The sequence below is a fragment of the Scardinius erythrophthalmus genome (assembly GCF_964197995.2).
Source record: "Scardinius erythrophthalmus genome assembly, chromosome: 13".
Lineage (NCBI taxonomy): Eukaryota > Metazoa > Chordata > Actinopteri > Cypriniformes > Leuciscidae > Scardinius > Scardinius erythrophthalmus.
Genome location: NC_138233.1, coordinates 23,868,682 through 23,936,311, shown reverse-complemented (window position 1 = coordinate 23,936,311; position 67,630 = coordinate 23,868,682). Strand labels below are relative to the sequence as shown.

Genomic DNA, 67,630 nt, shown 5'->3' with positions numbered 1-67,630 from the left:
TGAAATTAATATTTTTATTCAACAAGGATCGATGCATTAAATTGATCAAAAGTGACAGTCAAGGGTTTTTCACTGTTAAAAAAATCTACTTCATATAAATGCTGTTCTTTCAACTTGGTTCATCAAATAATTCTGCATCATGGTTTCCACAAAAAAATATGAAACTGTTTTCAACATTGATAATAAGAAATGTTTTCTGAGCTGTAAATCAGCATATTAAAATTAATTATCATCATAACTGGAGTAATGATGCCGAAAATTACGCTTTGATCAATTGAATAAATTAGAGTTAATTATGGCATAGAAAACAGATAGCCTATGTTAAATTGTAATATTACAGTTTTTACTGTATTTTTGATCAAATAAATGCAGAAGAGAATTAAAAATCTTACAGACCCCAAACTTTTGAACAGTAGGCTAGTGTACAATAGTACTTTTACTATAATTAGGGTAGTTTTGTAAAAGTCACTGACTAATAATTACAGGCGAGTTGAGAGCACAAATCACAAAATATTTAGTAGTCATGAAAACGTTTTCAGATTTAGCATATTAATGATGCATTCACCTCATAAATCATGACACACTGCTCTAGCACAGGAAAGTGCATACAAGTTCAAATGCATGCTTTTAAAATTGGTATTGGTAGTATTGGTATTGGTATCGGTATCGATATCGATATCGGCGATACTGGCCCTGTATTTACTTGATATCAGATCGATACCAAAATTTGGAGTATCGCCCACCTCTAGTGCATGTCTGTGTGAGTGCAAGCTCTTGAAGCTCCGCCCTCTGTGCTGGGAGCAGCAGCTCATTTGCATTTAAAGGGACAGACACAAAGACGGTGCGTTTTTGCTCACCCTCAAAAAGTGACAATTTTAACATGCTATATAAAAATATCTATGGGGTATTTTGAGCTAAAACTTCACAAACACACTCTGTGGACATCAAATACATATTTTACATCATGTGAAAAGGGCATTATACCACCCCTTTAATGTTTTACAGAAAGAGTGATTTATTCAACAAATTGGTTTAGGCTATTGAGAATTTGGTTCAGAGAATGGGGTTTAGTGTTTTAGCAATTCAGAAAAACTGTAAATGCAGGAAGTGTGGAGGATCACACAAAATCAGTTAAAAAGCTAAATGAGTTATTTTTATTCAAATTATATATTTTATTTGATTATTAAATACTATTTTAATATGTTATTCACTTTTTGAAAGTATGTGTTGCATGAAGCGTTAAGTCCTATTATGAAAGTTTTGTTTTGTAGTTTTCAATTAAAAAACTTGAATAGCCAATCACAGAAAATATAAATAATTTGACTTTGAATTTGATCAAAGTATAAGATAAATCATTGCAAAACTAGACAGGATGATCATGACCCTGATGTGAAGCAGAAGGGTCTATAAAAGGATTTATTTTTCAATAATGACAGACTGTAAAAATTGTTGTGCTTATTGGATGGCTCGATTCCTCTGATTAATAAAATAGATATCACATATTTAGTACAAGTTTAAATTTAAATTCAATAACTGAGAAGAAAGAGACACAAGAGTGACACAGACATAACTAGCACAGCAATAGGACATTGGTTGCCATCAATCAAATATACACCTTATCATTATTACATTTGACCTTAGAATGCTGCAAATGACCAATCAGAATTAAGTATCTCAGAGATTTGTGTATTAAATAGTAGAAAGTTATATTTATAATATAATATATGCAGTTAAGCTCTGAAAGTACTTTTCCTAGATTTGTTGACTGAACAGAAAACCGGTTTTGCCAGCACACAGATTTGCTTGATTTCACGGATTTGCATGTAAGACATCCTGTTGTGGAAGTTTATTGCCAAAAGCCTCTACCTTTTTCAGTGTCCATCAGCATAGTACTGAATGACTGAGGATCTCCATATAGCTTCTTTTTCATTTTCATTTTTATGACATTGAAAGTCCACTATCCTCTCAGCCATCTCCTTACCGTATAAAATATGTCAGACATCCTGATCCTTTTAAGCCTGAGGAAAGTGCCATATTATTCTGCTAAGAAAATAAGTGCTAAGACAAAGGCTTTGTTAAGGATTTGAGCTCTGCTTGTTGTGACAACAGGGTCCAGCTGCAGATAGTCAGAGTGTTGAAGAGCGGTGAAGAGCATTGAGATAAGATTAAATGGTTGTGTTGTTCTCATTTGGAACAAATATCCTTTCGAGGAAGATGTTGTCAGTATGTTCACGCCAACAGAAGCTAAATGAAAGACTGCTTTGTGAAGAAAACAGATAATGGAGAGTGCAGAGTTCTACAGATATCTTTAGTTGAGAGCCTTTGGCCATGAACTACACTCCCACTCACCCCACACATACACACACTTACACACAGGCCAAAGATCTGCCGGTAAATCCAGCGATATCTAGAGAGAAGAAACATTTTTTTCATTCCTCAGTTAAAAACAAATGTCTTAAAGCTATGAATATGATTAAAGTGTTGGCCAAAACTAAACGGGGAGCAGCCTACACTGTCTTTCTGCAGCTTCGTAGAGTATGGGAGCATAATTTATGATTCTGCCAGGAAATCATAAAACAGATACTTGACACCATCATCAGGGATTACAGCTCACCTTGCAAGCATTCAGAACTTCACCAGTGCAAAGTTTGTGCAAAGCCAATGAACCATCACTTCAGAACAGACGGTTGAAGCTATCACTTCAATATGCCATCAAACTAAAAGCAAACAAAAATAACCCAGCCTATTTTACAGTCTTTTAACCCCAATACATTCACTTGTATGAGAGCAAACCGAAAAGCATCAGACCTATTGGTAATCATATTAAACCACAGCTTAAATATAAACTTGAACACTTTAAATCAAATACACTTCAGTTTTTTTACCTTGCTGAACAATAAAGAAACCTGTCATGGATCAACTTGGATTTGACTCATCGGAAGAAAGGAGTGACTGACCAAAATGTATAGACAACAGTATTTAGACATAAGAAGTCATTCCCCTTTTCATTCACCCATATTTACAGATGGTTTGAATATGGGAAATGGTGTGACTGCAGCAATGGTGAATGGACAGCAACATTATGAAATTCGCATTCCAAAACGATGCTCAATTTTCATAGCTGAAGTACTTTTAGCTTTGGAATATATTGAAAAGACACAACAAAATAATTTTATAATTTTCACGGATTCCAAATAATGTCTTCAAGCAATGGTCGCTTTAAAAACTGATCATCCTTTGGTGATCATCCTTTAAAGTAAACCACTTACAGAATCAATTCTTTGGTATAATCTTCTGCTGGGTTCCAGGCCATGTTGAGCTTTCAGGGAATGAGCGAGCTGACACTGCTTCAAAGGAGACTATTAATCTGGATGTAGAAGAATGTCAAATTCCTCCCTCAGACCTTAGACCTACTGTCAATCATTATATATTAAATAAGTGCATGGCAAGAAGAGTGGGATATGTGTCCGAACAATAAATTGCATGAAATCCACCCTGAAATCTCAAACAGACTTTTAATCTCCCTTAAAACAATTCAGTTTTTGCCGTGAAGATAGTCACAGATGCTGGCGTGCCATTAAATAAGACTATACTGATACTGATCTAAGTAGGAGAAACATGGATCCCCAGTAAGATGTTCTTTAACATCCATGAAACCTTTCCATTCCACAAAAGTTTCTTTACAGTGGAAAAAGTGGAAAATATTTTTTTTTTAGAACTGTTCACTTAAAGGTTATTTAGGGAACCCAATATGGTTTATTGCTGGGAAAATCCCTCTTTCAACTTTTATTTTACAATGTGCCCCTACTAATTTAAAGGTTCCTAATATTGTTTTTAGCCTACATTGCTCAGGGGTGCGTTTCCCGAACAACGACGTAACTCGCTGCTTAACTACCATAGTACGATACATCATTGAAGAAATCAACTTGCTAGTCACGACTGTTTCCTGAAACCATTTTATGGCAAAGTGGTCGTTCAGCCACGTTGGTTTATGACGTCACACACGTGGTGGAGTAATAACTTATTTTAATGAATCTGTTTGAGATCAAATTAACGCTAGATGTTTTCCTATAAATTACAAACATGTCATCTGAGGACTATTTCTCATTTTTTCTTTGCTCTATTTCCAATCATAGGCTTGTTCTTACATAGTAAAGAATGTTTGCACATGTGCATCTGTATTGTAAATAAAAGACATATGTTGTACTGAATGTCAGTTTGCTTATTTTGCTCAGGATAAGGATTTATTAAGTCCCCGTCATGCAAACTAGAAACTATGCTTCTAACCACAGGTCAAGAGCTGTCGTTACAATTACACTACTTTGCGATGCTGTTTGCGAATGTCTGTTAGAACGATGGTTTCGGGAAACACTGACTCGTTGAACTATGCTGGTAACGACGGAACTTGCGAACATAGTTGGCCCAGTCTGTTGTGATTGATCTACTCTGCTCTGATTGGTCAGATGGCCCAGTCTGTTGTGATTGGTCTACTCTGCTCTGATTGGTCACATGGCCCAGTCTGTTGTGATTGATCTACTCTGCTCTGATTGGTCAGATGGTCCAGTCTGTTGTGATTGGTCTACTCTGCTCTGATTGGTCACATAGCCCAGTCTGTTGTAATTGATCTACTCTGCTCTGATTGGTCAGATGGCCCAGTATGTTGTGATTGGTCTACTCTGCTCTGATTGGTCAGATGGTCCAGTCTGTTGTGATTGGTCTACTCTGCTCTGATTGGTCACATAGCCCAGTCTGTTGTGACTGACCTACTCTGCTCTGATTGGTCACATAGCCCAGTCTGTTGTGATTGACCTACTCTGTTCTGATTGGTCAGATGGCCCGATCTGTTGTGATGCGTATAAGTAGTAATAAGATCTAAGTGGATTTGCTTTTGCAGCACAGAAAATGGCGTCTTTGACATGTCCACAAAACACAAACCAAACTCAAGGCTCAGCTACAACTACAGTGTTTGAGGGTCAAAGTAAGCATTGTTTTCGAGTAGCCAATAAAGATCATAGGCTGGCATTATACAAATTTGTTTCAATGTAGGTTTGTGCAGGAAATAAGACTGGAATTACTGACGACTCGTTTCAGGCAGTTCAGAATCGGCAGTTCAGAATCTTTTTTTGGGAGACAATAACTCTTGTAGACCTTTAACATTCACAAACAGCAATATTACACACTACAGTAAAGGTAATAATAAAATACGTGCACTTTAATAGTGTAGGATACAGAGGAACAAATGAAGGACAAGATAACTAGGCTTTACCATCCCATTGAGTTTCCATACTGTATAACAGCTGCTATGGATATGCATTGTTAAGCAGCAAATGACAAAACTGTACTATAAGGACCTGACAAATGGGCACCCGTACAAATGTGGTCTGGTTATAAGGAATGTTTAAACAGACTACAGCAAAGATTTCCTTTTGTACAGAGTGTACTTTACGAAACCTTTCACCCAGTCTTTTATACAACTGTTGAGCTTGTTCCTCTATTACAGTATCAGTTTCCTTCTCAGGCTTTGCCTCAGCAAGTCTGCTTGTGCAGGCACATGCATTCACTGCAGTTGCTCAATGATGCTTCAGGCACAGCTTAAACCTGGCAAAGTCTGAGCTTTCACAAGGTTTGGAGTTGTCACTATCTTACCACCCTTGGAGCGTTTGAATCTAACCCAAAACATCAACAGAAATAACTGACTCATTGAAGTCAACTGCCCCACTGCAGATAAGGATTTTGTTGAACTGTAATACTAGTTTAAAGTAATGAACTTTTAGAATGTAAAAAGTCACCAAAATAACTTTTACACATGTTAAAGATTACTACTACTACTGCTGCTACTTTATGTTAATAAGACCAAATGTAGACATGTGTAAGGAATATTTGTATAAAGAATCCTGAAAACAAATGTATCACAGTTTTCACAAAAATCTTGCACCACTTGTTTTCAACACTATTGATAATAAGATATGTTTCTTGAGCAGCAAATCAGCATCTCAGAATGATTTCTGAAAGGATTATGTGACATTGAAGACTGGAGTAATGATGCAATTTAATTTGTAATAATAAACTGTATTTTTCATCAAATAAATGCAGCCTTAGTGACCATAAAATACTTCTTTCACTATACTTGACTCTAAACTTCTGAAGTTGTGTAATGTAATGCCCTCAAATAAAGTTTTTCATTAAAATGCTGGTTAAAAAAATAATAAAATCATATTTTATGTGTAGTGACTATAGCAAAGCTCCATAGTGAGAGTGCTGCTTTATAGTCACCAGGTTTACAGTACCAGTTGTAGTTTGTGCAACAAAATTGAGTTGTAAAGAAAGTAATCTAAGTCTAGATCAAGCAGGAGAAACACGAAAAAAAATAAAATAATCCAGTGCAGAAATGAGGCCTTACACAGGAGTGGCTTTTATATGCGTATATTGGATTCACTGTATGTATGATGATACTGACTTGGCATTTAGAAATGTCAGGTATATTTCAATACAGCACACAAAGTCTCTAGAACGCTGCAGCACGGATTGTGAACACAGATTTTACTCATGCAGAGATCCTTGGATTGTGATGTAGGGCCTATTGTCATCTGTAGAAATCTGTTCTCATCTGAAATGGCAAAAACGCTGAAACCGACCCATCAAAGGCGCCTGCATATCCTAACGGCTATGAAATTTAAAAGAAACACTGGTGAGTGACATATTTCTTGTCAGGGAACCAACTGTATTATGTTATTGAATTATTGTCATGCATGAGTTCACCTGCAGAATGCAAACCTTCATTCATTCCTGTACCTCAGGGTGCATCTGTGCAAGATATGGGGTAACATTATCATCCTGGGAGATCGGCAAATTGTTTGCTTGACATAGAGAGAGAGATGCTGGCTATTTATCACGTTTGAGTGTATTAGACAATCTACAGATGAATGGTGCGCCGTGGTGCAAGAGACCACAGTGTGTACATAACAGATTGATTTAATGGGGCGAATCTTGGGTATCCCCCTTTGTTAAACATACTGAAATATGTTGTCTGAAAAAAAATTTGAGCAATTGAAAATATAATTTCTTTGTTTTTGTGTATTCTCCAAATTTAGTAAATGGAGTTTGGCAAATATGTCTATTAGTTTCTATAATCAGATAAATGTTTAACCCTTAAACACATACCTTGGGTCTTTAGTGACCCGTGACATCATTTCATTACCCTCCTCCTCACTCATTTTTAAAGCTAGACATCAATTTTCTTAGTATTCCCCAATCAATTTATAATAAACAATATAACAAGAAAAAAATAGCCTAATTAAATTATTAAAAAACGTCTGTTCTCCCATTCAGTTTTGTAAAACTTGTATTGGGTCACTAACGACCCGAGGTGTGTAACAGTGTAAGTATATTTTTTTCTGCACGACAATAATTGAATCTTTGATGACTAAATAAGCGCAATTCACCTTTATTCCACCATGTGGTAATGTCTGATACACAATTATGAAGTGTCATTTCACTCATAGTTACCACAGGCAGAAAACAAAAGAATAGGAATTATCATCAGCAAAACTTGAAATGGCTCAGTGATTGACTGCAGAGCAAGTACTGAACACGATCAAATATCAGTGCCACTGTCACTGGATGGTGGATCTGGTGCAGAAGCTGTCAGTGATTAAAATATTGATTTTGAAGATGTTGAAAATGATAGTTTTGAGAATATGTTTGAGATTGCGAATATGAGCCAGATGCTGAATGTACTGGGAAATGAGTTCTGATGAGGACAGTGATGATGGTATAAAACATCTGCTCAAACTGAACGCTTACAAGCTCCAAAAAGGTAACAAATTCTGTTTTATTTTATTCTTCTGTAATTGTTACTCTAATATCAGGAGAGATTTATATTATCACGACAGGTAGAGATCCATCCATGTTAGTTATAGAACCGAGTCGCTAAAGACCTGAATAGCTATATGTAATAATGATTGGTGAAACATAAATGTATGTAAGGGTTAAATTTTATGCAAAAGTCATTGTCTTGACCTTTAGTGAGCTACATAACTTATGGTCATATGAAAAAAAGCTAATTTACACACATTTACAGGCTATTTATGCTAATTTTTTACAGTAGCCTATATGAATATTCATTGGCATGAATCACAAAACTGCAGAAAGCCAGAATAGTTTTTCAAATGACTTAGCTTATGCACATTTCTCAATATAAGATGAGAAAAATCAATACAGTAATATAGAATGTGCATGCTCACACGCAATTCAAGATACACTTTTGTACCAGACATTCAGCTTGTTTGTAAAAACACGGATGCACCCTCATCTCACAATGTGTAAGCACAGCATTCCCTGGCAAAATATTCCAATAACCAACAGCACTTTCAATCATCATAGCGACAGAGGCTTATCTCCTGTTAGATGAACATGCCATATCTCTGCTCCTGATCTCTAAATATGAAAATCAACAAGGGTATGTGTTGATAAGTGCTCTACTTGGAACTATTGGGATAGTTCCCCGAAAATGTAAATTCTGTTTTTATTTACTCATCCTCAAGTTGTTCCAAATCTCAAAAAGTTCCTTTCTTCAGTTGAACACAAAAGAAGATATTTTGAAGAATGTCGGTAACCAGACAGTTGACGGTGGCCATTGACTTCCATAGTATTTTTTTTCCTACTATGGAAGTCAATGGCTGCTGTCAACTGTCTGGTTACCGACATTCTTCAAAATATCTTCTTTTGTGTTCAACAGAACTCATTTTGTAACATCTTGAAGGTGAGTAAATGATGACAAAATGTTTAATTTTTGGGTGAACAGTCCCTTTAAGGGGACACTTTTGCTATGGAGAAACCTTTAGATAATCTGTTTTAAATAGGGAATAAATTACAAATGAGAATAAAGAGACAACATAAAAAGAATTCTAGTTACAATACTTCTGGCACAATATGATTTTTGAAGGATCATGTGACAATAAAAACTGGAGTAATGGCTGCTGTAAATTCAGCTTTGCAACCACAGGAATATATAACATTAAAGAGTAGAAAACAGTTATTTTAATTTGTAATAATATTTCACAATAGATCAAATAAATGCCTTGGTGAGCGTAAGAGACTTCTTTCAAAAACATTAAAAAATATATTATTCCAAGCTTTTGACTAGTAGTATATAATATATAACTTATTTAGAAATAATATTTATTTAATTAAGTAATTAGATTTATTTTACTGCTTATCAGTGTGTTCCGAGATCATGTGCTTCAACATGAGCTATGTGCATTTAAACTCTTTTCACACCTCATGTCAAGTGAATTGACATATTTGGTTGTATATAATCTATATAGCTCATGTTTAAGCACAGTATATGACCTCTAAACACACTGACAAATCCCTGGGCGAGTATGTCATTTGATAAGCGGTGATTTTCTCCAATTTAGGACTGTATGAACAATGATGTGTTTGAATAGCGCACGGTACCTTTAGATCTAAACATTGTGTGATTATTTGGCACATATGGGCTGGCATTTACCTGCAGGCACATGCAGTGAGATTAAGAGTGACTCATGCACTCATCATATGGCCGGTCAATACAAGTGTTTCATCTCGTAAAACCTGAGAGCCTGATTAGTGCACTCTTTCACGATTCACCTCAGAAGTAAACACATACTGACATAGAAAATTATATAGCCTCATACTTCTCATAAAATGATTGTAGGATGCACTTTTGCACAGGAATTTCTCCCATAAAACTATTCAGCTTTAAAATGTGTGCTTTGCTGGAATGCTGGCTATACAGTATCAGACTGATTTTATGCCACTGTGGTTTGAGAAATGTACAGTCTTATTTATAAGGTTAACATTTTATTTTGATGGTCCACTTTAGACATTCTACTAACTAACTATAACTTTGCAACTATGTCAACTACCAGACATTAGAGACTGTCTGCTTAATATCTGCAAACACTTTATTTTGATGGTCCACTTTAGACATTCTACTGACTATAAGAAACTTTGCAAGTACATGCCAACTTATTCTACTAACCCGAACCCTAACTAGCATTCTACTAATACTCTAATAAGAGTTAGTTGGCATTTAGTTGCAAAGTTAATAATAGTTGGTAGAATGCCTGAGGTGGACAATCATGACTCTAAAGTACAAATACAAGATCGCCTTCTTGTGGCCACAGGCAGCAATGATAACAACAAAAGAAGGCATGTAGCAAACTCATAATGTAATAACAAAGCATAATGTAATAACGAAGCATAATGTAATAGGTATTACATTATTAATGTAATAAGATCTTTATAATGTAATCATTTTTGTCAAAATGTAATAAAATCTTGCGCTCATATTGCAATAACTATTTTCCAATGCAATAACGATTTTTCACATAATGTAATAGGTTATTGAGAAATGTATGAACACACTGTAGCAACTTATAATGTAATCAGTTCATAATGGCAGCACATAATGTAGGCTATAAGTAAAACAATGTTCACAAATAATTGTATTTCAATGTAATAAATAGATTATTGTAAAATAAGCTAATACACTAAAAGTAGGATAATTAAGCTGCATTGTGAACACAACAGTTTCAGTAAATATTTTGTGATTATGACAACCCAGACATACATTTTAAGATTTTTGCACTCAATTATTATCTGCTTTGAATTATTGTAATATGTTTTTAATCGTTTTTTAGATCATTTAAATGGTTGTCATAAAAACTTGTTTATATTTTACAAAAATCTCAAATGCATTAATAATTTTAGCTATTGTCACGTACACTGCTGGTCAGTAAAAACGATGAAGGAGATTACTTAAGAAATATTTATTTTGCATCCAAAAATACTCAGGAGAGTACAGGAACGTAGGTCAAACATACGTTTCATAACGTCACATTACCGCAAGAAAGAACTGGGGAGATAAGAGCTTGAATACATGAGATAATTATTAACAGAAATGAGAACATAGAACTAATTAGAAACCATGGGAACAAACTGGCACAGGGAAATATCAAATTAAAAACACAATGAAACTAAATGGAACCAAAGCATAATCATGACAGTTATATGATTCTTTATGATGCTTTCAATTTTTCTAGATAACTAAATAAATAAAAAATAATGAACTTAAGACATTATTCGGTTATGTAATGCACTGAAAACCAGAGTAATAGAGCAAAAAAAGTTGAAACATTGGATTCACTAATTGCATAAAGCGTTCACACCCCTGAACTAATACTTAATCGAGGCACCCTTTGGTTTTATTACAACACTCAGTTGCTTGGTACATCTCAACTTGGGAATACTTCCCAGAGAATGAACCTCATTGGTTCTCACACATCAAGCGAACATGCTTGAGCTTCAATTTACCACAACTGAAGCGTGAGTTGACGAATGTTTATATGTGAATAAAAGCCTAAATTCAATCTGTTCATCATAAACTAAAGTGATAGTGGCTCTTTAGACAATTTGGACTAGCCTAAACTGCTCAATTCGTATGGATTAGTTTTATTTATATTTTTATGAACTCTTTGACGTTTCAAAGAGGTAGTTGTGCTGTCAATGGAGGGACAGAAAGATTTCAGATTTCATTAAAAAGATCTTCATGATGAACTAAAGTCTTAAGGGTTTAGAATGACACAAGGGTTATTAATGACAGAAATTTCATTTTTGGGTAAACTATCCCTTTAAAACTATGCATTGTGCAGGCCTAACACAAAATAATTGTATTTATAAGTTATAAACTCAAAACTCACCTGAAGTAGGCTATGGCCTTGTTGAGTTCATAGCGGGTGAAAAGGTAGGTGCTTTCAGGATGAAGATTTACTTTAATGTTACCCTAATGTTTTCATAAATATCTGTCAGTGTTGACAAAAATGTTAGTATGGCAATTTTTATACTTCAAAAGCTGTAAGTGCCAAAAAAGCACTTGTGTAAAAATGTCCTTTTCTTTGAAATTTACATCTCTGCTAATCATGTTTGCTAACGGACTGCTATTATTCCTCCTGCCTTTAGAGGTCGCAGTAACACTCTATTTCGCAGGGTGAAATGCGGAAAGAATCATCATGGCAAGACATTTAAATACCACAACACACTCGACACACACTGGTAGTTCCTCAAGTGAAGCTTTTATTGGTCTTCAACGCACTATGTATTGTTGTTCTATCAGGTGCCTTTAAGTTACGTCGTGTTACCTGTTTCCGGGCATGGTCGCTTGTGGGTTTTGTAAAGCTCTCCTGTTAAACAAAATCCAAAGTTATACTTCGTGCTTTTGACTTTATACAGTGCAAAATGAAAAGCTCCGTTTCCGTGTTTATCGTTCTTTTCGCTGCAAACGGTTTGTTGCTGGAAGGCTCGAGCCACTTGCACAGCAGGAAAATCTCTAAATTAACCACGGTAAGACTGTGAAATATTGTAATCAGGACCACACTATACTGATGACTGTATAATTTCTGTTTTCTTTCATTTGTCATGTGCTCATTTTTATTATTGAACAGGTGTGGGGGTTTTCTTGGCAAAACTGCGGTAAACAAGATCCTGCACAATTGAAGAGTCTCCATATTTCTCCAGATCCCATTCCCATCCCAGGACAGTTAACAGCGGATGCATCAGGCACAACATCAGTAGAGCTGGTATCTCCTCTCTCGGTATGCTAAGAGGACATATGATTATAGAAATACTAAATCCATTTTGATATTTATCTTGAGACCCAGAATTGCATGTTTGCAGTGAATATCTCTAAAAGCATATGTAGAGACTTTCTGTAGGATTTTCAGAAATGCCAGAACAACTTCCTCTTCTTGGTTAAAAAAGGTAACATCATGACATTTGTTGGTGGAAAGAGGAACTCTAACGTTACATAGTACATACATTGTTATTTTTTTTTAACATTACATGTATTAAAGAAAATGTCCCTATGACACTTATTACACTGCCTATTATTACATAGTTGACCCAAATTCTTGTTAATATAAAAACTTCTTTTTTTTAAGGTTGGAAACACCCATTTTTTTTCTTTTCTTTTTTTTTTTACACAAATATTGCGACAAATCAGGAATCAATACATTTTATAAAATCACTTTGTAATATTATTTATAACATATTTAATGAATTGCATGTTTTGATTAATGGGCTATTTAAATTATCATAAACTAATTTGTTTGTAAGCTAGTGTGCATAGGAAAAAACTATAAATATCTTTTTCCTGCATTTTTTATAATACCTGCGTTACAGATGACTTGCTGAAAAAGTTACATGAAGGCTAAAAATTTACATCTTTGCTTCATTTTCATAATTCCTGATTTTTAAAAGATGTCGGTGAGATTGTCATGTTTATTATGCTCCAAATGCTACAAAGTCATTAAAAAAAAATACAAAAAAAGAGGTGTAGAAGGCTCTATCTTTACCCTGCACCATGAACCTCTGAATTCAGTTCAGAGTTTCCTGGCCATTCTTGTGACCTAGTTTATACCCTAATGGACTGCTAGTGAAATACATTTTTATGTCTGGAACCTCTGTTGGGTGTCTTGTGACTATCACAAGAGGCTGTAAACCTCCATGATAGTTTGTGTCTTCATAAGGCATCGTTTTAAAGGGCTAGTTCACCCAAAAATGAAAATTCTGTCACTTTCCTTCATGTCGTCCCAAATCTAAGACGTGTTCATCTTCGGAACACAAATAAAGATCATTTTGATGAAATATGAGAGCTTTCTGTCCCACCATTGACAGCCTACGCAACTACCACTTTCAGAAAGGTAGTAAGGTTTAACCTCGATTTTATGAGTGCTTTGTTTGTGCAAAAAAAAATAAAAAAATTACCACTTTATTTACAAAATATTTATCTCCGACACGTTCACAAGATGCGTGTTGATGCGAGAGCAAACATTGTTGCGTGAACCCACGTGGAGATTAATATTTAGTAAATAAAGTAGTAACTTATGTTTTTTTTGTTTGTTTTTTTTCTAAACAAAGCGCTCACATGACTTCGTAAAATTGAGGTTAAACCACTGGAGTCACATGGATTACTTTTATGATGTCTTTACTGCCTTTATGGGGCTTTAAAGTGGTAGTTGTGTGTACAAACTGTCAATGGAGGGTAAGAAAACACTCATCAAACACAATCATTTGATTTCCAAAGTTGAAAAAGTCTTGCAACATGAGGGGGAGTAATTAATGAACTATCCCATTAATAACTCTGTTTACTCTGTTTCAGGTGAATGTGACGTTGGAAAGAGAAGTTGCTGGTTTGTGGGTGAAAATACCATGTCTGGATGAAATAGGAAGTTGTCATTATCCTGATATCTGTGACCTGCTCAATCAGCTCATCCCCCCAGGACAGGACTGTCCCGAGCCTCTGCATACATATGGCCTGCCCTGCCACTGCCCGTTCAAAGCTGTGAGAGACTCCTGATTCACAAGAACACAAAAGTTCATCATGCATTTTTTAGAGGCATAACATTGTTCATATCTTCTTCTTTTTTCCCAGGGTGATTATTCTTTGCCGACGTCAGATATCAACATACCCGAAGTTGAACTGCCTGGCTGGCTGACTAATGGCAATTACAGGGTACAGGGTGTTTTAGGAAGCTCTGAGAAGGAACTGGGATGCCTCAAAATCAGCTTCTCGTTGCATTCCTTAATGTAACTTTTACTGATCTACAGTCTTATGACACTGGTTTTGGGTAAGAAGAGAAAACCTTTCCTGATTATAGGTAGTATGTGATTCATCTATAATAGAACTTTTACCTGAGTTTCACTTTCATAACTTTTTAGAATGTGAGCACATTTGTTTTTTACTAATTAGAAGTCTCATTCAGTTGTTTTTTTAAATGATTGGTAGAAACTGTAAATGTCCCTACATCAGATTGCTTCACAAACCACTGGACAAACTTTGACAGCTGAGACTCATGAGTACTGGAAATCTTTAGATCATAAACTGCACAGGTTTTATTTTATTACTGTAATTAACATGAATGTTTTAACAACTGATTGTGTTCCTATCATGATTTTTGCTGTTGTTCTTTTGGTTCTAGTTCAGTGACAAATCAAAGCTGAACCAGTTTTGTTTAAAAGGGAAATATCTTCTTTTTTTTCTTTTTTTAAATAAACATTCAAACAAGTTTTTAGTAGTTGTTTTACATTTTCTCATTGAGTTTGTAATGCTTTACATTTTAACTTTTTTTAAATACTTTAAACTTTAGTTTTTTGTTGTCTGCACATCATTTTTCATAAACTAGGCTTTTCAGCTGAACATGTTTGATAAAAGAGTCAGTGTGTTCGAGTGGAAGGTGTATAGGTTTTTTTACTGTCATGGTTGCAGTTATAATCTTTATTGTTGAGGTTTTTTAAAGGGTTGTCATGGTGTGAATCAGCCTGTAGATGTCGCTGTATAATTGTTTTTCTTTTTTATAAATGCATAAAGTTTCACGGATAAACATATTTCAGTAACATAACAATCGCATGACACACTCACTTGACACACTTTATAATCTGTGTCAGTGATAATCACGTGAATGTGCAAAATACCTCTTAGATGATTAACCAAAAATTCAAGGTAAGACTAAACCGTTCAAAATGAAAAGCTGCATTTCCGTGTTTATCGCGCTATTCGTTTCCAACAGTTTTTTGCTGGAAGTCTCGAGCCAATGGCATAGCAGGAAAAGCTTTGCATTTAAGAAGGTAAGAACCTGAGATTGCAATCAGACCGTTTTGATACTACTTTAGTTGTCTTTGTATTGTCATGTGCTACTTTGTGTTACTGATCAGTTTAAGAAATTTTCCTGGGACAACTGTGGAAAGCCAGATGACCCCATATATGTGAAGAGGCTATATGTGTATCCAAACCCAATTCCTTCACCAGGATATGTATTAGCATCGGCCAACATATCAATAATTCTGCACTCTGCTTTGCCTGTAAGTTGAAATATTGTCATATGACATCTGATCTATAGGCTTCTTATAGCCAGCTGTGATTTTGTACCATTCACTTTTGTTTTAGAATTGATGCTATTTATAATATATATATATATATATATATATATATATATATATATATATATATATATATATATATATATATATATATATATATATAATGGTACCATAAACCTCTGAATTGAGTTAGTACCCCCATCCATTCCCATTGTTAACAAACTCTTGGTGTCACAAATGTTTTTATGTCTGAGACTTTTGTACTTTACGACTATCGTTTAGACGGTAAACCTGTATGACCACATTTCAGCAGTTGAACAATATGCCTTGTATCTTCATAAGATCATTTGGATGATGTCATTTTATCTGCTTCAGGCGAACTTGACTCTGGAAAGAGAAGTTGCTGGTGCATGGGTGAAAATACCTTGTGTTGATGACCTAGGAAGTTGTTATTACCCTGATGCCTGTGAACGGTTGGCCCAGCTCTTTAGGGGACTCACAGGACTCAGTATTGACTGCCCGTTAAAATCTGTGAGTGTTGACTGATTCACTGAACATCTGGTTTCACATGCAGCAAACTTTTATGTACTGTTTAGTTAACATGTCTCTCTGTTTTAGGGTGACTACATTTGGCCTACATCTGGTATCTACATCCCAAATTTTTCACTCTCTGACAGACTGGCTCATTTCAGATTGCAGATCATTTTAGGAAACTCTGAAAAAGAACTGGGATGCCTTAAAGTCAACTTCTCAGTGGCATCAGCACTACACTACCAACACAATGAAATGTAGTATTAGCTGCCCAGCACTCTGCTCGGGTCCTGGCTTTTGGGAAAGTGACAAAAGAGACAAATGTTCAAGGTAGTTAAGTTAATCTACAATACTTACAGTAAATTAAGATGACAAAAAAAAATTACAATCTTCAGTCATCAAGAACATACACTTTAACAAGCAATCTACATCTCATGAACTTGTTTTAATTGATGACTGCTTGTCAGATCAATTTACTTAAAATGTTTGTAAATGTAAGAATTGATGCCAACTCAAACATCACAAAAAGCTCTTACAGTTGCTGCTATGTGTCACGAGTAAGCGACTGAGTAGACTGTGTAGAGCGAAAACGAGCATCTCACTTTTAATAAACCCACCCAACTTATTTGCTCTGAGGGTGCATTTTTTGACATGATGCACCACAACTGTTTGAGGCTGTATTATAAACTGGTGCATTTGTCTATTTGAACTGTGTCTCGAGTGTGTCTCATGGCGTATGGTATTATTTTCACTTTGACGTATTCAGGATTCGTTTGATCCTTGAAGGTCTAAATACAGCGATTTTTGGCTTGCACTCCTGTACCCGAAGCTGAATGTCTTTTCCCACGTAACGCTTCACTCATGGTCCCACACCGGCTAAATAGAGAGCCTGCTCATTGCAGAGCCAATGAGGGGAGTTTGACATCCAGCTCCCCCTTTGTGGAGCTGGAAGTCATTTGGCACTTAAAGAGATAGTTCACCCAAAAATTTAAATTAGCCCATGATTTACTCACCCTCAAGTCATGCTAGATGTATATGACATTCTTCTTTCAGACGAATACAACTGGAGTTATATTTTAAAAATGCTTTATAATGGCAGTGAATGGCTGTTTCAGAAGTCTAAAACGAGGGTGTTTAAAGAAAAAAAGTCTCCTATCTGATTATCTCGAAATCCTCCGACAGAGTTCAAACTATTCAATTCTTCACATGGATGTCCTTCGATGTCAACAAACTTGGTTCTTGCAAGAACTAGCATATTCTTACCGGAGCGTCCTACATTATACGCTGGATCGCCAGTCTCTCGTGGACGCACATACGACAGTTAGCGGAAGTTAGAGATTACAGTTTGTAAAGTTTTAAATATGGATATTTTTCTTAAACAAACGTATTACTCCGCTTCAGAAGGCCTTTATAGAAGGCCCCTGTAGCCGTGTGGAACACTTTTATGATGGATAGATGCACTTTTATGGACTTCAAAACAGAAACAGCCATTCACTGCCATTTTAAAGCTTGGAAGAACCAGGAGATTTTTTAATATAACTCTGATTGTATTCGTCTGAAAGAAGAATGTCATATACACCTAGTATGACTTGAAGGTGAGTACATCATGGGCTACTTTTCATTTTTTGGTGAACAATCTCTTTAAATGAGCAGCACTTGGCTAAACACCCTCTGGCTCCGCCCACCACAGTAGCCACGCCCCCAGATTCTCGCCATAGGTTGACCTGGAAAGAGATTGACAAATCTGATCGACCCGCTCTCAATGTTTTGATGGTGTCTGTGAGGATCAATGGTTACAGGTTTGGGGAAAATAAACCCATGAATGGCATTTAGTTGTAAACACTTGGTTAAGAGAATATATTTTAACATAAAAATCTTACATAATTCACCTTTAAAAAGTTTTTTTATATATAATTGTTGTTCTTAATAAACATTCAAATCAGTAACTGTAATTAGTTATGTATTATATTTTCCCAGTGATGCTACGGTAGTTTAATTTTTTTTTTTTTTAAGTCTGATAATCTTCCCCCTGCGCTGTAGCTCTCAAATCTCATTTGCACAGTCATGTTAGTGATGCAAATTGCCATTCTCACATGTGTAACCAAAAGTTTAAATATAACTCTAATGAGATCTGAAAGCTGCAGTGGTACTTTTTTTTTTTTTATCCTTTTTTAGCTTGATCGCCTCTGGTTCCTGTATGCTTCTGTTTTATGGAGCAGAGTGCACAGTCAGTCATGCATATTAAGATTGGAACACATTACGTGACTTTTCAAATCTGATTTTAAAACCCTGTAGGCATCATTCACTTGGTGACTTATGGTAACAGAGAAAAACGACTGAGAATCACACACCACCAGACTTTCAAGTTGGTCTGGATGCACAAAACTCAAGAAAAATGCACTTCGTTCATTGCTAGGAAATGCAGGACAGGTATCAAGATATCCTTTGACTGCTAAAAATCCAGAGTCTGTGCCCATCATACACTAAAAGCAAAAACACAATTTGACATTTCATAATGCTGATATATACATGTCTCACCAGGATATGTTCATACGGTCAAAAATCGCCCAGGTTTGTTCTCCTCCTGTAAACATTGTTTGCATTCCTGATTTTCCAGCCTGTCTTTCAAGAGCCCTCAATCCAGATGTCCAGGTACCAACCAAAGCAGATTTCCACTGTGAGCAAGACTAGCCATGTTCTTCATTTTTAATGATCACTTAACCCAGATGTACCATCCCTTGTAAAAAAAAAAAAACATCCTGACATGTGAAATGTTAAGATTATGAAATTGCACTCTAAACAAATTTATCTATGAAGTTCAGAACTATCTGTAGTATGTGATCAGCATAGTGTGTTGTTTTAAGGTTTTGAATTAAACCTAACTTAATAGTTCTCTCAGATGCTTAACTCTCAGTAGGACTTCTGAGTTTTATCTCGCCCTCTGAAAACACTGAGGTTTTCCGAGGCCTTGAGGCTTATACCATGCCTGGGGTCGGAGGGGGAGCAACGGAAAGAATGTTATCTCCTGGCTGACTGAGAGGCTGCGTCTGTTTTTTTTTTAAAAGAGCTTTGTGGCACAAAGCACGTTCATAAAGCTTTGCGGCGGCACATGCTCCTGGCTGGCACGCTATGCGTTTACCATGCAGAAAAACAACATTAAAAACGAACAATGAACTTTAAAATATTCAACAACTTGTTTTAAGGTAATCCGCTTTGTCACAAATGAGTGAATGAATGGGTGAGTGAATGGGTGAATGTGAGGCTATGTAAAGTGCTTTGGTGGCCATAGGTCTGTGAAAGCGCTATATAAATGCAGTCCATTTACCATTTACAAAATACAAAAAAAAAATTATTTGTCAAACAATTCAGATTTCATGCCAAGTATGAGAGGTGTGTCATGATGAATGTTAAGGAAATAGGTTTGATTTATTGTTCTCCCTTAAAACCCTGACCTCATATGTGTGATAAGCCTGTTAACTTTGGCAAATCCTATGTTAAATCCAAACACACTGTTTTATGCGATTGCTGTGTTTTTGTTCCTGTGTGGATATAACTACCAGACACCTCGCTTTATTACCATCACCACTAAGCTGCCGAGACCCTGCAGCTGCCTGTCAATGGAAAGTTTGTCACTTCTCAGCAACAACTGCTCTATCGTTTTTATGACAGATTAGAGACCTTCCTATAAATAGACAGAGTTTCGACAAAAAGGAAAGTCTCAAATTACCCAGATGATCTGAAGTCGACGTATCGTATTAGAGCTTAATATATACCAAACAAGAGGCCAAAAATAGATGCATCTCTGACACTTTACTGTATACACCATATATAGAGCAGTGAATGTGATCAGCTCAGCCGGTTTACATTTTGTCCAATGAACATTTAACAATGTTTTATGTTATGAAAGGCAGTGACGGATTGAAAGGTTTAAATACCCATTTGTCTCTCTTTCTAAACTTAAACTTAAAGTTGAACTCATTTGTTAAAATGACAAGGGTGATGAAATCTCAACATGGCAGCCAGTATAAACCTTATGTTTACATTCAGCATGTGCATCCACATACCTCACCGCTGACTATGGATCACTGCTGTTTTGACAGTTTCTCTAAACAATTCCTCTAAAGCAGCAGGGGGACAATATGGCCAAATACAGTACAACTTAAAATGCTCTCTGTTGAGCATGTGAGCTTCACATTTCTACTCCTCAGTTAAACCTGCTGCATAATACGGCCGTCTTACCATCAGAACTCATTTTAATTTGGAGACAGATGACCAATATTATGCTTAGAGAAGGAAATGTCCAATATATTTGTTCATTTCAAGGTTTCTTCTAGCTGGCCAGACTGTCAAACAGTATCTATCTGTGTATCTGTCGGTAAAGGCATATAGCTATAGCAATTAACCCTCAAAATTCAAGATTTTTGAGGTTTAGAATACCAGACTTAACTTTTTACAGATTTTGTACTGTGTTTTCGGTCGAAGTCCACAGTAATCGATTGTCGAGTTCACGCGCATAGGTTTAGTTACCTATGATCACGCGCGTGAACTCGGCAGTCGATTACTATGGACTTCGACCGAAAACAGGAAGAAAATACAGGTATGTGCGCTGGCTGAAACAACATCATTTTTATTCATATCTTTCACATCTACTGCAGTCAGATTCACCCGTGTTCACTCTGAAGGAATCACTCACATGACCTGTGCACTTGTAATGACACATCAAGGATGTTAAGAGGCTAAAAGCAGGTTTAAAACTTGCCCCATTTAAGTCAACAGGGTGCACATTTTAAAAAGAGGATAACACGGTGTAGGCAACACCGATTTTTGTCGTTGTTCTCTGTATTGACAGCACTCCAAATTTACAAAAAAATGAGCTCAATGTTAAAATTGACCGGAGTTCTCCTTTAAAGTCGGCATGAAACAGAAAGAGCGATAATCATTTCTTCCCTCACATTACATTTTTTACTGAATCATTTTCATTTTGGGGAAATTTTATATTCATAAATGTAAGTGCCTTTAAACAAAGCCATTGTTTTGTTTTTGAGAAATAATTTTTGGATTTTCATCTTTAAGAATGTTAAAATTGAAAAGTGGAAGAAGACGACTTGGTTTATTGAAGAAATGTTTCTTTACACTGTGAAAAAAAGTTGCTGCCTTAAATTTTTATGTACAATCAACTGGGATATTTAAGTCACTTAACTTAAATCACATTAAACTGACTTAAAAATTTGTTGAATCTTGTATAACATAAAAAAACAAAAAGTTGAAAATTGCTTAACTTCTTTCGATGGGTTAAAGCAATGTAAAAACATATGTTGCCCTAACTTATTGATCATATATATATATAAGTTTAATTTTTTTACAGTGTAGGGTTGTGCTCTGTTCTTTAGGAATTTTATGTGATTTTTGTATTTCCTTATTGTAGTGTTTTCCTGCAATAAGTGAAGTCGATATCGGAGTGGGCGGGACTTGATTTTGTCCATCGGTAATTGGTTGGATGGTTGTGGTTTGTTATTGCTGTGATGTCATATGAGTGACAGGTTGTCCCTCCCTCGCGCCATCGGAGAAGAAAGAGGGGAAGTTTACATGAATTTTAAAAATAATTAATATATACTGATAAATCATTTATAATAAATACTGCTACATTCTATTACATTTTTTGATTTCATAGTGACTTTAAGATAGGCATAATCTTTTTCCTTTTCTTTTTTTTTTTTCCAAAGTCATTTGCACTTCGAGGAAGCTGCGGTGACATCAGTTGACGTGCACGGATTCACCAATTTCCCGCTAGTCTCGGCGAAGTTGTCCATGTAAATGTAGCCTGCGTTTTTGGAACGCAGCCCTGACCCTGCAGTTCCCGCCCCCTGTCCCAGCCTCAACCTATTCGAGCGGATCAATGAGGCTGAGCTCATATTTGAACTGCTGCACACAGACAAAAACTTACTAGCGAAGACGCGGTAGAATATAGCGACGAGGCAGCGGAGTATGGGTTGTCACAACAGCAAAAACTGTGGCCAGGTCCCCCGGAAAAGGGTAAGTTAGGTCGTTTTAGTATTTTCATAAAAAATGCCAGTTTACAATGAGACCCGCAGCAACGTTAGAGGTGTTGCAAATACACCACGTGTAAGTTAAATGTATTTGTATCATGGGAGCCAGTCTTGTTTTGTTCTCTCAAATCACTTGTTACTTCCTCTCCAATCCGTTAGTCGATGCGAAAGCTCTCATGTTAGTTTGTCGACTTGTGAAAGCTTTAATTAGACACAGATGACGGGTTCAGCACTGTTGTTTAAGATGTGCTGCTGACATCCGTTATGACCAATTTAAGGTGTGTTATCCTACAAGTGTTATCACTTTGCTCAGTTTTAAATTGTTCCGCATATCGGTCAATAACAAATCAAGATGTACGAATTTGTACTTTAAACATTTACCATTACCTGCAAATATTATTGATTTAATGGTGTTGATAAGGTACAGTACAGCTTAGTCAATATTTTCTAAACGGTTTTTATATTTTCAAAAGAAATATGTTTTAAAAATATTACTTTTTTTATTATTATTCCAAACTATATATTTTTCAAGAGTTTCAGCATTTTAATGGGACATTTTGAAAACATGTCTGTCATAGAAAAGGCATAGTCAATTTTTTTTTATTAATTGCTTTTTTAATGTTAATGCATGCCAAAAAAAAAAAGAATAGTAGATTCATTTCATTAGTTCATTTATAATAGAAGTACCTCTAGCACCTTATTCACGCTTTAAAAATGAAATTCCTGGGGCCTTTAAACATTCAGGGGAAATCTGGCTTTGATAGCAACAGGGTCAAGCTTTCATTAGCCCAGATTGCTGAAGGATTTAGATTCACTGGGCTCGAATGTGACAGACACAGGGTCCCAAATTTCCCACTGCAAGTTTTAATGTGACCTATAAACAGACAGAGTTCCTTTGGTCCTGTTAATCACATAGCCATGTGTCAGTATACTTGACATGGACAACTGGAGAAGTGTGAAAAGTCTCTGAAGACTAAACACAGAAAGCTTTACACTCACTATTACAGCCTTTATTGGAGTTGCATCAAAAGCACATAACCACATGACGGTGAAGTGTAATAAAGCCAAGGGTTCATTAAAGTTCCAGAACATTTGGTTCCCTGCCACAGAGAGCCAGTGAATGCATAACAGCGTTGTTGTGTGGATTACTGAATTATGAAATGGAGGCCGTTTCTTTTCTTGCTTTTTATTTCTGAATTCTCATTTAAACAGTCTCACATGACAGAGAGAATCTCAGTAGTGATTAACCAGGATGATTTGACTCTTATTTGTTGTTCTTGATCGAGGGTGTCGGCTTAGACGAATAGTATGTTTTTATTATATGCAGCACAAAAAGATGAAGTTCTTTTCAATGTGACGAAAGAGAAAGGTGACCAGGGGCCATCAAGCCCCCAGAATCATGATAAAAATAGTTACAAGTCATACTGAAGTTATGTGACTTGCTTTGTACAAGTTAAGAGAGAAATTTAAGTCACTGATAGTCTTCGTCACCGCTCTCAAATCTTAATCGTGTTTTAAAATTTGTTTTGTGTGAAAAGCTTCAGAAACGGTGTTGAGAAACACATCTATGGAAGTAAAATAATGTCAAATGTTTTTGAAATAAAAAGCCTGTTGAATTGCACTACTTGAAAAAAAATAGGCATTGCATTAACCATGCTTGCATTTTAATGCATTGTATTTTTAGGGCTTGCATTTTTATGGGCTGAAATTCAACATAGTTGAATATTTAAGCTGTGAATATTTCAATTAAAAACATTTCAAACACATTTTCATTATTAAAAATTCAATAATCCATATTCACCTTTCATATTTCACTTCAAAATATTCAAACTGTTTAAAAATACAACCTATAATATTCAACAGGCAATTTTCGGTCCATTTTATGTCGCTTTGCAAAATTCGCTTCCACAAATTCAGTGGTTCAAATTCGACAGTAAATTCAACGGAACTGCAGGAAAAGCAATAGACTACCGAGATACTCTCCATCTGCTGTTAGTCAACCTCACCAGCAGGGGGTGCAAAAGCGCTTGTTGTTGACGAAGACAGAGCAACAGTTAGAGCAAGCCATTCATTCATAAAATGAAAATGAGCTGTGTCAGTATATATGCGGAAAAGATGATAAAGACACAAAAGCTGTGTTTATGTTTCATTCAATAACTTGTTACTTTCCCTGTGTAGCATGTCATCAGCTTTCTCTACATGAACAGGATTATAATCGGTTTCCCTCAATATACCTCACACTCGAGGATTCCCCTTCTGTGGGGACAAAACGCTTAACGTAGTTTATGGACTAATACATTGATATAAAAGACCAAACTCGCACCTTATTGGGGATGTAGGCTATAGGCTACTATATAGGCTAGATGGACTAAGAATATGAACGTAACGTGCAAAGTTTCATGCTGAGCGTTTCGTGATATACTGGCATAAAATCAACACTTGATCAATACTAACACTTTCTCTTCTCTTTTCTCTCTCTCTCGCTCTCTCTCTACAGTATATATATATATATATATATATATATATATATATATATATATATATATATATATATATATATATATATATATATATATATATATATATATATAGGCTATGCCTACGTGTATTGCATTAGCTTAAACTGGGAAGAGTCATAGCACTTGCATATTGTTGTCCTCCTATTGTTAGTTTAACTGTAAATCGCTTTGGATAAAAGCGTCTGCTAAATAAATGACTAAATGTAGCCTAATAACTGTAAAATTGGCTTGACATTGGACATTCGCACATTTAGGGACCGTCTCAAAAGTTGCATAAAACATTGGCATACACGTTTCTAACTTCAATAGCCAACTTTAATTTATTTGAATAAATATCAAAAATCCAAAGGGTGCGCATTATGCCTGACACTACATGAACACTTTACAGTTGGTTTTATGACTGTAAGTCGTTCTATTCAAATGCTATTGAAGTTAGAAACGTGTATACCAAAGTAGTATACACTTTAGAGACGGTCCCTAAATGTGCGAATGTCCAACGTCAATGCCAGTCTATCACTGGGGAAACGCTCAGCATTAAACTTTGCGCGTTATTCTGAGTCAATCTGCTTGCCTGCGAGTTTGGTCTTTTATATCACTGTAGTCCATTAAGCTACACGTTAAACGTTTTATATGTCCAGCTGGGGAATCCTTAAGTATTGAGGGAAACCCTAATAGCCTGCATGCAGCACATCGCCACAATATAAAGTTAAGGCAACTAAACAACCAAGAGAAATATGTCAATCTCAAAAATGTAATATTGGATCTGTATATCCGCATCGGGGAATAACATTATAATCTTATTCACGGTAGAGAAAGATGCTTGTAGGCTACACAGGGAAAGTAACCGTGAAGACATAAAACTGCCGTCATAATAATCACAAATACACTTGCATTGCTGTTAAATGAGTTTTATGAATGAATGGCTTGCTCTAACTGTTGCTCTGTCTTCGTCAACAACACGAGCTTTTGCACCCCCTGCTGGTGAGGTTGACTAACAGCAGATGGAGAGTATCTCGGTAGTCTATTGCTTTTCCTGCAGTTCCGTTGAATTTACTGTCGAATTTGAACCACTGAATTTGTGGAAGCGAATTTTGCAAAGCGAAATAAAATGGACCGAAAATTGCCTGTTGAATATTATAGGTTGTATTTTTAAACAGTTTGAATATTTTGGAAGTGAAATACGAAAGGTGAATATGGATTATTGAATTTTTAATAATGAAAATGTGTTTGAAATTTTTTTAATTGAAATATTCACAGCTTAAATATTCAACCATGCTGAATTTCAGCCCATAAAAATGCAAGCCCTAAAAATACAATGCATTAAAATTAGGGCTGGGCGATAAAACGATAACGATATGTATCGCGATAGACACTTAATCAATATCAATAAAAAATGCGTTCGATAAAACGTTCGATAATTTATTTATTTTTTTCGTTGGAAGAAACCAGCAAAGCAAGTTTGATTGCATGAACAAAGGCACTCACTCTCTAGTAACTAGATAAAACAGAAAAAGTCAGCTCGCCTGACTTAAAGTCTGACCGTAGTCAGACCAATGTCGTCTGCAGATAATGCAAGACCGTCGTCAGTTTCTCTGTTATTCGCGTGCTGATGCGCTGTTCTAGCATGTGCGTTTCTCAGCGCATACATGTGAAGCTCACATGCACTAAAAGCCTGTCTACCAGCGCCTGAATACTAAGTTATCTTTCGAGTCTTATTTTGCTAATACTATTATATACACACAAGGTTTACATAAACTAGTCGGATATGTCTAAAGTAAAAGCAAACTTGAGAAAATTGAGAGAAAATCTGCTTGTCAAATGCGTGTATAATAGACGCGTCGCGCGCAGCTCTTAAAGAGACAGTAATAGTAAACACGTTGCCGCTTGTCCTTAAAGGGATAGTTCACCCAAAAATAAAAATTATCTCATTATTTACGCACTCTAATGTTGTTCCAACCCTATATTAATTGCCTTCTAATATTTTCTAATATTAATATTTTGAAGAATGTGGGTATCCAAACAGTAGCTGGTCCCCATTGACTTCCATAGGAGAAAAATATACTATGGAAGTCACTGGGGTACATAAACTGTTGGTCATTCTTCCAAATAACTTTTATTTTCAACAGAAGAAAGAAACTTATTCGAGTTTAAAACAATGTGAGAGAGTAAATTATGAAAATTAGAATTTTAAGGAGAACTATCCCTTTAATGTTAATAAAACAACAAAATGTAAAGAGAAAATCACTCACAGCTCTTGACTAATAACTTTATTAATAGCTTTAATAAGTATCAATGTATAATTTATAGAAAATAGAAAGAAATAGATTTATAGAATTTATAGAAAGAAATCATAATATTATATTATTGCCATATCGCCCACCCCTTTATAAAGCATTTCTTACGTATTCTTTAATTTTGCACCTTAATGTTAAGAGATAATTGTTAAGTGTTCATTGTGATTTTAGACTTTTGAGTTTTCCATGGTCGTGTTGACATTTCTGCCTTTATAACTGATGGGATTATAATCAAAGGTAGGTTAAGTTTAAAATAAAAAAAACTTTAAATGTAATATATTTGTCTCCTGGACTGGTCCTTATTTTAAATATGTTATAAAAAAATCAATAATTATCGATATCGACCGATATGAAACACTTATATCGTGATACAGTTTTCAGCCATATCGCCCAGCCCTAATTAAAATGCAAGCATGATTAATGCAATGCCTATTTTTTTTCAAGTAGTGCAATTCAACAGGCTTTTTATTTCAAAAACATTTGACATTATTTTACTTCCATACACATCTCTGATCTGAAGTCAGGAGATTTTGCTCTCTGTGGAGAGACATTTTGCACTTGTGAGTGTTTTGAGGCTGTGTGTGTAGGTTATATCTCGGGAGACATTTGGCATGCAGTCTTCAAAACATTAAATCACCTGTGAACGGTGCCAGCCATCTTCAAACATTCACACTGGGATGTAGAGCTGCACCATTTAAACTGAGATCATAATTCTAAAAAGATAACTGAAAAAAAAAAACACGTGATTTACTAGAGGTTCTGATGAAGTGTTAATTACTGCAGTCCATTAAAAAAATTAGTTTGAGTGAGTGATTCAATGACTCACTCATAAAGACTTTGAATGAATCTCTTGAAATAATGATTTGATGACAAATACATTTTTAACAGCCATTTGTCGCCACCTACTGGCATAACGATGTAATTGATTTATTATAATTTCTTTTTAAAGGTGGTATCAGTGATTTCAGGCCCAAAAATATTTTTATCACATTCATCTAATCTTTCCTAACGATCCGCTAGCTGCCCGGCCCATAAGCATGCCGTCAAAAAAACACGTCTCTGTAGGCAGCCTAGGCTCTGAGATCTGCACACAAAAACAAATGGTTTAGCCAAACACTCTAAACCAAAACAAATAGTGTTCCAACCAATCACAGACGGGGGGAGGGTGTTGTGAGGTTTTGTGCTCGTGCACGGCTGCACGCGAAGTCAGAGCTGAAGAAAAAGCTGGCTCATGTAAAGCATGAGATTTACACAAAAGATGTAAAGACATCTTATAATGATAAAGCTTTCTATTTCGAATAAATGCTGTTTATGATGGATATTAAGCATCTAAGCAACTGTTTTCAACATTTATAATAATAATAATGTTTCTTGAGCACTGAGCAGCATATGAGAATGATCTCTGAAGGATCATGTGACACTAAAGAGTAGACTGGAGTAATGATGCTGAAAATTCAGCTTTGCGTCACATGAATAAATGATATTTTAAAATATATTCAAATTGTAATAATATTCCGCAATGTTACTGGTTTTACTGTATTTTTATATTTAAATTTTATATTTATTTTAAATTGTTTTCAAATAAAGCATAAGAGACTTCTTTAGAAAAAAACATTCGTACCCACCCCAAACCTTTGAACGGTTATAAATGTGTGGGATTTGAATAGTTTGTTCCTATTAATATGATCTATAAGCAGTGGCCTTGTATAAATTTCTTAAAATGTTTATTATTTAGAAATAGGGTTGTAACGGTATGAGATTTTCACGGTATGATAATCGTCTCAGAAAATATCACGGTTTCATGATATACGGTATTAAACAATCCTTATTATTATTTTAATCATCTGCTACAATGCCCCTTAAATTAATGAAAACAGATAGGGTTTTTTGGTTGAACATATGGTTTATTAAAACAAACTTTTTTAATGAAAAAAAAAAACTTTTTTGTGTGAGTCTATCTTTTGGAAAAAATAAGAAAGAAAAAATAAATTCCCATTTGAACAAACATGTCTAATCAATTGAATTCATAAAACCTTAAATTATTTTTATTCTTAATTTATTAATTATTATTTAAGTTAATTATAAGATAGTAGAGTCTTATGAAATGTATTTTATTTCCTCAGAAATTCTGGGTAACTTGTCTGATATAATTTGTCTGGATTCTATGATTTAATACAAATATATTATTGAAAATGCAATCAGATGAAATGTAACAACTTTTGTTTGTCTGGATAGGGTTACTAAATTAAAACAGACACAAAACTATATTTCTTAATGTTTAAATAAACTTTATTATTGTTGTTGTTATAACTAAGCTATATTCTATTGTACAATAGTAACATTTCTTTAAGCTAAATCGAACTTTTATTTTGACAGGTTGTACTAAAGACCTATGAGTTTCAGTCAGAGTGTATTTGATGATGATTCTTTTAAATAAAAGCAGAGCAGCTCTGGATATGTTCATGTGTTCACGTCCTCATATGAGTGAGACGGCAGACGCTTTAAACACCATGAGCGTCGTCACACATATTTGAGTATGTACTAGGCGAAATGGCGCTGCTCATTCACACAGAACAAGCAGAATATACAGGGTGGGCCATGTATATGGATACACCGTAATAACATGGGAATGGTTGGTGATATTAAAGTCCTGTTTGTGGCACATTAGTATATGTGAGGGCTCGGACATATCTTTATGCCTGTCGGACTCGGGTCGGGTTCGGTTACTGCTCTTTCGGACGCGTGCCGGGCTCGGACAGAAAAATTCGGCCCGATCCGCACTCTAAACCCATCTTCGAGGAAAATCCCGCGTTCGTTTTTCAGATAACAAAAGTATAACGTTACTTGTTTTCGGCGGGGGAAAACCATAGGGGAAAACGAGCGCACATGTATGGGTGGAGTCTAAGCAGTCAAGTGAAAAGAAGTTGCATATGCGCAGATGAGATCTGGTTTAATTTTTTTTTTTTTCAAAACCGTGGATTGGCAAATATTTACGATATGATAATCGTACATGCCAATATCGTGATAAATCGTCATACCGGTATACCGTTACAACCCTATTTAGAAATGAAAAGTAATATTTCAGTTGTCCGACTCCTACCTATTCGCTCTGTGCACAAAATGGCGACCGTTGACGTTTCGAACTTGAGTGTGTGGGCCAGTACTTCCGGTGAAAACTTCCGGTGATCTGACAGCCAGAGCGGGAGACAACAGCGACCGAGGTCCATTACCACAGCGATATTTTTCACATTGAGTGTTTTTAGGATTCAAGAGAGGTGACTTGCCTTTCAGAGGGTGACAGCCTCAGCACTTGATTGTTGTGTGCCGTTATGTACCATGTCGTCACGTTATAACAGAGAAGTCAGCTTTCATGCATTCCCCGTTGACGCTGCGGAACGGGCATGAGTGGATACAGAAGATCCGGAGGGGTGACTTCAACCCGACCAAATTTTTAAATGCAGAATTGTGTATTTCACCTGTGCGTTTCTATGCTTTCTATTACTGCATTTATTTTGTGCAAGTGAGATGAGTAAAGACCATCTGTTTAATAAATCATTATCTGTCTGGTGTTTATATGCAGCACATACAGTATTTTTCTACGTGTGTAAAATATACACAAACTTACCCATACATTTTTTTGTGGTACCTACAGTTAAAAATGCAAAATATGTGATAATTGATCGAGCGATTGATGTAAGTAAAAATATATGCGCAGAATTGAGAAAATAGTATTTATGGAGATAAATTGTAGGCAGCCTATCACAGGGCAAACATGTGAATGTTCACGGTGCATTTTATGCAAACAACTCTAATCGTAGTTATAACTCTATTGGGTCATTGACGAATAAGGTTTTTAAAAGTGTAAAAAAAAATAGAATGGAGATATAACTATATTTGAAACCATTTTTTAGTTTACTTAGTTTTTTTTAGTTTAAGATTTTGTGGTTTGTACAATCAATTAACACTGTTTTTTGTCATTTTTTACAAGATGGAAAAAATCTCACCAAAAAGTCATTGGTTTAACCACTGATTTGAAAGTTAAAAACGGATTTGACATTGATGTTGAGATAGTATATAGTGTGTACCACAGAAGAAATTAAAACAAATTATCACTGATCTCATAAATGTAATCATTTATTGGACTACTCTAAACACTCCAACATATTCAAGTAAAACATTGCACAGGGAAAGGAGAAAAGGGGAAATGTAAAAAAAAAAAAGAGCCTTGTATTTGTATTATTGTAGTTCCTTTAGTTATTAAAAGCAATATTATTCCATTTAAATATTTACTATATCGGTTTTACCGAATGACTTTTTGACACTTCAAAATCTTTAAAATACCTTTATATGTAGTATAATATAATTAAAACCTTTTGGATTCAGTAAAAGAGATCAAGTTGTACTACCTTACATACTTTGGATGTTATATATTTGTTTTTTATTATTATTAAGGCCTTTGGACAACAAAAAAAAGACCCGTCACGTCATTGACCCATTTACAGCATAATTGTTATTGCGTATGCAGCATGAGTCAAATACAATCTTCTGTTCGTGAACAGTTGTATTTCATTCATTAATCTGACTACTGTTTTTACTTACATCTATTGCTCGATCAATATTATTATCACATATTTAACATTTTTAACTGTATGGTACGACAAACAATTTAATATGGGTAAGTTTGTGTATATTTTACTCATAGTAAAATACTGTATGTGCTGCATATAAACACCAGACAGATAATGATTTATTAAACAGATGGTCTTTACTCATCTCACTTGCACAAAATAAATGCAGTAATAGAAAGCATAGAAACGCACTGAAAATGATATGCATTTAAAAATTTGGTCGGGTTGAAGTCATCCCTCCGGATCTTCTGTATCCACTCATGCCCGTTCTGCAGCGTCAACGGGGAATGCATGAAAGCTGACTTCTCTGTTATAAGTAACGTGACGACATGGTACATAACGGCACACAACAATCAAGTGCTGAGGCTGTCACCCTCTGAAAGGCAAGTCACCTCTCATGAATCCTAAAAACACTCAATGTGAAAAACATCGCTGTGGTAATGGACCTCGGTCGCTGTTGTCTCTCGCTCTTGCTGTCTCCCGCTCTGGCTGTCAGATCACCGGAAGTACTGGCCCACACACTCAAGTTCGAAACGTCAACGGTCGCCATTTTGTGCACGGAGCGAATTGAGAAATACAAGTCAAGTTTTCAAAGTGAGCTGTACTACTGCGAGTGATTTGTCGATGATATCATGCTTGTGCAATCTTGAGTGCATATCTCACCGGTAATGGAAGACTGCGCTGGAATGCAACAAATATCAATTTATAAGACACCTGTGAAAGAGTTGCACATGTAGATCCAGCTTGTCAGATAGTTTTTGAATGATTAATCCTGTGTCTGCTGCCTTTGGCTTCAATGCAATAAATCAAACTTTTTTCTTTTTTTTTTCTCTCTCTTCATTTAGAAAAAAAATAAAGCACAAGAAGATGAGAAGCACATAAAGGACATCAAACTTCAAGATGCAAGTGGTAAGTGCTTTCTCCCATTCATGTGAACATGTGCATGATGCATGTGCTATGGTTATTATCTATTAATGTGTGCTTTTCATGCGTGTCATTCAGAGCCTTTTGAATGTCCCATAATCCCATTGTGAAGTGTGTTGATCTTGGCAGAGCCAGGCTTTGGTAGTGCTGATGTTAGGTTGCAGGGACCTGTTAATATTCTTGTGTTGCTGGCCGTGGGCGATCCTGGCTTGAGTTCATGGATATATTGTTTCTGATGTACCGTTGAGCAAACAATGTAGTGTTCGCTTGTTCTCCCCTAGTCACACACTCTTCTGAGGAGCAACGCTCTGGTTTGGAGAATCAGTTGGAGACCTATGAGTGGCAGCTAAAGATACTACATGCAGTTTTGACTGCTTCAGGAGACCAGGAGAGAGAGCAGCTCCTCAAGGACCGTCCTGGAGACATTTGCACTTTAGTCCACAGCATTACAGAGAAGGTAGGGTGTAAATAAAAGGTTTTCGTATTGAAAGCCTTTTCTTTTTGTCTTGTGAATGAATCTCTTAGCAAGTTCATGCAGCTTCATGTAGCCATTCAAGAAAGACGAGTATTCTGATCCCGGATTATGTCAGCAGCTTATACATTATGGAGCTGTCAGCAGCAATAAACAAGACGTGCTTTTCCATTACAGCATAATCGGGATCAATGCCGTTTCTGCGCACTGTTGTTCTGATTGTCTGTACAGGGTTTGGGAATGTGTGCTGTGGCACATCTGTCCTTGTGCTAAACTCTGATCAACAAAGCTAAACCTGTTTGCAGGGAGGGATGTAATTCATTGCCCTGTAAAGAGGACTGGCTTGTGTGTTTAAACACTGCTTGTTTTAACAGGGGAAAACAGAAGACGGCATGGTTTTTCTTTACCTTTCACCAAGAATTTATTTGTAGACTTATTTATTATCTAAAATTATATATCACTGTTAAACTAGTTGAGTTAAACATGCATACACACACACACACACACACACACACACACACAGCTATTTAAATGGATAGATTTGTATTGTTTTTAATAAACAGCTTTTTATAAATGCTATAATCAAACCCATACCCTAACAGAAAACTCTCTGCATTTTTACAATTTAAAGTGCCCCTAATATGCTATTTTAAAGGTTCCTAATTTTGTGATTGGAGGTCTCCTACAATAAGTTTACATGCATCCAAGGGCAAAAAACACTTTAATTTTCTCATAATATACATTGCAACATCACCTCATTTCTCAGTGTCTGAAATAGTTCGATAAAAGATTCGGTCTGTCTAAACCCCTCCTTTCCAGGAGCCCACTCTGCTCTGATTGGTCTGATGGCCCAGTCTGTTGTGATTGGTCTACCACTTACAGTGCATCCGAAAAGAATTGTCATATTTGAATTTCAGCTCTGGAGGCTTCCTCAACACTTGATGCAGAATGATGCGAACCGTAACGATGACATTGGTTTCACCGCATCAATTCGAGCCTGAGTCCTCATCCATGCAAAATGGATTTGCGGACATGTCAACAACATGAACCAAACTCTTCCAGGCCTCAGCTACAACTAGTGTTTGAGGGTCAATGTAGATGTTGTTCATGGGCTGTCAATGAAGACCAAAGGCTGGCATAATGCTAATTTCTTACAAACCTACATAGGTTTGTGCAGGAAGTAAGACTGGAATTAATGATGACTCATTTTAGGCAGTTCAGAATCAGTTCTTTGTTTTGGGGGACAATAGCTCCATTGAGACTCTTAGATCTTTGAAACTTTGCAGACCTTTTACATTCATAAACGATTTAAACACTACATGAGGTGATATCCAAACTCAAAGAAGGTTGTGTCAGATAATAGCTTCTTTAGAGGTTTAAATAGCTAAGCTAATAAAATCTTTCATTAATGTGATCATAACGTGTAGATTATACAATAATAGTTAAATGTTTTGGTTTTTATTATACAATGTGAAATAATTCTAAATGTATAGTTCTGCTAACTCTGGCCGTTATCTAAACATTTTTACATTTCACATGCTTTTCTATACCTAAAGAGTTCACATGTTTGCTTGTTTTCTACTTTTCCTTCACTATCCATTACAGCTATCCATTTAGTTTTGTAAATATTTTTTTACTGTGGCATTTTTAATAATTAATTATTTTCTTCTTTTTTTTCTTTTTCAATTTTCATGAGAAATCAGTCAAGTTTGTTCAAATGTTTGACTGGTAGTGTATGTGTGATTCAGATTTTGGTCAATTAGTTTTTTTTTAACCAAATTTGGTAAAGGTTATTAAGTAATGGATAATGTACATCCAGCCGGTTGTTATCGCAGAATAAACCCAGACAGGGTGATCAGGAAATATTGTTATTGTACATAATTCTTTATTATTTAAGTTTTCTTCTTATGATTATTTTAATTTCTGCTACTCTGAATTTGCCATGAAAAAAGCCTTTGCTGCTTAAATTGCATTAGATAGTAAATATGCATGATGTCTTGTGTTAACAGGTTAAGACTGAGATAACCGCTGATCTAAATGATCTCCATGAAAAACAGATGAGGAGCACCTTAGAACGGCATCAGAGTGCAACTGAAGGTCAGAGCATGGCAGCACATGTAATTATAATAACAGATGTCATGTACGGACACAAATGTGAAGTACCAAGTCACTTTGTCAAACACATCTAGGTAATTATAGCAGTATTCATTGATTTGCTTTGCAGAGCTACAGCGATTACACAATGAAGAGAAGAGCGTTTTAAATGAGTCGCACACAGCAGCTGAGAATGCTTTGAAGGTAAAGCACGTCTATTTGTAACATCACTTCTCTAATTTGCCCTTAATTCATGTGATTGAGAACTGATCTAATATACTTCCCACGTCAAGCCAGTCATGCCAGATTTGACTTTGAAATGATTGGTCTGAACTTTCCATGAACTCAGGATCAGATTGAAGGGCTGACATCAGAGCTGAAGCTGTTCAACGAGTTAAAGCGCAGAGCGGAGGAGTCCACACTCAAGAGAGACCTTCAGAGAAATATTGAGGTTTGTTATGAGAATGGAGATCTATTGTCAAAGCATGCTTCAGATAGCTGTACTATTCAGCTGCATCTGTCTTTTCATCCAAGACTCATGGCAGCCCTGGTGAATTCTGGGAGCAGGAGCAGGAGAGCCTGTTATTTGTCATTGAAATGAAGCTTGAGCGGTTGCAGGACCAGGGGAACAAGCTGCTGCAGATGGAAACACTGGTAACTTTTATTGATATCTAATTAGAGGGCAAGGCTGTAACCTTAATTTCCTTCGGGATCAATAAAGTATCTCTATCTATAGACATAGACCAATTTAGACCAGATTAATATGCAGTTTTCAATTAGCAGATCAATTTTACGTTTGATCCCCTATCTAAAACAGTTGGTTACATCATGTTAAAGATGTATGTCATCTCTCTCTCTCTCTCTCTCTCTCTCTCTCTCTCTCTCTCTCTCTCTCTCTCTCTCTCTCTCTCTCTCTCTCTCTCTCTCTCTCTCTCTCTCTCTCTCTCTCTCTCTCTCTCTCTCTCTCTCTCTCTCTCTCTCTCTCTCTCTCTCTCTGAGAAAGAGAAGTTATGTACAAAAATGAGAGCAGGTGCACATAATTTGTGTATTCACGTTGTCTATTTGAATGTGGCAAATTGACCTATTTGTTTGCAAATAGAAATGCAGAAGTTTCCAATTGAGGCCAAAACATTGATACACGCTTTACTGACTTTCTGCTGCTTGTTTTGTACTGATTGACAGGTAGAGAAGAATCTCTCATTAGAGGATCAGCTCCTGCATGTTCTCCAGCAGAATGAGGACTACAGGGGCCGGATAGAAAACTACCAGAGCCTCATACAGTAGGTTTACTTCTCTTTGCAAACAATTATTATAGACAGAGTGTTTTAAAGTGCCCCTGTTATGCTTTTTCGAAAATTACCTGTCATGTAGTGTTTATATATATATATATATATATATATATATATATATATATATATATATATATTTGTGATTGTAAAGGTCTTCAAAGTTTCAATGATCAAAATGTACAGATAAAATGAGTTATTGTCTCCCAAAAGAACGAATCGATCCTGGGTTTAGAGAAACTGAATCCTTTATTAAACCGTTTCAGAAAATGTGAGAAAATAGGTGATGATGCAATGTATATTTTGAGAAAATTAAAGTGTGTTTTGACCTTGGATGCATGTAAACCTATTGAAGAAGAACTAAAACTAAAGAGAGAACCAAAACTAAATTAGCAACCTTTAAAATAGCATAATAGGGACACATTAAAATATTGACACAAAGTTTGTGCTTCTTTCAATGTGGAAAAAGTTTGACAAGTTTTACTGTAAATATGTCATGCATTTTAAGTTTATCCTATTAAAAACACACTGCTTCTGTAGTGCTGCTATCAAAGCATTATTCTTCTCGTTGTCCAACCCAACAATGTTTGGGGCAGGACTATTTGTTTTTCCAGCCAATGACAGGAATTTTAGCAATTCTGCTAATAAGTTATACAAAAATGTTATGCATTATCTCAGCAGGACTTTATGAAGACTCCATGTAGACGAAACAAACTCTCTAGTCTCCTATTCTCCAAATATGATAAAATTGCGGCCTCTCTTATTTTTCTCTCGTGCTTTCCTGGTCTCATTTTATTCTTGTTAGCTAAAATGTTTGTATGTGGCGCCACCTGGCGTTTTAGATGCTTTTATGTAGATTCCCTTGCTGTTCACGTGATTGGCCAATTATGAGTTCATGTGTGGTTTAGGTATACTCCACGTTGTGGGGAAATTTTTTTTGCTCCCCATGAGGAAAACAGCCTATAAATCATACTAAGTGATTTTTTTTTTTTTTCATGTAAAAATGCAGAAAGTTTTCTGTGATGGGTAGGTTTAGGGGTAGGGGGTAGAATATAAAGTTTGTTCAGTATAAAAATCATTGTCTATGGAAAACTCACCACATGTGTGATGTATAGACTCCATAAACCTTGTTGTCCTCTTTCAGACGACTGTCCAAGGAGCAGAATGAGCTGCAGGAGGCGCTAGAGAAGCGTTCTCTGCAGAACCAGAAGCTCAGCCAGGAGAAAGAAGAGCTGCTCTTTAAGCTCCTGCACCGCAGAGACTCGTGCTCTTCCTTCCACCTTCCTTCAGTCATACCCACTGAGGTGTCTCCCAGCTGACTGCAACATTAACCCTCGTCACTGTATCCTCACCCTGCCTGGCCGAGGTGCCTTAGCAGCGCTTTTATTTTTTTAAATGCCAGTTTATTATGGAGTGCTGTGAACATGCAGTGCTGAAATGGACTTACTCACTGCATTTATCATTTTTAACTGGCAAAACAAATATTTTTGTACATTTTATTTGAAGAGACATTGCTTATCAGGATTTTTTTGGTTGAATTTATTATTTGAAATGGCTGTGGATGTATGCAGTAGTTATTCATGTTTTTTGTTATTGTACACAGTCAGTGTAGTAGTTTTTGCCTATTTTTTTTATTATTATTTACATAACTGGAAACAGCAGTCAAGCAGGTATTGTGAGCAAAAAAAAAACGGTTATCTTCTTGCCTTAAGACATTATTGGAGCCCAAGCACTTGTACATGTAGCATGAATATTTGGTATCTTTTCAGATGCACTTGCACTTTTATCTCTAGCCATTTCGTTAGAGAGATAATGGGCTTTTGGTGTTTACCCGTATGCTTTTTCCTTTGCACACCTTGCCACATTATCTTGTTTTAAGTCCTGCTTTTCAGTAGTAGGTAAAGTACTGGTGTCCTATTGGGTAAAATCCACACAATGTTTGCTCATACAACCAGTACACATGTATTCCAAGAAGAGAATAGCCGTTTTCTGTTATGCTATTTTTTCAAAGCCAACTTTAAAAGAATAATCTGAAACATTCTGAACAGAAACATTTGACTGTGAACTTCTTGAAATGATTTCATACTTTAAAAGCATTTTAGGCACTATGTCTGATGGCCTTCTTTTTGCAGTGATTGATTTGCCATTTTAAAAGCATAAGTGGTAAATGGGTTGCCTTTGTACCCATATCTCTCTCCACCATTTTCTTTAAACTATTGTGATTCATGCAACATGTTCTGTCATATATACTGTAAGTTTACTTCCAAATCAGTGCCTTTGGTGTTTCCTGTAAACAAGCAATAAAAGCTGCATCAAAGGGATTGTATTTGAAGTTCTGCACATTTCTTCCAGATGACACAATTACTATATACAGTGCTATGCATAAGTTTAGACACCCATGCTAAAGTTGACTAAAAAGAGGAATAAAAAATCATCTTTTGGATATTGAACTTAATGCCTTAATTAAAAAAATTAGGAAAAATCCAACCTTTAAGGACACCAATTTTCTTTGGGAATGAATAATGTATCGTAAATAAATAAATGTTCTTCCTTAAAATACAGGGTGCATAAGTTTGGACACCCCTATGTTAAATTCCCATAGAGGCAGGCAGATTTTTATTTTTAAAGGCCAGTTACTTCATGGATCCTGGATACTATGCATCCTGATAAAGTTCCCTTGGCCTTTGGAATTAAAATAGCCCCACATCATCACATAGCCTTCACCATACCTAGAGTTTGTCATGGTTTTATTTCAGTTAGCCTAATAGCTAGTTTGATTTGCATTGAGAGATGATCTTATGGAAAATACTCCATGCCAAACTCTAGGTATGGTGAAGGCTATGTGATGATATGGGGCTATTTTTAATTCCAAAGGCCAAGGGAACTTTATTAGGATGCATAGTATCCTGGATGCATAGTATCCTGGATCCATGAAGTAACTGGCCTTTAAAAATAAAAATCTGCCTGCCTCTATGGGAATTTAACATAGGGGTGTCCAAACTTATGCACCCTGTATTTTAAGGAAGAACATTTATTTATTTACAAACCATTATTCATTCACAAAGAAAATTGGTGTCCTTAAAGGTTGGATTTTTCCTAATTTTTTAAATTAAGGCATTAAGTTCAATTTCCAAAAGATGATTTTTTATTCCTCTTTAGGAATAAAATCCTCAACTTTAGCATGGGTGTCTAAACTTATGCATAGCACTGTATATAACATGACAACGTTTGGTTATAAAGTTGGTTGTGGGAGATGGCATGCGTTTCCTTTTTTATTTTATTTTTTTATTTTTTTTTATTTTTCTAGAATGAATATCAGATTTGGTCACCTTATATTCTTCACATTAATACATTTTATGAACTTCAAACATCCCAACTGCATGTCAAGGGCTAAGATGTTAATACACATACTCTGTCCCTAGGGGGCGCAATGACTCAAGATAAAAACAGGCGTGAGTATCTTGTGTTGTTGTTCAGACAAGTTTTCAAGTTGTCTGGGTGTTTCACCTTGGCCTGTCGATATATTGTGCCAGGGTAGTTAAATATTGCTGCATGTTATTCGTCAGTCAGCAATTCTCTGAAATGACTGGATTGCTGTTATGTCATGAGATTGTGTGTGCCTCATTCACACATTATGATATTAGAATAGCTGGTAGACAAGCCTTTTTAATCCACATAGAAAATATAATACATTAAAACGTTCCTTTAGCTTTCTGGCCCACAACTGACTTTTCCCCTCATGGATAAGGTCACTCACCTCACAACTTTCACTGTTGCATGTAATGAGACACTGATTGGTGGGTGTTTCTAGTGACAAATAAGAGCATAAAGCCTGGCTGATTGACAGATTGAGACGTTTGCCCTGTGGTGCCCCCCTATTACACTATACCAGCACTTAACATGGAGAAGAGCCTGGCTCTTTTTGCTGGTTGCGCGGATGTTGGGTTCACTGGTTCCCTGACTGTTTGACATGTTTGGACAATACCTGCCTAGCCACTAAGATAAGCACAGGTCAGCCCCCTGTAGTGATGTCAGGAGGTTCCCAGAGCATTTAACAGCCACCTGGGAGAATCTCAAGGGTTTTCATTCCAGCCCAAGTGAACTCGAGCAACATCTGACTTTATAGTGTAAATAAAACAACTTCCTCATTCAATTATTATACGAAAAAGCAACAATATTAAGCATTTTCATATGTCTGCAACAAACATTTCTTGGACTTAGTTGCATGTGCATTTGCTCATTAGAACATCAGGCCATGACTAAATAGCCTAATTTAAAATATATATTTTAAATATCTACATAACATATATGAGGAAAAAAATAACACTATTATTTTAATACAAACGAGGTTGAGAGTAATAAATGTACGGTCTGACCATGACGTCCGATCGCGAAAAATCAAACATGGCGCTACCCTGACGAGGTCTACGAAAAGCAAAACGCTGTTTTGCTATTTGAAAGCATTTAGTCAAATATATTGCCTTAAAATGTGCCTTATAATAGGCTATTATAGGATGCCAAAAATAATACTTCTGGGTTATTATTATTATTTTTAATTAGCTATTTGCCTAATAATAGTCGGTTAATAGGCCTAATACCAATTATTTCATCGTTAGATAAGGATAACTGTTTACCTTTTTAAAGGATATCTAGGCCTAAGGAAAATTTGTCAACCATGTGCTATTACCAAAGTCATTATGCTTATAGCCTACTGTAGCTCATAGTTAGTGAATCGGTTTTCTAACTCTCAATATAGCCTATAGGCCTAATTATTTAGTTCTAGTTTGTAACGTCCCATATCGGCTAGCTCGCGGAGACGTCTTGATGTGCGTGTTTTCATCTGGAAGAAGTATTTTTAAGAGGGTTTGCTAATCTGGATCACATCTGTTTCCTGTATATGTTAAATAGACATTTAGAAAATGTTTTTTAAATGTTTATGATTTAGATCCGACTTTTTAAAGACGTTTGTCTTTGTAGCTACACAGTAAAATATTTCCAGACAAAGCGCTCTTTAAAATAAATCTTGGAGACGTACGTGTTTTGACCTTTTAAAAATTCAATAAAATCGAATCATTTGTAATCTTAGAGAGCACGTTTTTATCTTGGTTGTCTAAATTATTATTATTTTTCATACTGATTGTCGCCCTGCTTTATTGAAACAGTAGCCACTAATAAAACTGTATTTTTGAAAGGGAAAATCTGTAATTCAATCCCATCCACTGAGTTGGCGGGAAGGCGCGCGAGTTTACTCACCTGAGTTTACACGCTGTCCCTTTATGACATCACCTCCAGCCACACTAATGTAATACAATACCTGTCTTTCATTCCATTATCTGTTAATTGCCCAGCCGAAGCGTCCCCATATGCATTAACAGTGCGCAAAATAATATGTTGCTATTAACTTACATCTGCTCCCATGTCGTCTGCGAAATGCGCGCACTTTCGAGTGGTTTATTTAATACAATTTCCGTTTATTAGGCAACCTTTAAATTGCCAAGGGTTGGAGGCAGACACGAATTTTCTCAAATAAGATGATTGCTATTTGGGGCTGCTGCGTTGTTCCTTATCACTTTGACTTAGAACAAAAAAAGGTGAAAATTGCACCCCGGGGAAAACAGCTTTGATTAAAAGGTGTGGGGCTGGTTATCACCCCACTTTTTACACACCACAATCAGCTTGATTTCCTTAACTCCTGTTTCTGTAAAGCAGCATGATATTTTAAACACTGATCGGATTTAGACCAGTGGATCATTTCATCAACAAAAGGCTACGTAATTGTTTAGACACCGGCTTCATGCACCTTGCATGTTATAGAGTTGCATGGGGATTCGCTTTCACGCTAAGCAAAATAAAATAAATTAATACATTTTAATAAATTGTTTTGATCGACGTCAAACCACTTTGCACAATGTTTACGTGTGTTTGCATGAACGGGACAGTGAGGTGATGCTACTCATTTGTTTGTCTAGATTTATTTTTTACAAATGCACCCAAAATCTAACATTTTCAATAATGAACATGTTTTCAGTTTCTGAAAATTAATTTTTCATATTTAGTAATTATCTTGAGTGGTCTTGATATGAAACGAAAAATGTGTCTCATTAACAGGATGAAATAAATAAAAGAAAACTAAATGTTTGCATAATCACCGTGGCAAATTCTTTATAGGCTAACTGAAATTTAAATAAGTTTTCCTGTCGATGAATTTTTTTTAACAAGCAGTTTTATTTAAAAAAAAGCCAATATAGGCTATTTTGTTCTTTACTCATATTATTGACTCATTGTTTAAAAATACGTTGCAAATATGTTTGTGTTTTGTTTTAATATATACATATACGCTAATTAGGATACTTGTATAGTACGTATTTATGGTTACAACGATTGACATCTTTAGAGTCATTCATTAAATGCATTTTTTTAAATCATTTTTAAAAAATTAAACAAACATGATTAAAAAGATTTTATTTCTATGAACGTTTGTTTTAAACTAGATTACAACAATACTTATGTTTTTTTATCCTTATTTGTCGTTGATCCATGTTTCACAGTGACCGGACCATTAATCGTCATAATTCCTTCACATTTCTATAGGACTAAAACATCATGCATAATCTCCCCGGAAAGATCTGGAGAAAAGACAGTTGTTTTCACATCAACCACTAAATGTTCAGACATTACGTTACTCCCTTGTACCCCTGGTTTCACAGACGAGGCTTAAAGGGATAGTTCACCTAAAAATGAAAATTCTGGAAAACAAATAGCCATCAGCTGTTACCGACATTCTTCAAAATATCTTTTTTTTGTGTGTTCAACAGAAGAAAGAAACTTGTAGGCTACTTTGGAACAATTTGAGTAAATGATGACAGATTTTTTTTATTTTATTTTGGGGTGAACTATCCCTTTAAGATAGTCCCAGACTAAAATGCATGTTTGAACTGTTTTGACTAAAAGTAGCCTGTACTTGCACTGACATATCTTAAAATATGTCAGAGCCATTGTTTTGTCTCAAGACGCACACCATAATGTTTTCTTCCAAGACATGTTTATAAAAGCTACTTAAATATCCTTATTGAACCAAGGCCAAATCCTGGCTTAATCTAAGCCCTGTCTGTGAAACCAGGCCATAGACTTTATAAATGAAAGGGTTGAGCGTCTCGTGCTCTTGAGTGTAACGCCATCAGTCACCACTAGAGCGCTCTGTGCTGCAGTCATGTGACGCTTCCTGCGCTGGCTCCATTCCTATAGTTCAGATCAGATAAGATCCGACATGTTTGCACTGACTACTCGTCTAATTTGTCGGAATGATAGCGCCATGTGTCTGGTTGGTTAATAAATCAAGAGATTTGACGGGTAGAGCTGATCATTGAAATGATACCCCCTTTAAGGTAAAACAACCGAAAATTCATCCCAAAAATTCATTTAGTCATCTTTATTATTCAAGTGCGAATTATTTAAACGTGGAGGACTCATTATGAAAGTAGCCTACAGTGTATAGTCTATACTTTAACAAATTATTAACCTATTGCCAGTGGTGTATTTTTTGAATATAGGCCTAATTTGTAGCGTATACTTATTTTATAGCCCTACACTAAAATGCACTATGCTTATTTTTCCTTTTCTTTTAATCTCTGAACAAATTCATTATGGTTGCCACTTACTGGTTTCACATATCCCAAATTTAGACAGAGCGATAGACTGACATATTAGATGAGGTAGTGAATGAGTTGTTTCTGTCTCTTTGAAATATGTGCTCAAGGTCTTCAGAAACTCCTATGGCTTCAGTTGCCCAAAGATATATGGTGAGTTATGGCATTTTTTGCATAGCTCTCATACAGGTGAAAACATGCAGAAGAGATTCAGTTTAGTTAATGGTACACCAACCCTGAAGCAAACTGTCCCAAGGAACAAAACATAAATTATCGTTTAAAAGCTGACTACTGTACTGCCTCTAGACAAAGTTGGACATGAAACTGACACCACAGCTAACACATATTAGTGCTAAATGGTCACAGTATAGACTGCTGTATTGCCCTCATGGGTTCAAGGACACTGGTGTGCTCTTAAAAGGTGACTCCCTAATGAGTCTGTTTTTGGTCGATACAGGCAGACTAATTACTCAGACCAGGAAGTCTGTGCGCTTTATGAAACTGCCACCAGGGATCTTCCTCTTTTTTTCTTTTTTTTTTTCTTTTTTTTTTTTTGGATGGCACAATAGACCAGTGTTTGAGGTCGCAGAGCACTGTGGTATAGCGATCACTGATCGTTCCCTGCACATTAAACTCTTGTTTAACGACACACATGGACGCTCACCTGTCCAAGTCCTCAATTTATTTATATTAACAATATTTTCCAGGATTAATGGATTGTTGTCATCTTATAGTCCTGCAACTGTGGGCACCATACAGCACTGAACCCGTCAGATGTGATATTGGTGCCGGTATTAGGCAAGGATTGCACCTGCGGCGGCTGAGAGCGGGAAGGAACGTGAGTGATGTGCCTTACATCAGTGCTGGATGATGGACAAGAGATGCAGATTAGCTACATTCCTTCCATACGCAAGTTCTCGTTTTCTCTCTCTCTCTCTCTCTCTCTCTTTCTCTCTCTCTCTCTCTCTCTCTGTCTCAAATATGTATATCATATTTGAAAAGAAACAAATTTGAAGTCAGTCATCAGCAAGGATTCTTTTCAAAGTCAGTACTCTGATCAAACGTTTCCTGCCTTAATCCATCAACCTGTTAGCACTTTATGAGTCATTCAGAGTCATGTGGTTAAGAGCAAAAAGCCTTATACTTGAGATAGAATTATACTTGTGCTTATTTTTGCACTCAAAAATTTAACTTCTGACATTTACTCACCCTCATGTCCTTAAAAACCTGTATGATTTCTCTTCTTCAGTGGAACAAAATAGAAGATATTTTAAACAATGTCTCAGTGTATTTCCCATACAATAAAAGTCACTGGGTCTAAATTTGGGTCAACATTATGACTTTGTAATAATTCTAAATTTCTTATTTATTTTATTTTATTTTTGTGGAACACAATTCTCTACAATGAAAGTCAATGTTTCAACGTAAAGTTTTAACGTAAAAATTGTTTCAACGTAAAGTAAGTTGAAGTTCAACTTAAACTTAAATTTTACGTTTAGTCAACTCAAATATCCAAATTGTTACTTGGTGCAACTCCACATTTCAAGTTGACTAAACTTAAAAGTTTAAGGCAGCACTAACACTTACTTTTTAGCTTGTTAACTCATGATTTCTGTTCTGTGCGTCTGTGCGCACCAATCTTGAACTTCTATCTACTCCTCAACCAGACCACCTAGAGACTTCAGGTTTTCGGCATTATGTTAAGGAAGGTCTAATCTCGGTAACGCACAAAAAAAAATCCAGGAAAAGATTTACTATCTCTTAGTGTTGTGATCCCATGAGGTGAGAAAATTGCGCTAAAACACTCACCGAGTTTTTATTACTTGTTTAAGTTGAAACAATTAATTACCAGAGAAATAGAGACACTGACTGTCAAAAATTTGCCAAACAGTAATTCCCAATTCGACGATTTTTATTTAATTTTATTCTCATTTTGTTTCAGTGTATTTTTTATTTATTTTTTCATACAATGGAAGTCAATGGGGTCCAATGTTATTTAGGACCCCAGTAACTTTCTTTGTAAGAACAAAAACAGTTCCACAGAAGAGATTTTTCAACAATTTTGGAACAACATGAGGGTGAATAAATGATGACGGAATGTTATTTTTTGGGTGAACTGTCCCTTTAATGTAAATACTGGGTATTACGAAAGCATTTTACATGGAAAACCAATGCCCAGTTCAAAGATTACACCTTTCGAACATCAGAACGAAAGATCTGAATGAAGCAGACGTCGTAAGAACACAACCTAATGCCAAAACAAACAATGCATCAACATGAAAACAGGAAAACAAACAGAGATGTACAAAGGCTTAATTGTGCACACCAGGGAGTCGTTTGGGCTGGTTAAAGTCTCTACTTAAAGCCCCGTCACCTTTAGGGATTTCACTGGAAACATACGCCACCACAGGAAGACCCCAGGGGCAACGGAGACACCCCCCTCTTCCCCTTAGCCCATCTCCCCTTTACAAAGGAGAGGCACCCTACCTTGACACCTGTCAACACATTAGGTGTCAAATAAACTAGCTTTCAACCTGGGCCAGCAGGTAGGCAACTGAAAGGCCTTACTTGACAGCATGGATCAGTGTTCTTAAGTCCTTGGGCACAATACTAATGGGGTCTGTGTGATCTGTTGCCTCAAACTTTTCGCCAAAATAAAGTCCAGCTTGAGACTGCCTGTATGTAATTTGTGAGTACGTTTTATTGATATTTATGAGTTTGTAACTTTCTCAGAATTATTATTTTAGGAGTGTTGCGGCGAATCTTCCAGCTGTCAGGATCGCAGCTGTATGACAATAAATCTTTTTTTTTATTTTATTTTTATGGCTACTTAGGTGGTAATTTATCTTTGAAAATTCTAAAGGTGTCTGGTCTGGATCAGATAAGGCCACTCTGACGTCCCTCCACCCCTCCTTCAGGGCCAGTGTGGCAGAGATTCACTACAGGAATGAATTGAGAGAGTAATTATACGTTTAGCACATTCCCTATTGTAGGGGAGACCAGGGCTAGTTCTGATGAGAGCTATATCACGACTACTGTAAGGTTTTGCATCATAAATTTAATTAAACAAATGCGTGTTTTCTCTAGCTGTGTTTTTTTTTTTTTGGTTGGCATCCCCATTTTAAATTAGAATATTTTTGTAAGAATCATTCAGGTGACAATTCGCAATATTATGAAGGTTTTAGGGATTATTCATTATTCATAACTATCAAATCAGGCAAGTTGTCACATTTTTTCATTGTTATATTGTAATACAAATCAATAAAAATGGTATATATTATTTTGTTACCTTTTACATTTTTGTTGTTTCATATTTTTTGTTTCATAAATATTTTACTATTTAAATTAGCTGAAAAGCCTATAATAGTCTGTTTATTGGCATAACTACATTAGTTAGCATGAACTAATAATGAACTGCACTTAATTGGGCATTTATTAATCTTTGTTCATGTTAATTTCAACATTTCTTTTATTAAAATCTTGTTAACATTAGTTAATGCACTGTGAACTAACATGAACAAACAATGAACAGCTTTATTTTTATTAATTAACAAAGATTATTAAATACTGTAACAAATGTATTGCTCATGTTAGTTAATACATTTAACTAATGTTAACTAATGAACCTTATTGTAAAGTGTTACCATTATGTTTGTATGTTACCTTTTACATTTGTGTTAATGTGTTTTATATAATAGTCCTATATATATATATATATTTACAGAAATGTAAGAGGTAACACAAAAATAATAAATACAAATATTTTAATGGATTTTTAATACACACATATATATAAATATATATAGTTTTATTTTATTTTATTTTATTTTATTTTAAGAAACAGCTTGATGTGTAATAGATTGACACCTATAGCAACAAGTTCCTGTCTCCCCTGAATATAATGACATATGTGAACACGCAATGAAAGTACTTGAAGGGAAGTGATTTGGCATTAAAGCAAGTCTGGCTCCAGCATGGTCTGCAATCATTGTATTAGTCACAGAGGCGGTCGAGTGTATTAATGAATTTTTCAGTTGAAATGTTTCTTTGAAAGTTCAGTTGAAAGTTGTCCTTCGTGGTTGTTAACCACTACCAAATAAAGTGCTGAAACATCACCCTTTAGAAAGCACTTAATAAGAGTTTGAACTACTAATATTTAGATGTACTGCCTGTACCACTTTTACCGACATCTGTAAGTTTGATGCCAGTTGATTTGACTGCAGCAGGGTGCCTTTTGCGTCACTGGAGTGTTTTTAGAAACGCGCAGTGCAGATGGTAACATGCTAGTTGTCAGTCAACTATCAGTAAGAAACAAAAACATACCGTGTCATAAACACTGACAAAGAGCATTTGTTTGAGGTTGGCCGCGTCCCAACGCAAATAGAAAAACACGGATGAATCAAAGATATTGACATGCAGAATGTCATGTAACTGCTAATGGATACAGCTTTTTGCATAAACCCAAGATTCATCTCTTACACAGCATGAGGAATGATTTATTTATTTATTTTCTGTAGGATGACTTGGCAGTCACAGCGTACAGAAGGTACAACAGGTTTGTGACGTGAAATCTGGAAGAACATCCTAAAGCTCAGCAGTCTTATGTGGTGTCTGGCTTTTTTTAAATATTGACATGTTCAGTCAAGCAATTTGTATGCCATCGTCTCTCAATGAATGGGAAAATTCTTCAACTTTGCTTCCTCATAATGACCTTTAAGTATGTCAGGTCTTCAGACAGCGTTTCTGTGCGCCCGGTACGGGCTGACAAGATCAAATATCTCTTAATGCTTGTAATTCACTGTAAATCACGGTGACAAATGACTATTACCGAAATCTTCCCATGGGTTTTGGGAAATGTCAAAACTCACCATGCCAAGGGGAGCTGAGTCACTTTAAGACAAATACAAGTAAATGTTCAGTATGGTGATGGTGTTTCAAGTCCAAACTTGAATGATGTAACCCTTCATCAGCGAAGAATAGACTGTTTACTCAGAAAGGTTTGAATTAAAAACTCTTCAATGTCAGGAGCTTCAGTGCCTGTCACCTGAGACACCACAGTCTGACTCGTCTTGCTTGAGGCCTAATCATTTTGGACTGCTCATTTGTCAGATTAGTTGAAATATAATGCTGCATGTTTTTTTTAACATGATTTTTCATGTCACCTTCCCAAGTATGTTCCAGAAATGCCTTTTTGGTTGTGATGATGCATTTCATAACTCATTTGGAATGTCAGATGTTAATAATAAACATAATAATTGCTTGTAATGTAAAACACAAATGCTAATAGTATTCAATGATTGATGGGAACCCAGAACTTTCAGGTCACCATGAAATCAAAATGGACAACTCTTGTTTTGTTAATGGATTATTGCAGCATGATTAATCCATGCACATCATTATTTTTAAATTTATGTGCCCTCATAATCTTTAATCTAAATAACTTCCCCTCCTTCTTGCCGTGACATCTCTTCTCTTCTCTGATGACGTTTACTGCCGTGAGGGCTGGGCAACCTGTCACTCACATGAGATCCACCGATAGCAAACCACAACCATCCAATCAATTCCTGAAACCAAGTCCTGCCCTACATTTTTTCTTGTTCGAGAAGCCGTATAACTTTAGCCTGACTACGTCAGACTTCGTACTTCCGCTCAATTTCATTTCGCTTCTGTACTCAGTCTGAGATAGCGACCGTTTTCCCTGTTTTCCTCCGGCCTGAAAACAGCCGGCCAATCAACGAACAGAGGGCGGGCTGAGAGCCGTGACGTAGACACTGATTGTACCGTGGATGCGTAGATTTACTTCACATAATCTGCAAAAGTCGTTCACAGACATCATGTTCACTCCGGTATTTCGCTCGATGGTTTTGTTTTCGCATCATACATGTGTTTACAGTGGAAGTTAGATGCGGCTGAGCATGCGCATCACACACGCCATAACCAAACGTTATGTGATTGGCTTACGGGTAACCAATGATTTTAAACTTCAGACAAGCACTGCCCACCCCCCCCCCCGCGAGAAAGAAAACGCTTTTCAATTATGCCTTGCCAGACTCTGTCTACGAAGCAAAGCGAAGTAGCAGAGTTTGGTATTACCAGGCTAGTATAACTTGTATATACTGTACATCACAATAGGGAAAAAAAGGATATTACAACTTTTACAGCTACAACGCATTATACGCGACTTTAAAAAAAATGCAGAAAACATATGACTTTTGGTTGGGTTGGCAACTCTTGCGTGTCCATTCTTCCGTTAATGCTAAAGGAAAACAATACCGACTAAAAAGTTCTGATAGAGCTCCGCAAATGGCGCTACTGAATTACTGAAAGGTGAAATGTGTAGTTAAAGACAATACATATTAATGAATGAAATATATTATCACACTTTTTGTTTATGTGATTCTATTTTATTTTATTTTACAGAAAAGATTAAGTATTGTTACTAAATAAGGCCAGTTGTCAAATTGCATTTATGCTCTAAAAAGTCAGTGTAAATACACTCAAGAATTGCTTTAAATGCATTTATTGTGATTATCTAATTGGCAATGGAATTAAATATTGTTTTCCAAATATTTTATTTATATTAGTCTGTCATGGTGAAACAGAAGTAGCAACAGATCTTTTCTCCCATATTGTAATGTACATCGGAGTAATACAGATTATCCAAAAGACAAAAAATTTAGATATAGGACTTGGTGCCAAGCATCGGTTGTTGGTTGGATAAAGGCAGTCGATTGTAAGAAAGTGGCGAGGTTTATGTAGACTAAATGATTGAAGTCCACCATAAAGGCCACCAGAGAGAAGTCGATCATTTCACCGGAACATCCAATTAGAAGGTCAAAAATGTAAAAATAATAATAATTTAAAGAGATGCATGAATAGTTCACAATAAGATCAATTACATGCATTTAGAAAATATATAGGTTGAATTTTCATTTCATGGTGACTTTAAAGTCAACAAAACAGTTTACTTAGACCTTTTTTTTCTTGCTGAATCTGAAGTTACTCATGTATGTGATGGGAATGGCCCAGACATATGGGTTTATAGACTATAATTGTTCACTGTATAATTAGACTTAAAAGAATCAATCAGTGTGCGCCTGAAGGGACATTGATGAGAAATTAATGGAATGTGAGGTCTCTCACACAAATAATATAGAGTTAATTGGTGCCATGCCTTGTTTGAAAGACTATTTAAATAAAACTGGTATATGTCACAAAAGATAGACACAGCTCATTTTTTAAGAAACAAAGGCCTTTTATTTACCAAACTTTTATATGAACAGCTTAAGCCACGCCTTTCAGTATCACAGACACAGACAGGAAGTGAAAAATGAAATGAAACGTGAAACATGAAACATTTCCTGAAACACTTTTTTCTGATGCAACATGCATAGGATCTGTAAAAAACGAATAGTAAAAGGTGACATGCTGCTAAACGTCATTTAGTGTCAGAGCAATTGTTAATGTCATTTGGCTTTGGTAACAAACCACAACGCTAGTGACTAATGACGCTTCAATTTGTGGTTGCTTCTCTGGGAACAGTGGCTGTGAGAGAAAACTCTCCCCGAACAGCCACACCAGAAAACAGTTGAGGGATTAAGGCATCAAGCATGTGAAAACAGATGCTGCCTTAAATGAAAGTGGTTCTGTCATCTCTCTTGACAAGAGTACACTTCAAGGTCCATTGCGGGGCACACAGAGGAATGATTTATCCCTTGTTTTCTAAGCACTAAATATAAATCCATGCCCACTAAACAGAAAGAGAGCTAGTGAAAATCAAGCATACGAATATTGTGAAGTTCCTAACAGGAGGGGGGAAGGGGGAGTCGAAGTAAAGTATTTGGCCGTTGGAGGTGAAGAAATGTTAATCCTGAATTAAATGATCTGGCACTTTACAAAATACGAGACAATTACACGGATAATTATACCAAGCCTTCACACAGTGCCCGTGGGTCACAATTAGCATAATGCAGGCTTCACACAAGGAGCACTCGAGCGTCTCCAGGTGTGCCTGTTATGTGCACAGACCTACTGAGAAGGTGAGGAGTGTGTGGTTGTGTGTGTTCAGGTGTGAGAATGTGTGTGTTTGTGGGGGAGGGGGGCATAAATACATATTTGCAGCAAGAAAGACGACTGCCATTGTGATTTTGATCTTCTGTCTTGATCATTTTTATAATCTTAGAATCAAAAATGACATACATGTTCATTTTCTTGTTGTGCACGTTTCATGAGTATGTGTAATTCCAAACATATAAAATGTTATCATAAAATATTTTTGACCCTTAAACGCATACCTCGGGTCTTTAATGACCCCGGGATGTCATTCACTACCCTCTTCCTCATTCATTTTCAAGTTAGACATCAACCCTCTTAGCATTCCTCAATCAAATTATTATAAACAATCTAACAAGGTAAAAATATAAAACTATAAAAGTTATATTAATAATAATATTAATTCATAATAATAATTATATTAGGTAATATTTTTTTTTTTTTTTTAATTGTGTAGGGTTGCTAGGTGTGTAACAGTGCAAATATATGTTTCTGCTCAACAACAATTGAATCTTTGATGACTGAATTAGTGCAATTCAACTTTATTTCACAAGATGGCAATATCTGATACACAATGATGAAGTGTTGTTTCACTCATAGTTACCGCAGGCGGAAAACAAAAGAATAGGAAGAATCATCAGCAAAACTTGAAATGGCTCAGTGATTTACTGCAGAGCAAGTACTGAACACAATCAAATATCAGTGTCACTGTCACTTGATGGTGGATCTGGTGAAGAAGCTGTCAGCGATCAAAATATTGATTTTGAAGATGTTGAAAATGATAGTTTTGAGAATGTGTTTGAGATTGTGAATATGAACCAGATGCTGAATGTCCTGGGAAATGAGTTCTGATGAGGACAGTGATGATGGTATAAAACATCTGCTCAAACTGAACCCTTACAAGCTTCAAAAGGTAACAAAATTTGCTTTATTTTATTCTTCTGTAATTGTTAATCTAATATCAGGAGAGTTTTAAATTATTGCGACAGGTAGAGATCCATCCGTGTTAGTTATAGTTCCGGGTCGCTAAAGACCCGGATATGTAATAATGATTGGCGAACCATTTATGCATTTAAGGGTTAAATATAATTACTTGCAGTAACCTTCCCTTTCCACTGATGTCACATAGACCATGTGGGCCGACAGATAATGTTAACCAATGTGCTAATTTAACTAATTCTGATTTGTAACACCCACTTTTCCTAATTCAACCAATTCCCGATGGATAAAATCAAGTCCCAACCTGCATGTTTCACTACACCACATTACAGAGGTAAATAAGGTTGCAAACTGCAATTGACGTTGACTTCAATCATTTCTAAATTTTACTTCACAATAAGCATAATACACTAATTAAATACACCAAATCTCCTCCTGACACAGCTAAAAAAAATCAAAGTTCCCTCCACCAGAAATCCGATTAGTCTTTTGGGACGCATTTGAATTGACTTTTGTGCAGAAAACCTATTTTGAATAACCTTTAGATGATCTAAACACCCTAATTATGCAGTATTATAGTAGCATTTATTGGGGTTTAAATGACACACAGCTAGTTCATATGAACCAGTGAGTTTCTAAACAGTGTTTAATTGTATGATTCCTCTAATAGGGGCCTTGGAGGCAGATCTTATGACATCTTTCTTTCTGGATATTTTAGCCACCTCAGGACGGCCATCTGTACAGCCAGCTTGGCTTCTCTCATTAGATCACCATCATCTATTGCAGACGACATGTTCACAGCCAAAACATCTGTCTTTACTGTAAAATCCAAGCTGGTCTGTAGACACAAATAATTCACAAATAGACAAAGTTATTTGGTGTTTCACCCAAAAATTTAAATTCTGTCATCATTTACTCACCCTCAAGTTGATCCAAACCAGTATGATTTTTTTTTCTTCTGCTGAACACAAAAGAAGATATTTTGAAAAATATGGGTAACTAAACAGTTAATGGACCATTAACTTCTATAGTATGGAAAAAAAAAATACCATGGAAGCCAATTTTGAAGACATTCTTCAAAATATCTTATTTTGTGTTCAGCAGACAAAATAAACTCATTCAAGTTTGAAACAACTTGAGGGTGAGTAAATGATGACAGTATTTTCATTTTCAGTGAAATATCCCTTTAACACTTAAAGGAATATGTTCACTTAAAAAGCATAATTTACTCACCCTCATGAGTTTTGTTCTTCTGTCTGATATAAAGAAGATATTTTAGTGATCATTGACTTTCATTGAATGGACCAAAAAAAAAACTTCTTTTGTGTTCCACACACTGTAAAAAAATAAATTGTTAAGGGCAACTTTAAGCATCCAGATTTTTAAGTTCTCTCAACTATTCTCTTAAAAGTTGTCCTAAATAACACTAGCCTACTTTGTTTTGTCAAATTAAATTTCTTAACTATAGATTTGTTGATGACACTTATTATCATCACAAGCACCAAAGTTTAAGTAAAATTACAATACAGTACCTGTATAATGTATTCATTCTGCATCAATGCATGCTGCGAACTTACAAACCCTTCAAATGTATTTGTTTAGACAAGAGTGTTTGACTAGTTGGGACAACATTTGCAGGAATTTTGTTGATTTTATGTAGTTTGTTTCTTAATATTTGCGACTCAAAGGGTTTTTTAAACTGTAAAGTATGTAGTTGCCTTTTTTTACAGTGCAGAAGAAAGAAAGTCATGCAGGTTTGGAACGACATGAAGGTGAGTTATCACTTTTGAGTGAACTATCCTGGTTTTAAACATGTTAGATTAAAGAAGATCATTTCATCATATCAACCCACATAACGTTATCTGATTTATGTGGTGTTTTCCCTACACAGTTGACCCTTGAGTGATTTAACGTTGTAATTTAAGTACCGTGAAGTCATTGGTCCATCTGACTGCGTGTCATTATGGACGCTCTGGCTCCAGTCCAGGCCCTGAGGGCCGCTGTCACGGACATCATCAGGACTTCCTCTTCTTGAGCATCAGGGCCCCCTGCCAACACTACAGCCACAACAGGGGGTTTAAACCAACTAAAGACTCCTCAACCTGTCAAGTTTGAGCTTATAGACTCCTTCAGCTTGACATTCTGCAACCCTGCTGCAATCATTAGAAATGTTTAAACTGACTCCATAGGACATTTTATGTGCGTTTCCAAAGCAATCATGCTAATAAATCAATCACCTCCGCTGCCATCTCAAGCGCAATTCATTTCCATTGTGTTTCCGACTCTTCAGTCAGATAATTATACAGACATTTTTTTTCTGTCCAGACGCACATTGACAACACATTGACATAACTGAGAATAAAAATGAGGCAGAACATTCTCTCTGCTGAGCAATTCTGCATGCGGACAATAAACAATAGCAGCTCGCATTTGTCTCACCAAAGTGCCAGGCGCAATGGTGCGCCTCCCCACTGTAATTTATGCGGGGCTGAAAGCCGCTCCAGCGTGGATCAGGCCTTCTGCTGGTTGCACTCATCCTGGTGCCCAGACCTGCTCTCTTGTTCTTCCAAACAACTGTGACTGTTTTAATTCTGCTCACTGATTAGCCCGAATCAATTAAAATGGCCATGCTGGGCCCAACAGCAGCACAGCATGGGGCACTTAGAAACGCATTCATCAGACCCGGCCTCTTAATCATGCTTTAATTACAGCGCGGCTCTAGGGAGATGAAGGGCTACATTAGTGCAGCGCTGCTTGTTCCTGCTATGCGAACGGTAAAGTTGCTTCACTTGAGCAAAATGGCTCAGTTCTAATGGCTAATCACAATTTTTCAGACAGGTAATAACGTTTAAAGTAGGAGCCATTATACAAAACAACCTGACATTTTTGCAAAATGCTACTTTGAGTTTTGAACTCATTTCAGGTTGATTTTTAAACACGTCCGTCTTTTACTAAACACAATCAAACATGATGGTTATTTAAGAAATTCACGATTGGTTTCAGAACAGCAAAAGCTGTGTTGCATCATGAATTCAATACACTTTGTTTTCTCTTCTGACAGAGACAGATTTAATGCTAAACTTTTACATAGGGTCTCACTGAAGAGCAGTGGAAGATACCGTTATTTTGAAGGCAAATCAATAATGATTGTGGTTTGTCAATTAAAGCTGCTTTTACTCTAATCCTCCCTTATTGTGGAAAGACTCCGGCATAAAGGGGAAAAAAGTGAATCGCTTTAATGCCGTCTAATGACGTTACCTCCAAAATAGCCCCATACTGCTGGGAACAAGCTAATCCATGCCTGGTCCTTTTCTAATGGTCGTTTTCAAACTAGCCGCCACTCCTCCCACTCCTAAACCTCTCATGGAGAGCGAATACAATAGACACCTGCAGGAGCCGCCGTCATCCCAGGTTCCCAAAAACAACTCCCTCATTACGAGCGGCAGGACTGGAGCTCACTGTATTATCACGAGTGATTAGTGATCACTTCCTAGGCTTCAGCTCTGCGGTGAGTGGGCATTCCAGCGTTTGCGTGGCCTTTCATCTGGTCATCGCTTTCATGGCATGTGGTGTGATATGAAAACATGCCTGGCCTGAAAGACTAGTTAAAGGTGCACTTAGTACGTATTGTGTATCACATGTATCGTCCTCGTTTTAACACATACGTAAATAAATGAATCTATAGTGTACACTCACGTGAGATGAAGAATCCAGTAGCTTAATAAAAGATTTATTTAATATGGTTTGTGTCACCTGTTGTTGTTTATTAAAACTAAAATTGCAACAGATTATTTTCGGAAATTGAGTTAAAGTAAAGTTTAAAGGAAAATTTGAAATGTTGTCTTGGCAACTAATTTAAATTAAATATCTTTTTCCTTCACATGCAATCTGCAAGCAATCACATTATTACCGCGTGGCACATGTTGATTGGCTGCCAATGAGATTGCTTGCTCAACATTTAAATATTCTGGTTCAGTGTTTGCTGTAAGCTAGTCCTGAAGCGCGCTATAAGAGTTCGTCTGAATCCCTCCACCTCCCCCAGCTCCACCTGCCTAGATCTGCTACATAATTTATGTACGCCTATTTATGCAGCAGCATATCTTACATGCTCACAGAAGTGTGTCTGTGTATCTATTGGCGAGTCCATAGTTGCTCTGCAACAGCAGCATCAATAATCAACAGCAGTATAGCAGTAGATCTAGTCCGCCAAGACCAAATAAATGAACATTGCCATATTCAATACAGCCCGTTCTCATCCCCAAGTCGTCATATACTGTCATATACATATCCTATTTCAACCATGCTTCAATATCTGACGCTCAACGCACCCTTTAGCGTCCATATGAGACGCATAACCCTACCACATACCTAAACCTACCCATAACCGAAGCGTCTCATATTGACGCTAAGGGTGCTTTGTGCGTCGGATATTGACGAACTTTCGAAAGCATCAGTTACATGACGCCTAAACCTACCCATAACCGAAGCGTCACATATGGACGCTAAAGGGTGCTTTGTGCGTCGGATATTGAAGCATGGTTGACAGTGACGAAAAAGTGACGTCTTGGGGTGAGAATGTGTTGAAAATTAGTAAAACTTAAACTAAAATGAAAACTGAAAATATAAAAATAAAAGCTATAATACTTAAATAGTATATAATACCTTAATAACACTGCATCATAAGAGGCCGACATGATCACATGACCAGACACTTAATAAATCTTCCTGTTATTGGACACTATTGCTCACTGAATAAATGAATCATGACTGACTGCTAATAGCTCTACTTTTTTTACTTAAAATTTGTCTAATTTGAAAGGGTTTTGACCGTCCAATTCAATCCAATTCATGCATCCTATTGCCACAGGCCTCTTTAGCTCTCAACCATTCAGGAGCTGAAAAGAACACAGATTAAAGCTTTCCTTTACTTGTCCCTACATAAGCCTGTCTTCCTCTGAAAGCCCCAGGGCTTTGATGATTCACTTTTGTGACAGGTGGAACGGACATAAAGGATTCAGGAAATGAAGATATTTAAGAAGATTCTTAGATTTTTCTCTCTTTCATTGCATCAAAAGCTGAAACAGATTGGGAGTTAATTGGTCACATGAATTTATGCCTGAGAAAATATTTACTTCAAGTCATATGTTGGCAGTTCACTTAGTGTGACATTTAGTGTGAGATCTATGCTTCTCCAAATACTTTCAGCGGATTCACACACACGGAACGTCCAATCACAGTCCATATCCCACCACTTTTGGGAGTTGTCTGGAGAGAGTTATTTCAGAGTGTCGGCGGTGGAGGTAGAGCGTCCCTGTGTGCCAAGAAAAGCCCTCGCAAGGGAAGAGCGGAGGACAGATGGCCCTTCCATTTGAAAACAGTGTTTGGTGTGCTGCAAGAGACTCTGGAGATAGTTTGGACTTTTCAGCAAGTTAAGAGTCACAGAAAGCAGATGCTTCTGCATATGGTTTTCTTCAAATGATTCATTTCATTAGTGGGATTAATGCCCTTAAAGTTATTAGGATTGATTTACTTGGTTAGTTCTTCCTATACCCTTAACTTAAGAATGTGGCTTTGTGTTTATCAAGAATGAAGATCAAATCAGGTAGTTACCTAGCTAGCTAGTCTGCAATTGAGTTAGCTAACTATTTATCCTCTCTTTCTACCCTTCTGCCAAGGTCTTTGTGTTTACTTTCAGATCACTAGTTAGTTAGTTAGTTCGTTCGTTCCACTATTCTACCCTTCTGGCAGGATCCGTACGTGTTTACCTATAACTAGATAATTATAAAGTTAGCAAGTTAGCTTTTCTTTGTTTTGATCCTTCTATCAGGGTCAGGAATAAACATCAGCTCATTATTTATTCATTTCGTTTTTTCCTGCTTCTATGTGTTTATCGAGACATCATCTCACTAGTTAGTTAGTCAGTTAGGTTTCCCGTGTACATCCCTCTGTCAGGGTCTATATATGTTTTATTGGTAACACTTTAGATTAGGGTACAATTCTCACTATTAACTAGTTGCTTATTAGCATGCATTTTATAGGATATTGTCTGTTTATTAGTACTAATAAAGCACATATTAATTCCTTATTCTGCATGACCATTTTCTACATCCCTTAATCCTACATAATACCTAAACTTAACATCTATCTTACTAACTGTTAATACGCAGTAATTAGAAGTTTACTGAGGCAAAAGTCATAGTTAATAGTGAGAATTATAACCCAATCTAAAGTGTGGCCGTTTTATTAGTTTTAATAATTAGTCTTTCCCTTCAGCCAGGGCCCCTATGCCAAGATCAGATCACAGTTTGTAGTGATTTAGTTAGTTAAAGTTAGTTAATTTTTCCCGTTTACACTTTTGTGAGGGTTCTGTTTATCGAGCACAGACATTATCTCACTAGTTAGTTAGTTTTCCTTGGTTTACTTTTGACCCTTCTGTCAAAGTCTACATGTTTTATTCGTTTTTAGCGATAGTTTTAATATTTAGTTAGTTAGTCTTCCCTCTGTTTCCACTGCTGTAAGGGTCCTTATGTGTTTAGGGAGCATAAAGATCAGATCACTTTGATCTGGAGTGGCAGATAATAAAGAATACAACAAGTCAGAGACAAAGAGCACAATATCAGAGACAAGCAGGTAATGAATATGGCATTTAGAGCAGAGGAAGTGGGCGTCCCTCATCAAGTGGGCAAACTCTCATTAGAGGTAAATCCTTGACAGATTTCACAAAGCACCCTTTTGAAGTCTTGGCTCACTCAGATACTGCCATTCAGAGTCTTCAGTTGTAAAGCTTCTCAGAGAGAGCGAAAAAAACCCACATGAAACCATTTCAGCACTTTACAGAGTAAATCAGAATCTCAGGCGGAAAAAGAAATGAGTTTAATTTAGGGCCATCCTTACATGCTCGTAAACGTTGAAAGAAATCTCTGTAAAATGTCTTTTGAGTGCGCGCTTACAGTTTATTAACACTGAGAGAGACAGAAAAACACATGCACGTCTACAAAATAGAGAGTCATTAGGCAAAATATTAACATGGCTGCTCTGAGCAGGAGTGCTGAAAGTTGCACGCTTGGTAAAAATACCTTCCTCTCCCTGGCAGAGGTGCCAAGCCCCGAGGCAGAGGGGGCGTGGAGTTTGGTGGAGCTTGCCGGCACCTCGGAAAGCCCAGAGCAAACAATCTGTCGTGACAACAAGATGGTACCTTCATTATCGGCTTCATCGCCCCACACCTTCTCCTCATCAGCAGAATGGGCTGACAGCTGAGGTGCCAAAGCTAGGCGGGCACTGCTGCTCGGCACTCTGGGAAAGGGACCGTTCCTGGTGTGCTTGGTGTCCCAGGTGCTGCAGATCGCACATGTGTGCGCAAAAACTCACATGCAAAGTTACTGCGCTCAAACGCACACAAACAGACCAGCATGTACACACAGCTACAGATACTGTTATTCCAAAAACAATGATCCCATATAACTATCGAGCTCATTTGATACGGACACAGCCAAGGAGCCAAAACATTGAGCCGTTCATTTGCATTGTACGTCATTCCCTAAAAAATTTCAGAACGTTAGTGTATAATAGTGTATCTAAATGTGACTAGTTTCAAGCCAAACTAGCTTCAATAATAAGGCAAAAGTCATAGTTAATAGTGAGAAATGGACCCTAATCTAAAGTGTGACCCATTTTAGTTATAATGCTGTTTGCAACATATATTTGGCATAGAAAAAACATTTTGTTTGCCATATTGAAATGTATGAAAGCTTGTATCCACCATGGAAACGTCTTGCTTTTTTCCTCAGAATTGCGAGATTAAAAAAAAGGCAGAATATAAACTGGTGTCCCAATTGCCACAGAGTGCACATGCATATGGAAAAAACTCACATGCAAAGTTATTGTGCTCATACTTATACGCAGATACACAAACAGACCAGTATGTTCATACAGCTACGGATACTGTTATTCCAAAAACAACGAATAATCCCATTTAATCATCAAGCTCATTTGTTATGGAGACGACTGTAGAGCAAAAACATTGAGGCATTAATTTGGATTGTAGGCTAAACATCATTCCCTTATTTTATGTGTGGCACGCAACCACTACCATAAATTCAATTCCTGCCAATTTGTCTTTGTTGATAATTGGCTTGAGATGATAGGTTTGGTTGACGTTGAGTTGGAGCAGCGGAACTGCGGCGACAGTGTTTTTGTTACGGCCGGGTAATAACTCCAGACTCTGTGATCTTTGAAAGGTTCTTCGGGTCTAAGTGTTCCTCGTTTCCTCGATGTTGAGTGTCAGGGGTGTGGGGTCTGAGCTGTACACTTCCCCTGGGGCGCTGCAGGTGTGTAAGCCGGACCGACAGCGCCAGGAGAGTCCCGACATAAAGGAAGAGAAAATAAACAAAATACAATGCAGGAATGCCACATTAAAATTCTATGAAAGCCCAAGCTGTCAGGCTCCTTTTGAGAAGCAAGGGCCCTTTAAATCCTCATAGTGCTGATTCAGTGACTTCAGATGGAGGGATGTTATGTGTGAATCAGACAGAATTCCCTAAAGCATGGCATCCGGTGGGATAGGGCTGGGCCCCCTTGACTAATGTGCCGATTTCACACAGCCCATATAACACCTTCACAACCGGCACCTGAACCCGTGTGAGTGCGAGTAATAAGAGAAACTCAAAGTGCCTTGTGCGAATATTGATTTTCAAGTTAAACCAATGATTTAGCTCTGATACAAACAGAAGCCGTCCTTACAGTCATGTTGTTAGTCGTTTGTGTATGTGCGAGTGCATGTGTGTGTGTTGTATCCTCACTGCCATAAAAACAGCTTGCGAAAGCAGCACGTGCACGAATGTTAATACACGCTGAGATGCATAAACAGGGCACATCACATTGTGTTTGTCATCCAAGTCACATTCTCACACAGTAAGTTACCCATAAACCTCAGAGATATGTTGATAGGCCTGTCATCATCTTCGCACAATTTTCTTCGCAACTCCATGCAACCTAATTAGAGACCCAAATGTGCCATTGACAAATGCAGAACGTCTCGCAATATTTGAGTACATGAACAATAAATTACCATAAACAATACACTAATAAAACACATTAAATTATGCCATAATCTCAAGCTAATTATGTACAGTCAAAACTAAATAATCACATCACCCTTTATGTATTCTGAAACAAAAAAGAAAGAAAAAAATACTCCTATCCCAACTAACAAGGCAGACACCAAACACAGATTGTGGTACAATATAGAGGCATTCAAAGGCATATATATATATATATATATATATATATATATATATATATATATATATATATATATATATATATATATATATATATATACATTAGATTTTAAAATGTACAAAAATGGCTAAATAATGTATTGTTAATATTTGCATATACTACATATATTACCATATATTTGAACAAAAAAATTTGCCAAATGGGAAATATGCTTTATAAAAGCAGCTAAAATAGTTATATAAATCTTTATAAAATTATATATATATATTTTTTTATATATATTAACATATATAAAATGTTAGTCAGTAGAGGAGATTACAAGCTTGTTTAATCATTTTCTTCAAACTGCAGAATACGACTTCAGTATGAAAGTTTTACTTTTGACTATAATTTTATGTGGGTCTAGGAAACTTCTTGTGCTTGTGCAACAATACAAAAAAAAAAGATTAGTTTCATAAGAATCGTGATATTGAAGCTAATCTTCTTTTTAGCTTCTCAAAGTAAACTGTTTTGTAATTAGTGTATCAAAAGTATTATGAGCCGGAAACAAAGCTGCGTTTCTTGACATCCCTCATAGGAGAAGGACAATAAGTCTGATGGAAAAGACTTGTCTTTACATGCCATCTGTCCTCAGCTCTGACGCTTGCTCTAATTACTGCTTCTCCCTTGGCTAATGCTCCCTCATTAGGCATCGGGAGCATGTGCAATCCACACAAGCACTGCGAAATTTGCACTAAAAACGCTAGCTGGAGCCATAATGGGATCAGAAAATCTGTCTGGTGCGAAAGGCAATTCACACTCACGGCTAAACGCTCATTTTGCTTTTCTGTCTCTCTTAAATTTGTGCATCATCCACTACAACAACGCTGTTCCAGTCTCAAATTTTCAGCATGGAAGTTTCACTCATGTCCTCCTGGACAGCACAGTGCTTCCTCAGACATGAAAATTGCATTGAAAGATAGCAACATATTGGAATTTCAGCAAGCACTTTCAAAGGGAATTGTTTTTGTTCATTCACCGTGCAACAGTGTTAATTGATCACTGTTTAAAACATCTGAGAAGTTCTCAATGGTTAATGAGAGCAATTATGTGTTTTTATCTGGAAAGAAATCTATGTTATTATCTTCAGGTAGTGGGTGAGTTCTTGTACACCACACAGCATTTTCTTGACTTGTTTTTCTTGGTGTGTTAGATTTTTGTGGTTAATTTCTCGTGTTTTGGGAAACCAACAAAGAATAAAAGAAATGAAAAAACACAATGTTTTGAAGTAATTAAAATTCGCTAGTAACAACTCATATCAGTCAACGTAGGCAAAGGTTGCCTTTGTTCTAAGCTTAAATTGTAATTGCAACACAGCAGAAATCTGCTACTGTTTGCTGTTATCTTGTTATCTATCAAAAGAATGAGGAATGGTAATCGCACATACTGTAGCTTCAGAAATGTGGCATCAGCTGTCATCATTAAAGGTCAAGGGTTTTCAATGCATTCCTCAGAAAGGACTGTTGGCATCAGGTGCCAGATGTGATTTATATACAATCAAAAAATACTAACCACTGATATGAAATCTCTGTACATATATTCCTTTATTGTGATGGATGTTATATGTTCTTCAACACTTACCTAAGTATTTAACATACGTTGTCAATGCAGTCAAACATATGTACTGTATCTTGTTCACTTAATAAAGAGTAAAATCACATCTTAGTGAGACATAAATCAACATTTGATCCACTTCAAAGTTTTTTTAACTGGTCACTCTCGACGCCGTGACCGACAAATATGAATCTCGCTAGAGAGGCCAATCTACTTAGAGTGAAACTAAATGAGCCAATGCACATTGGCATGCAATCATTTGCATCAGCTGTTCAGCCACGCAGCGCGGGTATATAATGAGCAGAAGGTGCGATTGCACTTCAGTCTTTTGCTTTGGAGCCAAGCACTTCGATGCTCTCTACAAACTCAAGAGACAAGAGATTGTGAAACAAGAAGCTTTTTTCGGACCTCTCCACCCTGGTGCCAGCGTCACAGCACAGCAGCGCGAGTGGTCTTTCTCTCTCTCTTCTTTCTGTTTTTTTATTTTTGTTTCCTTGAGCAAACAAAAAGCTGTTCTCACAGCTGGTAAGGTGCGCAGGTGAGAGCACTCAAACGCCGTTTTGATGGCTGGTAAGACCACACCAGCGAGAGAGAGACAGCGCACAGACAGGCGCACATTCCTGTCTGTGTTCGCAGTGACCGTTACCCTGAGTGCTTCAGCAACCGCCCTGCATGTCCAGGCCCATGCCAAGAAGGGCGGCAAAGCCAAGAGTAAGTGGCCCTAAGACGGGCGACCCAGAGATGGATGGGACTGCTCTTCGGGAGACAGTGACCACACAGCTGCCTCCCCCGAAATAGGGCCGGGTGGAAAATCCTTTGTTCCCCTTTGCTTGTGCTCCGCCGCTGGCCTCTAAAACCAAGTTTCGGGCCATCCACTCCACGCAGAGGTTCTATGTGACTTACGCCCAGAAGTACTTAACACCATCACTTCTGCACGGGTGCCGTCCACGAGACGTGTGTATGCCTTGAAGTGGAACCTGTTCGTCGAGTGGTATTCTTCTCACCGAGAGGACCCCCGAAGATGTTCGATAGGGTCAGAGCTTTCCTTCTTGCAGCAAGAGTTGGAGCGAAGGCTGTCTCCCTCCACCCTCAAAGTCCATGCTGCCGCTATTTTAGCATATCACGACCACATAGATGGCAAATCAGTAGGAAAGCACGACCTTGTCGTCGGGTTGCTTAGGGAGGCAAGGCAGTTAAACTCTCCTCAACCCCCCTCCATACCCTCTTGGGACCTTTCCCTGGTGCTTCGAGCACTTAAGGATGCTACCTTTGAGCCTTTGCAATCAGCAAACTTAAAACTTCTCTCCTTAAAGACTTTGCTGCTGATTGTACTGGCCTCAATCAAGAGGGTAGGGGACCTGCAAGCATTTTCGGTCGACGAATTGTGCCTAGATTTCGGGCTGGGTGACAACCATATTGTACTGAGACCCCGACCTGGCTATGTGACCAAGGTTCCTATCACTCCCTTCAGGGACCAGGTGGTGAACATGCAAGCGCTGCCCTTGGAGGAGGCAGACCCAGTCATGGCTTTGCTCTGTCCCGTTCTCGCTCTGCATCTGTACATGGACAGAACTCAAAGTCTCAGGACCTCAGACCAGCTCTTTGTCTGTTATGGAGGCCAGCAGAAGGGAAAGGCTGTCTCCAAGCAGAGGATGGCCAACTGGATAGTGGATGCCATCGCCTTGGCTTACCAAGCACAAGACCAGCTCTTATTGCTCCACAGTCCTCCAAAACCCTCGGCCCAGACATGGAGAAGGGTCCAGTGCCAGGCCTTTATCCGTTGAATCCTTGAGAACCGGGTCTAGGCTGGGTTCCATATGTGTGTCCTTCTACGGCTGCTCCTAATCGAAGCCTGTGTCTTTCCCTTGGGCTTAGTCACCCAGTATTCATATGCAGTACAACCTTCGGGCTAGTCCATATGTATTTTTCCACATAATTCATCCTTTGAAGAATATGGCGTCCGCAGCGTTCCCCTTCCCATAGAAAGGGCACACTTTCCCAGTGTTATCCAATAATCTCACTGTATGGGTTATCACGGAACAACAGTGACAGATACACTCTGTGTAAGCCCTCTCCTATCGTCCTTCCAGGCAAGAAGGGGTAGAGGCTTGCACATGGTGCTGGATGGGGTGCAGCAGCTGTGGCGTTTTGGTAGGATTCCTATTCGTCGGTCCCAGCGTATGCCGAGAGTGACCGACTGATAGGGAACGTCTCAGTTACGTATGGTAACCCTCGTTCCCTGAAGGAGGGAACGGAGACATACGTCCCATTGCCACATCTGCTGCTGCCCACCGGGGCGGCCATCTTATCAGGCTTGGCTCCTCAGCAAAAAACTGAAGTGCAATCGCACCTTCTGCTCATTATATACCTGTGCTGCATGGCTGAACAGCTGATGCAAATGATTGCACGCCAATGTGCATTGGCTCATTTAGTTTCAATCGAAGTAGATTGGCCTCTCTAGCGAGATTCCTATTCATCGGTTACGACGTACGTCTCCATTCCCTCCTTCAGGGAACGAGGGTTACCATACGTAACCGAGACGATATTTGAGTAAGTTGAAAGCCAATACTTGCGTTTAAAAGTGTAATAAAGGTTCTGAGCATCACTGGCATGTAATGAATTTTGGGATAGGCTAGTCTGTGAAGGATCCATCTGTTGTATCCTTCATTGTCCGGGAAACGAAGGATGCATTTTGAGGCCGCAATTGAAGGAGCCTTCAAATTTGGACAGCCTTCGTCGCACCACTGTGACGCAATTGGCCTTCGAAGGATGCAGCCTCTTTATTGGGACGCAGCAAAGTTCTTTGGGTTTGGGTTTGGCTCATGATCTTGTTCCCCTCACTCCTTCCTGTCTGTCCTACATTGTACTGTCTAATAAAGTAGTGGTTCCAAACCTTTTTGAGTCGATTTTGTATTAACAGAAACTGGGAGTGTTGTTGAGGGAGAATGTAAGATGTGATTTCAATATACATCTTAAATTTGTTTATCATTTTAAGTAAGTTAAATTATTTTAATACAATTCATTTAAATCATTTTACCCCCTAAAAAATGACTTCCCTAAAGTTCAGCAGTAATCTTTTAAATAATTTTTTTAAACAGATGGCATATTTTACTGAGATAGGCCTATAATATTCAAAAACAGTGGTTTGCTCTTCCTTCAGAGCCATAGAGCAATCTTCAGAGGTGAGTGAGGACTGAAGCATGGCTCCAGTTCTGTACTGTTCCCAGCTCTCTTCTCTCCCACACAGAGACCCACACCCAGCCCCTGTCCATCTGCACCGGCAGGCACCTCAGCTGGGAGAGTCGCAAGCACCAGCCTCCCTCTTCTGTTCAGGTCAGAGTCCTTCACACTCAATGACATCATCATTGTCTGTCAGTCACAGAAAGCCGTGGGCCTCCTGTCTCAACACAGACTTCAGCCATGCCAACAAAGTGCCTCCAGCACTTA

The 67,630-nt window shown here is 36.9% G+C and overlaps 3 protein-coding genes across 3 annotated transcripts; all 3 read left to right on the top strand.

The window, feature by feature from the left end:
- The first annotated feature begins 12,008 nt into the window (after positions 1-12,008).
- On the top strand, positions 12,009-15,236 carry LOC308700801 (ganglioside GM2 activator-like). Its single transcript, XM_081382588.1, has 4 exons — positions 12,009-12,384; positions 12,486-12,635; positions 14,201-14,383; positions 14,474-15,236. Exons 1-4 carry the CDS (start codon positions 12,280-12,282, stop codon positions 14,630-14,632), a joined length of 597 nt encoding a protein of 198 aa, XP_081238714.1. The 5' UTR covers positions 12,009-12,279; the 3' UTR covers positions 14,633-15,236.
- Positions 15,237-15,361: 125 nt separating this feature from the next.
- Positions 15,362-17,156, top strand: LOC308700802 (ganglioside GM2 activator-like). The gene is made up of 4 exons (XM_081382589.1): positions 15,362-15,666; positions 15,754-15,900; positions 16,294-16,449; positions 16,537-17,156. The coding sequence occupies exons 1-4, from the start codon at positions 15,562-15,564 to the stop codon at positions 16,708-16,710; spliced, it is 582 nt and encodes a 193-aa protein (XP_081238715.1). The 5' UTR covers positions 15,362-15,561; the 3' UTR covers positions 16,711-17,156.
- A 4,847-nt stretch (positions 17,157-22,003) lies between these two features.
- On the top strand, positions 22,004-39,050 carry ccdc69 (coiled-coil domain containing 69). Its single transcript, XM_081382587.1, has 9 exons — positions 22,004-22,482; positions 32,783-32,846; positions 33,143-33,318; positions 35,343-35,430; positions 35,558-35,631; positions 35,777-35,878; positions 35,962-36,081; positions 36,610-36,707; positions 37,858-39,050. Exons 1-9 carry the CDS (start codon positions 22,435-22,437, stop codon positions 38,030-38,032), a joined length of 945 nt encoding a protein of 314 aa, XP_081238713.1. The 5' UTR covers positions 22,004-22,434; the 3' UTR covers positions 38,033-39,050.
- Positions 39,051-67,630: the final 28,580 nt, after the last annotated feature.

Coding starts and splice junctions, on each gene's coding strand:
- LOC308700802 (XM_081382589.1), top strand. CDS start 15,562: ATGAAAAGCTGCATTTCCGTGTTTATCGCGCTATTCGTTTCCAACAGT. Junction 15,901..16,293: donor TTCTGCACTCTGCTTTGCCT/GTAAGTTGAAAT, acceptor TATCTGCTTCAG/GCGAACTTGACTCTGGAAAG. Junction 16,450..16,536: donor TTGACTGCCCGTTAAAATCT/GTGAGTGTTGAC, acceptor TCTCTGTTTTAG/GGTGACTACATTTGGCCTAC.
- ccdc69 (XM_081382587.1), top strand. CDS start 22,435: ATGGGTTGTCACAACAGCAAAAACTGTGGCCAGGTCCCCCGGAAAAGG. Junction 35,632..35,776: donor CAGCTGAGAATGCTTTGAAG/GTAAAGCACGTC, acceptor CCATGAACTCAG/GATCAGATTGAAGGGCTGAC. Junction 36,082..36,609: donor TGCTGCAGATGGAAACACTG/GTAACTTTTATT, acceptor ACTGATTGACAG/GTAGAGAAGAATCTCTCATT.
- LOC308700801 (XM_081382588.1), top strand. CDS start 12,280: ATGAAAAGCTCCGTTTCCGTGTTTATCGTTCTTTTCGCTGCAAACGGT. Junction 12,385..12,485: donor AAATCTCTAAATTAACCACG/GTAAGACTGTGA, acceptor ATTATTGAACAG/GTGTGGGGGTTTTCTTGGCA. Junction 14,384..14,473: donor GCCACTGCCCGTTCAAAGCT/GTGAGAGACTCC, acceptor CTTTTTTCCCAG/GGTGATTATTCTTTGCCGAC.